The sequence below is a fragment of the Lepidochelys kempii genome, chromosome 7, assembly GCF_965140265.1.
Source record: "Lepidochelys kempii isolate rLepKem1 chromosome 7, rLepKem1.hap2, whole genome shotgun sequence".
NCBI classification, from domain to species: domain Eukaryota; kingdom Metazoa; phylum Chordata; order Testudines; family Cheloniidae; genus Lepidochelys; species Lepidochelys kempii.
Window position 1 is genome coordinate 33,739,275 of NC_133262.1, and position 69,086 is coordinate 33,808,360.

Genomic DNA, 69,086 nt, shown 5'->3' on the forward strand with positions numbered 1-69,086 from the left:
GTAGGCTATCAGCATCTTGACCAGACCACATGAATACCCCAGGCGTCACCCATCCTTCCTTTTTGTTGGAATTATTTATGCAGGATATTGTCATGACACTGATTTAACCATAAATTTCTTTATTAAATCCAAAGGCCAAATAGTATTTATACAATTGCTCTAAACATGCCTACAAACCCCAAATAATAAGCAATTTACCACATCCAGACAACAACAAAACATTTATAAGCCTTTGATCAAGATACTTACAAATGGGCTAAACCCCGTGGGTACATATACCCACATTGGTCAGCTACAATATAGCCAGGCAGGTATTAGCAAATAACCCTTTAAGACTTAACTTTTTTCTACCCTTTAACTAATAAGTGATGTCTGTGCCAGGTACTGACTTCAGCTAAAAAACAGTTGGAAACAGGTCACCCTTATTCCCAGTCTTAATTCAGATAAGATTACAAACTCCTTTCTCCCCCAGGTCTTTCCTCTCTATCTGTCCCCTTCTTTCTGCTGTCCAACAGTTTTTCCTTTGGACCTGGGTTTACATGGGCCCTAATTTTTGCGATAACACTGGTGTGGGAAGGGCCATGTTAGCTCATTGTAAAACAGATTCTCTTTGTTTTATTTAAAACCACCTGAGTCACCCCTAACAGTCAGAGGCCCTCTTTTCAGAAATGTCTCCTTATTTCATTAGTTATTCTTTGAACCAGATATGCTCCCTACTTCATGCCTTCTGGCCCTGTAACTAATTACTTTCAAGGCCTTTCTTTACCACACACATTTCTTCAGACAAACCTAAGGTAACTTGAATTCTCTAATTTTTATTTATTCTACATTCCCCACTTTGAAACCCTACATACATGTGGGTTTTACTACATTAAGCATTCAAACATACTTCTACAATTTTATACAACTGCCAAACTTTGCAATATAGAATTAGAATAATCACCACAATAACACTGGTAATTACCAAAATGTTAAATGACCACCATTACTATGGATGTGTAGTCCCACATTATAAGCTTGCTTTGCCGTTACCAGCACAGATAGTTTTTGCTTCACCAACTTCCCAGCAGCGTCTCAGCTGTACTGTGCAATTTGGAGATTGCTCCCCCAGAGTGTATTTACATGCTGACAAGGGTCAGTAAGATATTACACCTGTCTATGTAAGTGTCCTCCAAATGTAAACAGCAGTCCAGTTCTGGGGCTTTCCAAACCTTGTAATTGCCATGCAACACCATATGTGTTGTAGAGCTTTCCAGTACTCCCACTGTTAACACTCTGGCCAAGGCTTTTTTCCCCACAAACTTCATGGTATTGGACTCTTGTTCCTTTCTTACCCTGCACCAATGAGGATTACCTCCCTTGTACCTAATCTTTAAGTTTTCTGTGGTCATAAAAGAGGGCAACCTTCTTTGTTCTGTCACTTAAGGATGCTTTTATTTTATACAGCATGTATTTACAATATACTATGCATATTATTGCTTTTGCTTTTTACCTTTCATGATAGCGACTTAATTTTACCTTGTGCATTTCAAAAAAAGAAAAGAAAAAAATTAAATTACATCATGCTTTTTCTCAATATATTCTTTACTTTCTTCATTTTTAAGATACAATACCCTAGATGCTACCTCTTGTTGAAAACACTTCCTCATTTAATCATAGAACTAAAAGGGACCTGGACAGGTCATCCAGTCCAGTCCCCTGCACTCGTGGCGGGACTAATTATCTAGACCAGTGGTTCTCAAAGTTCAGGGAAAGTCCCTGGCGGGCCGGACCAGTTTTTTTTAACTGCCACGTCCGCAGGTTCAGCTGATCGCAGCTCCCACTGGCACTTCCCACTGCGGGAAGTGGTGTGGGCCAAGGGACGTGCTGGCCGCCCTTCCTGCAGCTCCCCTTGGCCTGGAGCGGCAAACCGCAGCCAGTGAGAGCCGCGGTCAGCCGAACCTGCAGACGTGGCAGGTAAACAAACCAGTCCGGCCCACCAGGGGCTTTCCCTGAACAAGCGGCGGACCGGCTTTGAGAACCACTGATCTAGACCATTCATGACAGGTGTTTGACTAACCTGCTCTTGAAAATCTCAAGTGATGGAGATTCCACAACCTACCTAGGCAATTTATTCCAGTGCTTAACCACCCTGACAGGAAGTTTTTTCTAATGTCCAATCTAAACCTCCCTTGCTGCAATTTAAGCCCATTGCTTCTTGTCCTATCCTCAGAGGATAAGAAAAACAATTTTTCTTCCTCCTCCTTGTAACAACCTTTTACATACTTGAAAACTGTTATCATGTCCCCTCTCAGTCTTCTCTTTTCCAGACTAAACAAACCCAGTTTTTTCAGTCATCCCTCATAGGTCATGTTTTCTAGACCTTTAATAATTTTTGTTGCTCTTCTCTGGACTTTCTCCAGTTTGTCCACATCCTTTCTGAAATGTGGCACCCGGAACTGGAGCCCTAATCAGCGCAAAGTAGAGTTGAAGAATTACTTCTTGTGTCTTGCTTACAACACTCCTGCTAATACATCCCAGAATGATGTTTGCTTTTTTTGCAAAAGCATTACACTGTTGATTCATATTTAGCTTGTGGTCCACTATGACCCTCAGAGCCCTTTCCACACTACTCCTTCCTAGGCAGTCATTTCCTATTTTGTATGTGTGTAACTGATTGTTCCTTCTTAAATGGATGCAATCTTTCTGCTGCTAGCTTCTGTTAAAATGCATATTCCCACAGCCACTCTATTTCAGCTTGATTTCAAAGTGACATACCAGTCCCAAATAGTTTAGCTTCGATGCCAATTTTACTAGTTCCCTCAGTTTTGCTGCTGCCCCTCCATGGCAGGTTTCAGCATTTTAAAGCTTAAATTTTTGTCCATAAAGTCCTTTTAATAGTATTTAAGCATTTTTGACCAAATTCCAGGGACTGCAAATGAGTGAAATTCAATAAAGCTGGTGCATGAATAAGCTAACCATTATTATACAGTATCTCCTTAATGGATTTAACCCTAAGCCATTATTTGGATTTGTTTTCATTTTAAGGCATTTTAATCCTGTATTCAATTAGCTTTAGTAGAATTATTCTTTTTCCATTTATAAAACACTGCCATGTAGGTTTTCACTCCCTTAATAACATTTATTTTACACGACAGTTAAACAAAACTTTTGGACAGATTTTTAATGGTTAAGCTCCGTTTCTTATATTCACTAATCTTCCTTGGTTCTGGGTTGGCTTCTGTTTCCAAAGTACACAGCCATCTGAAAAAGAAAAAACAACCTATTCTGGCTCCTCTTTGGAGCTTTTAGAGGATTTTATTGAAATAAATCATTTATGTTTCTTTTACCCCTTTTACATATTCCATGGGGGAAATGCACATTCCTTCCATACTTTAACTAGAATTTTTTATTTTCTATAACATTATATTAGCCATATATCAATTTTCATGTGAAGTGTAACTGTTTTGTGTTTACAGAATTTCCATGTACTCTTACCAAAGTGACTGATACTTAGAGCCACCTTAAGGCTCCCTGTTCCTACATTGTTTCTTTTGTATTCCTTTCTGCTGCTGTTGCCCCAGGAGTGCACTGTCTCTTCATTCATTTACCTGCTGTTTTATTACTACAATAGGATCAGGGTCTCTCCCCACTAGCCAGGTTCTGGCCGCCCCTGCCACATCCTCTAGCCCTTATTTAGAAGGATCTTTAACTTTATAAAAGCATTGAGGTACCCAAAGGTTTAAATGCTAAATAGCAAAGCTAAATAACACGAGCTACCTGTGTTTGGCAAAAAGTGTCTGTCTGTTTTGCAACTTTGAATGAAAAATTCAAACAGATTTTTAGTGAAATCTTTTAAAACCAACTAATTTTAAACCACACAAAATAGGGTTCTACAAACCAGGAGCGCTGGTTTAGGGCCTTAAAACCTTACATAATTACACAAATTTATTTCCATTTTTTAAAAAACATGTTTGCTTAACTCTCCTTGCACTGCTCTAATTATTTTTACACAACCATGCCGCGATTAGATTCCCCACTGGTAAATTTGGAGGCAGTCGAGTTCCAGTGGAACCCCCTTATTTCCATTTAGTGATTTTGAATAAATTGTCCATAGTCAAATTATGCAAATCAGATTGTCTCTGTAGTCTCTGCAGCAGTCACGTACAATTGATTATTTACAGACCGTTCTTGGGAAAGTGGCCCATTTTCCTTCAGAATGGCTGTAAAGGCTTCTAGGGACAAAACCACAGAGGTGGTAGTCCTCACCACCTATGCAGTGTTAATTTGCGCAACAGTTCCTTTTAGCTCCTTGCTCTTTTTCCTTAAATCACTTATCTCCCAAAGTGACACATCAGATGATTTCTTGGTTACTAGCTTAACTTTGTGCTTTTTTGCACCTATTCTGTAACTACAACTACTGTTCTCTCCATGGTCTCCCTTGGGCATTACTCTTTAAAATTCCAATGGCCGTCAATGGACCTCTGCCATGCCCTGCCAATAATTTATCTATTTACGGCATTCAACAGACCTTTGTTGTGCTCTGCCCGGAATTTATTTGTGGCATTCATAAGAACATAAGAATGGCCATACTGGGATAGACCATTGGTCCACCTAGCCCAGTATCCTGTCTTCCAACAGTGGCCGGTGCCAGATGTTTCAGGTGGAAGGAACAGAAAAGGGCAATTTACTGAGTGATCCATCTCCTGTTGTCCAGTCCCAGCTTCTGGCAGTCAGACATTTAAGGACACCCAGAGCATGGGCTTGCATCTCTGACCATTTTGCCTAATAGACATTGTTCGACCTATCCTCTATGAGCTTATCTAATTCTTTTTTTTAAAATCTAGTTTTACTTTTGGCCTTTGCAGCATTCCCTGGCAATGAGTTCCACAGGCTGACTGTGCATTGTGTGAAGAATGGATCCCTGCTGTGCTCCGCCAAGCATTCTTTTACATAGGTATCCAAACTACTTCTCTCTATTCCCCTTATGTTACTGAATTTCTCTTTGGGAGAGAATTCTCTACTGGCAGTATAGAATTAGACTTATTACTGTATATATACAGTAAAAGCTGTGTTATCTGGCACTTTACCTACCGGAAAGCTCTATAAACCAGCATTTCTGATCTTCATTGAAAGTCCAGTTTATAGTCCGGTTGGTGCGGATCTGGCAGGCTCCCTACCTGCCTCCACATGGCTCCTTGGAAGCAGCAACATGTCCCTACTGCTCCTAGGCGGAGGAACGGCCACAAGGGGTTTGGAGTGTGGGAGGGGGTACAGAGTGCAGGCTCTGGGAGGGAGATTGGGTGCGAGAGGGGGCACAGGACAGGGGGTTGGGGCGCAGGAGGGGATGCAGGGTGCCTGATCCGGGCAGCACTCACCTCATGAATCTCCCTGCGACCTGTCCCTGCTGCTCATAGGCAGAGGTGCAGCTAGGTGGCACTGTATGCTGCCTCTGGCCACAGGCACCGCCCCTGCAGCTCCCATTGGCCTTGGTTCCTGGTCAATGGGAGCTGTGGAGCCAGTACTCAGGGCAGGGTGGGGGCAGTACACAGAGCCACCTAACCACGACCCTGCCTAGGAGCAGCAGGGACATATTGCCACTTGCACAGAGCCACCCAAGGTGAGCACTGCCTGGATCCAGCAGCCGCACCCCCTTCCCCCTCCCCAACCCTCTGCTCCCTCTCCAGCTCTAAACCCTCCCCCACACCCACACATACACTCAGAGTAATAAGGCACTGGGACCAGATGGTATGCACCCAAGAGTTCTGAAGGAACTCAATAATTAAACTACAGAACTACTAACTGTGGTATGTAACCTATCGCTTAAGTCAGCTCCTGTACCAGATCACTGGAGGATAGCTAATGTGATAGCAATTGTTTAAAAAAAGTCTCCAGAGGCGATCATAGCAATTACAGGCCAGTAAGCCTAACTCAATACCAGGCAAATTGGTTGAAACTATAGTAAACTACAGAATTATCGGACACGTGGATGAATACAATTTGTTGGGGGAAGAGTCAACACAGCGTTTGTAAGGGACATCATGCCTCACCAATCTATTTGAATTCTTTGAGGTCAACAAACACATGCACAAGAGTGATCCAGTGGATATAGCGTATTTGGACTTTCAGAAAGTCTTTGACAAGGTCCCTCGCCAAAGGCTCTTAAGCAAACTTAGCAGTCATGGGATAAAAGGAAGGTCTTCTCATGGATCAGTAACTGGTTAAAAGACAGGAAACAAAGGTAGGAATAAATGGTCAGTTTTCAGAATGGAGCGAGGTAAATAGTGGGGTCCCCCAAAGATCTGTACTGGGACCAGTGCTGTTCAACATATTTATAAATTATATGGAAAAGGGGGTGAACAGTGAGGTGGCAATGTGTAGATTTTACAAAATTATTCAAAATAATTAAGTCGAAAGCAGACTGCGAAGAGCTACAAAGGGATCTCACAAAACTGGGTGTCTGGGCAACAAAATGACAAATGAAATTCAGTGTTGATAAATGCAAAGTAATGCATATTGGAAAACATAATCCCCACTACACATACCAAACAATGGAGTCTAAATTAGCTCTTACCACTCAAGAAAGAGATCTTGGAGTCATTGTGGAGAGTTCTTTGAAAACATCCGCTCAATGTGCAGCAGCAGTCAAAAAAGTGAACAGAATGTTAGGAACCATTAGGAAAGGGATAGACAATAAGACAGAAAATATCATAATGCCACTATATAAATCCATAGTATGCCCATATCTTGAATACTGCGTGCAGTTCTGGTCACCGCATCTCAAAAAAGATATTAGAATTGGAAAGGGTACAGAGAAGGACAAAAAATTATTAGGAGTATGGAACAGCTTCCATCTGAGGAGAGATTAAAAAGACTGGGAGTGTTCAGCCTGGAAAAGAGATGACTAAAAGGGGATATGATCGAGGTCTACAAAATCATGAATACTGTGGAGAAAGTGCATAAGGACGTGTTATTTACCCTTTCACATAACACAAGAACCGGAGGTCACCGAATGAAAGTAATAAACAGCAGGTTTAAAACAAACAAAAGAAAATACAATTTCACACAACACACAGTAAACCTGTGGAACTCATTGCCAGGGGATATTGTGAAGGCCAAAACTATAACTGGATTAAATAATGAATAGATAATTCCTGGAGAATAGGTCCAGGAATGGTTATTACCCAAAACGGTCAGGAATGCCACCCCACACTCTGGGTGTCCTAATTCCCTTAACTGTGAGAAGCTGGGAGGAGACAACAGGAGATGGAACACTTGATAATTGCCCCCTTCTTCTAGTCATTCCTTCTGAAGCATCTGGCATTGGCCACAGTCAGACGACAAGATACGAGGCTAGATAGACCATTGGCCTGACCCCGTATGGCCATTCTTATGTTAGCCCCAGAGCATTGGTCGCAACCCCTTCACTCTGGAGTTTAGAACAACTGAAATTATTGTCATTTGTCCTGCCACGGGTGCCAAAACATTGGAATTATTATTTATGCAGGCTATTATCAGGATACTGATTTAACTATAAATTCCTTTGTTAAATCCAAAGGCCAAATGATATTTATACAATTGTTCTAAACAAATTGCCTACAAAGCCTAAATAATAAGCAATTTACCACATCCAGACAATAACAAAACATTTATAAGCATCTGATTAAGAGAATTACAAATGGGCTAAACATGGGTTCATATGGGCCCTACGTTTTTCAGTAACACTGGTGTGTAGAATGTGAAGGGCCATGTTGGCTTATTGTAAAACAGATTCTCTTTGTCTTATTTAAAACCATCTGCAGTCACCCCTATCAGTCAGAGGCCTTCTCTTCAGAAATGTCGCCTTATTTCATTAGTTATTCTTTGAACCAGACATCCTCCCTACTTCATGTCTTCTGGCCCTATAGCTCATTACCTTCAAAGCCTTTCTTTACAACACATTTCTTCAGTCAAACTAAAGCTAACTTTAATTCTCTAATTTTATATTTATTCTATACCTTTACAAGCTCTAAGATAAGGCAAATGAAGAGCCATCATGAAGTAGTGTTGTCCAGTGGGAAGCTGGGGATCCAGAGCTCCTGGGTTCTACTCCTGGCTCTAGGAGAACAGTGGGGTCTAGCTGGTCACAGCGGTGGGATAGCTAGGCATCAGAATGCCTGGATTCCCCTCTGCTCTGGGTACAATAGGGATGGGAATTTCCCCAGCGAATAAACCCAAAGACACAGAGTGCAATGTGGACTGCGACCCCAGCAGACCCAGGGGTAGGAGCGTGACCTGGAGGGAGCAGGGGCCAAAGGAGCCCCTCAGATGGACAGACTGACAGAGATTTCTATCTATCAGGGAGCAGCATGAAGGACCCAGTATCCTTCCCCTGTAGGGACTCCATCCCCCATGTTTCAGAGTAGCAGTGGTGTTAGTCTGTATTCGCAAAAAGAAAAGGAGTACTGGTGGCATCTTAGAGACTAACCAATTTATCTGAGCATGAGCTTTCGTGAGCTACAGCTCACTTCATCGGATGCATAAACCATGTGTACACCCCCCTTCCTTGCGGATGCCCCATGATCCCCCTCTCCCCAATGCAGGAAACCCCTGAAGATCCCCAACACGTGTAGCCCCACCCCCTGCACAGCCTCCCCCTAGAAGCCCACTTGTAGACTCCTCCTTTCCTCGTCCAGAGGTTACCCGTGCCTGCAGTTCCCGCGCCTGCAGGGATTCCCCCCCCGCGCCCCTCAGGATGCCCCCACGTGTAGCCCCCCCCCCAAGGCAGTAATCTCCTCACCTGCAGTGTCGCTGGGCCCCTCTGCTCCGTCCGACCCCTCGGCGCGGGCCCGGCGGCCGGAGTGCATGCAGCCCATGGGTGCGCTGCCGCCGCCTGGAGCCCTCGGCTCCGGACGCCGCGCGCTCCCCGGGCGCTTTGTGAGGTCAGCGCCCGGCGGCACCTCCCCGTCGCAGTCTCCAGGGGAGGGCTTGGCCCGGAGCACGGCCCCGGTTCCTAGCGTGGGGACCCGCTGCACTCAGCGCCCCGCCCGGCTCGGGCCTGCCCCCACGGACCCCTCCCAGCGGCCCCGGCTGCACCACGCCCGGGGGCACGGCCCCGGCTGCACCACGCCCGGGGGCACGGCCCCGCCTCCGGCTCCTCCACGGCGGCTCCTGGCTGCGTCTCCCACGTGTCCTGCCCGCCCCAGGTGAGACTGGCCCCCTGGAGGCAGAGGCTCCTCAAGGAGGGGCCATGTAGGAGACTCCACTGCTGGGGCAGGGCAGAGAAGGGTGAGCCAATAGCATGGGCACAGAACAGCTCCATGGGGGGGGAAATCTATGTACAGGGGCCCCTCCCCCAATACCCACCTTGGGGGCAGTCCTCCCCACACAGGCACTGGACTCACCGGCAGAGTAGGGCTCACCCCCCACGCACAGACACACACACCTCCAGGACAAGGCACAGTTATAGGTTCTTTTTACACTGCTGTGTGATGGCCATTACAGCTTGGGGATGCAGAGGCAAGGTCCAAATCCCTCACCCCAAGTATCTGCTCCTCTCCCAACCCATCACCAGCTGGGCCATGGAACGGGCCTTAATAGATACAGCTCTGCCCTCCAGCCCCTTAGGGGGCTGTGGCTGCCCCCAACCCAACCTGCCTGTGCATTATGTTTGTCCCAGCTGGGGCACATTCTCTGAGAGGTTAGGGCCCTGCCAACCCCAAGCTAGGGCTGGCACATTTCCACCCCTCCTCCACCCCAATCCCTTTCAGCCACAGGGGAGAGGCTGGTGCCCCTGGTGAGCAGAGACATGAAGCTTCCCTTCCCCTTGTCCAAGTTGTAGTCCCTATGGCCAGGGTGGGGAGCGAGTTCATTATGCTTTCTGGCTTGGGCACAGGCTCCCCACTTGCCCCCCTCAAGGCCCAGCGCTCGTTCTCTTCTGCTTCTTGGGCCGCTTGCCTAGCTGGGTCTCCCGGACATGGGGGTCCATATTGCGCTTGAGCACTGTTTTGGTAGCCACTGTCTCCATGCCATCCCACAGCTCATCTTCTTCCTCCTTCACATCTGCTTGGGGGGCTGCAGGTTCAGGCTCTTCATCCTGGGGGGTAGGCAGTCAAAGCAAGTAGCACCCCCTGACTAGGTGAAGGGGCCTCCATGGAAGAACAAGGGAAGGGTCCCTACCCACCACCTTAAGCAGGTTTAGGGGAGCAGGAGGCCCCAGCCCTGGGGTCTCTCCCCAGCTCCCTGCCCCAAACAGCCCTCAACCCAATAACAATGCAGCCAGGAGAGAGGCAGCAAAGGTGCAGCAACCCCACCAATGGAGCTCCCACCACACTCACCTCCCACCTCTCACGGCTGGTCAGCAGCAGGCAGTTCAGCCGGGACTTCAGATACACCTGCAAACAACGGGGGTTAGAGATCAGGATACAGCAACAAGTCCATAAGGAAGAGGGAATCACTGCAGCTCCAGCCTCTCCCAGCAGGGGGTGGGGCAGGAGCAATGGCAGCTGAGGCACTACCAGCAGGGGTGCTGTGCATGGGGTGGGCAAGGGCGCAGCTCTCACCTTGTGTACCAGGCGTTTGTCCTCGATATTATGTACCCGCAGGAAGCGGTCAAGGCCACAGGAAGCCACGAGTGGGAGGGTTGGGTGACACTGGACGCTGCGCACGCTTCCAGCAAAGCCCTTCAGGCATTTCACCAGCCGTCCTGCCACAGAGGGAGATGGATCATCACTGAGCCAGCCCCCAGGCTCACCCCCAGATATCCAAGCTAGAGGGTCCAGTAGCATCCTCTCCACTGACAACCCAGCCTCCACCCCAACCCAGCCTCCACCTCCTAACTCCCCACCCCCATGAATCCGTCCTCCACCCCCATAGGCTTCTCCCCTACCCCAAGAGAAACACCATTCCCCCGCCCCTACAGAACCCCATACTCCCTCCCAACATGAGCCCCCCATACCCTGTGGCTGGCAGCAGCAAAGCATTGTGGGCTGCAGCCACGCCCCAGCTCACCTTGCCGCAGGTCGATGACAGCCATGTCCCCGTGCGAGCTGCCTACCACTACAGAGCTGCAAGGAGATGGTTATCAGACACAGGCAGGACGGGAGCCACCACTCTAACTCCCCACCCATGGTCCCAGGGACACCCACTGCCCAGCCGAACTTCTGCACTCCACCACCCACCAAGGAGCCATCAGCAACTCCTTCCCCTCCACCCCTCTCTCCACACAGATCTGGGAACAGACCCCCAGGAGCCAGACTCCCAGCCCCCCTGCTCTAACCCAGGAGCCAGTGCTGCCTCCCACCAAACAGAACCAAATGGAGGTCTGGTGCTGAGCTCTGAATAGCTCTCAGCTGCCTGCCCTTGGCATTCGTTATCGGTGCCTCACCCCAGGCCACAGAGCCACTGCCCTGCCCTATCTTCCCCCAACTGTGTTCAGTTCCTCCTCCCCCTCAGCAGGGAGAGTGACTCACTCAGCAGCAGGGGTGAGGGAGAGGGCTGTGAGGGGGTACTCCCCATAGGTCGCCTCCAGCACAGGGCGCCGCTGTGGGGAACTGGGGTCGTACAGCCGCACCTGCGAGAGACATAGAGGGCATCTAAGTGGCCCTGCACACCCCCTCCCTGGCAGGCAACCACTCTGCCCCAAGCAGGTGAGCTGGGGGCATCAGAGGTCAGCTGTCAGGATACGAACCCTCCAAACACCTGAATGCCCCTCCCCCCAGCTCCTCCACCCCTCCATCCTCTGCACCTCAAACTAATTCCCCTTCCCTCCCCCAGGCTCCTCCGGCCCTGCATCCAATGAACCTCAGACCCTGCTCCTCTTCCCCATCTGCCCAACCCTTCCAAACCCCAATCTAACACCTCTATTGCTCAACCCTTCCCTCCATTTCCCCAGCTCCGCAATCCCCCTGCACCTCAGACCCTGATATTCCCTTCCCCAACCCCTTCAGACCCCAATCCTACATCCCTATCACACCAACTATTTCCCCTCCATTCCCCCTGCTCCACAATCCCCTATCCATTTGCACCTCAGACTGATCCCCTTTCCCATCTCCCCCTCCCCAGGTCCCCCTCCCTCAACTCCCAGCCTCTCAGACCCCAGTCTGCTCATCCCTCCCCCTCTGCGGGCTCCCCAGACCGTGATCCATTTCCCACCTCAACCCAGCTCCCTCCCCCGACCTCCTCCAGAATCCAATCCTCCTACCTACATCCTCCTCCAGACCCTAACCCCCCCTACCCCCCTGCAGACTGCAGACCCTGCAGTGCATCCCAATCCACCCCTCAGGATCCTACCTGGTGGTGCCCAGTGCAGGTGACAATCTTCTCAGAGCCAGGTAGAAACTGCAGGTCACGCTCCCAGACAGGCACCCGGAGATTGAGCCAGTCATTCCGCACCTGCCGAGAGGGGCAAGGCGGGGTAAGTGGAACCACAAGGCCTGGGCTGGGTTTGCTCCCACATGGCCCGAGAGGGCGCTGGGCTCCGGGGAGCAACAGGAGATGAAACGTAGATCTTGCCAGGGATTTGGGGGAGAGACGGAGGGAGGAAGAATGTGTATAGTGGGGCTCAGGATCAGGGAACAAGGAGTGAGGTTAGGACAGACTCTCCCCCAACGGGGTAGGAGATAGACTTAGGGCCAGGCCAAGGGCTTCCCTCCCCCCAAGGCAGCCAGGGCAGATGCTGATAGAGGGTATGGCCAGGTGGGAGTAGGGCAAGGGCTCCCTAGACCATGGGCTGGTAGGGGACATGTCTAGGGCAAGTACTCACATTTTTGGCACGGAAGATGGGTTCCTCAGGCTGGTGCAAGTCCCAGACCTTCAGAGCATTCTCCTTCCCACCTGTCCCCACACACTGCGGCTGGGCCGGGTTCTGGCGCATACAGCACACGCCAGCCCCCACCTGGGTTTCCACCTAAATGGGACAGCAGAAAAGAGAGAGTTATGATACCCCACTGTGCGGGAGTCCTGGCAGGACTGAGATCCACTGCACTTACCCCTCCCCACAGAGCAAACAGGAATTGTCCCCACACAGCTCAGCTCCCTGGGACCAGCCTGGGAGAAAATAGTGTTAGCCCTAATCCGGCTCAGATTCCTTCCGAATGCAGCATCCTCCACTTAGCCATACCCCACCACCAACCCAGCATCCACTGCCCCCGGCCTCTCCCCATACGAGCCTTACGTTTTCAGCATCCCGCCAGACCTTGAGGAGACCAGACTCCACACAGGTGATGATGGAACTGCACATGCCGGCCAAATGGTGGGGGGGTGAAGAGGGAGAAAATCCAGGTAGGGAGGAGAGAGAAATAAATCATTGTTAGTTTCTAACAGCAGGCACAGGCCACACTCACTACTGGAATTAGGGGGAGAGATGGATGGATGTACAGGCAGACAAGGAGTGGGTGTCACAAAGGGAACTCGAATATCCTGCCTAAAGAGAGTGAAAGAAATGCTTCTCACCGCTCTACCCCACAATGGGTGTATTTGTTTTTGGAAGCAGGGTAGTGAGCCATCCAACATCAGCTGCTTTAAGAGACAGGACAGCAGGCTAGATGGGGCCATTGGTCTGATCCAAAGGTAGGCGTGTGCATGCATGTTGTGATATGAGGTTCAAGGAGCTCCCGGGTCTAACCTGGAAGTGGCAGGGAGCAGGAAAGGGTAAATGATCTAATCCAGGGGGTGGCTGCATGAGACCCAGGGTTAGATGGATCTACAGGTCTGATAGGACGGAGAGGAGGAGACTTGGGGATAGAGGAGTCCCTGAGTCTGAGTCCCAGAAGGGAGAGAATATGAGCGACCTGGAGTTAGATAGGCCCGATCCCGGGAGAGGACGGGGGATGGGTGAAACCTGGGGTTAGATGGGCCCACAGATAAAAAGCTGGAGACAGGAACGAGGGAGCTGGGGGGCAGCTGCCAGGTTCGGGGCGCGGGACCCACCTGTCGTGCACGGCCAGGCCGCAGAACGAGCCCTCCCCGCCCAGACATTGCCGCGACTCTGTGAACTTTCCCTTCTCGGTGCTGAACAGCTTCACCGACCGATCCAGGCAGCCGACGAGGATCTGGGGAAGGAGAGTGGTCAGGAGGCGCCCCTGCTGCAGCCCGTCGCCCCGAGCCCCCCGGCTGCAGCCCCGGGCCCCTCACCTCGGACTCGGAGGGGTCCCCCCAGCACATGGCGCAGACGCCCTCATCCCGACGCAGCGCCGAGGCCGCCACGTAATTGGTGGCTTGTCTCCGCCGCAGGTTCACCCCTAGGAAAGAGACGAGAAATGGTCACAGCCGGGGGCAGTAGGGGAAATGGGACAAGACACAGCCCCCCCCCCATCACGACCCCCTCCCCGATACCTTTCAGGATGCCAGTCTCGGATCCAACCCACACGTGATTCCAGCGCGCAGAAGACGCCATCTTGCCCCGGTATGGCTCTCTATCCGCTCCGGCTCGCTTCCTCCTGTCTGTTCAGGTGGGTCGGAGTGTGCTGAAAGAGAACGGAAGTGGTGCGGAGCCGGACCGCTTACGGTGTTACGCCGCAAGACGGATGCCTGTTAGACTGCGCGATGCGTGAGAGGTCCGGCTGAAGCCACTTCCGCTCTGTGGTGTCACAGCGAACCCTTTCCTGCCTACACCTAGTGCTACTCGCAACGTTCCCCGCTGCTGCCTGTTCATTGTGCACCCTTTCCCCGACCGACCAACCCAGATTTTGTGAGTTGCTTGCGGAGATGCTGTGCAACCTTTTTGCCCCTCCCCACAGTGGGGAGAATCTCCACTCTCTGCCCGCCTCCCACAGCGGCGGGGGGATCATAGCAGTAAGGGAGCCAGAGCAGTTGATGTAATTCAGGGGTTGAGGCAAGATTTGGGCTGGGGGAATCCCCGTCCACACATGATGGCACAGCTCAGAGTAGTAGTCCTGCAAGATGCTCAGCAACATGGAGCAGCGAGTCGTGGTGTCATGCCCCAAGCAGCAGCTGCACTCAAGGGTGCAGCCGAGAATGTGGAGTCAGGGAGCAGAGAGTGCCCTTTGTTGGCTGTTTAGATTCTGACCACTTTGGGGCAGGGACTGTCTCTTGCTGTGTCTGCCAGAGGACCCAATCTCAATCAGGGTCTGTGCAGTACCCAGATCTTGGTTAGGATTTATGCAGCACCAAGCAAGAGGGGACCCAGATGTCAGTTGGAGTCTCTAGGCACTATTATTATACACACGCTTGTAACTGATATGGGAGGAGACCCAGCACATTGTGTTGGTGCCTCGTTTTTTTTATATTTAACTCTACATAAATATTAGACCAGGAGATTCAAACCTGGTTCATTAAATGTCAGTTAAATGAGCATTTGACACACACCCATAAAAAACTTTATTTACACTGGAGTTGCTGAACAACAACAACAATAATAATAATAGAACTTCACAACTGACAGAATAAGACAAAAACGGAAGTGAGAAGAGTCAGTCCAGCTGTGGCTGGAGTCTGACCTCCATGTATCTTCATTACTGAATGTCCCCACAGGCAGTAATGGCCCCTTCAGGTCAAAGAGCTCCAGCCTCTTCGCATATATCTTATCTCACAGAGTAATCCCTCTTTGCCATTCTTGCAACTTCCTCATCTCTACTGACATGGGTGGGAATTTCTGGCTTTGTCTGTATTTTGGTATGGGAAAGGATGCCTCAGACTGTTAAATCCACTAGGGATTTTGCTGTAGCTAATGTGGAAGGTGCTCAGATACTCAGGGGCTGGCAGAGCCTAGGCATTCACACAATCCAGACCTCATCCACAGCAAGGATGGAAGAGAGACCTGATGACAAGGAATGGAAGGAACAGAAAGACAGCTGGAGCCACTCCAAGGGGTGGATTTATCCATCTATCCCTGGCCCCCATCACCATAGTATCTGGGCACTTCACCAGCTTTAATATATTTATCCTCATAGCCCCCTTAGGATGAAGGGTCATGCTATTATCCCCATTGAACTAATGAGGAACTGAGGCACATAGAAAGACTAAGTGACTTGCCCAAGCTCACACATGGAATCTGCGGAGAAACAGAAAATCAAACCCAGGTCTGTCAAGTCCCAGGCTAGCAAGCTAACCAGTGGGCCATGGTCCCTCCCTGCACCAGCTACTGCTGATACACAGAGAGAGGGTAGGGATTGTCAAGGAGGTCAGCAGATATGGTAGCATCAATCAGGGGCCATCTCAGCTCTACACCAACCCAGGATGGAAAAACTGCATGCCCAGGGGTCTCTGAATTTCTGTGAGCAGCACAAATACCATCCCTTATGGGGTCACAGTCTGTCCAGGCCCCTCCTCTGCAGGGTCAAGTTCCTCCCATCAGACCCAGCACAGCATGGGGGTCTCAGCAAAGCCAGAGCAAGACCAGTGGCCTTTCAGGTTCCTGCTTCCCAGAGCCTGTGCATAAGCTGTGTTCTTGCTGCTAGCTGTCAGGGTGGGGCAGGCTGCACCACAGTGTGGCCAGGAGAGGTGGGCAGAGCAGTGCCAGGGGAGCAGGGCTGGGCAGGCAGCACCCCCAGGGCACATGGCCCAGACACAGAGTTCACCCACACCCTCCGCCTCCTGGAATGGCCTGGTGACATCAAAGCAAAGGCAGGTGTGTTAGCTTAGCAGCTCCAGGTCCCCACTGCCCATGCAGCCCTGCAGGTGCCTCTGGGGAGAGTGGGGTGTGTGTGTGTGTGTGTGTGTGTGTAATGAGCTCGTAGGGGCCTGCTCAGGTGGACACAGTGCCCGCTGCTGCAGGGGAGTGTGCTGGCATAGCTAGCTCCCCTCCCACAGAGCGGCTGCCACCATGGTGAGCAGGTCTCAGCGACTTAGTTCTGCCCTGACAGATGAGAGCCCAAGGGCTGGCTGCCAAGGCCCCTTTTAGCAGCAGGGTTGGCTGAGGTGGGAGTTTGCCTCAGCTAATCCTGGGCTCCCCAAGGCCAGGCAGGCAGCTGTTGTGACAGGATCAGACAGGTTAACCCTCCCTGCTCACAGCATCTACTGCACCCAGGAACACATCAGCCAGATGGCCAGCTGCAGGGGCTCCCCAGCAAAGTCTGAGTTGGGAGGAAGAGAGCTGGTGATTTACAGCTCTGCCCACAGGGGAGATTGCTATACCCAGGCAGCTTTGGCTAAAGGCATCCCACACAGTTCAGGTGCCAAGCCAGCATCTCTGTAGCTTGAGGGGGCAGGGAGAGACCCCTAATGCTCTATAGCATGTGCAAGACAGAATTTCTTCAGCATGAGAGGGGGCCCATCCCAGCTCTAAGCATGTCAGGCACCCAAAGGAGTCTGAGCCCAGCAGGAGGAGCTTGGCCCCATCCCACAGACAGCTCTTTCTTCTCTACAAGCTGATGGTGCTGTAGAAGCCATGCTTCAGCCGTAGCATGACACAGCCTAGGCAAGGCCTCACACCTGCCCCAGGCAGCTCTTGGAACACAGATCTCACAGCTTCCCAGCCAGGGTTCAGGCAGAGGACCCCACCCATCATAGGCATGGACTCCTCCATGGTCCTGGAGCAGGCTGGGCCCAGATTAAATACAAGGGAGGAAAGTCTCCCTGACCCTGAAGTTGGGCTTAATAGCTTCTCTTAAACAGAGAAATTGTCCAGTAAGATATTACTATGATGTTGCACTCCATATGCTTTATGAAAATATGCTTATGAATATAATGTAACAGGATATGCTTTATGCAGAAAGTCTCTTGTAAGGTATTACAATTCTTCTAATCTACTGTGTGTTCATCCTATTCGTTTGCATGTATTATTTCTCTGTCCGAAGTTAGAATAAGATAAACTTGTATTACTGATAGGTTTCAGATTAGCAGTTGTGTTCGTCTGTATTCACAAAAAGAAAAGGAGGACTTGTGGCACCTTAGAGACTAACCAATTTATTTGAGCATAAGCTTTCGTGAGCTACAGCTCACTTCAATGGATGCATACAGTGGAAACCGCAGAAGACATTATATACACAGAGACCATGAAACAATACCTCCTCCCACCCCACTCCCTTGCTGGTAATAGCTTATCTAAAGTGATCACTCTCCTTACAATGTGTATGATAATCAAGTTGGGCCATTTCCAGCACAAATCCAGGTTCTCTCACCCTCCGGTCCCCCAAACTCACTCAGTACTTTTAAATTTAGAAGGAGGGGTGGGGACCCAGAGAGACAAAAGATTCCCACCTTGGGCTAAAGCTATAAAAGGGGGTGGAGCAGGACAAAGGGGCTGCCAGTCATGAGAAAACACCTGCTTACCACCAGAGATGTCTGCTAGAACGAACAAGTACTGTACCAGGGAAAGGATTGGGCCCAGACTAGGAAGGAGTCTAGTCTGTGAAAGAAGCTTATTGGAACATCAGAGTGCGAGATATTACCTGTAAACAGTTTCTTAATGTATTCAGTTTAGACTTGCATGGTTTTGCTTTATTTTGCTTGATGACTTACTTTGTTCTATTATTTGAAACCATTTAATCCTACTTTTTATATTTAATAAAATCACTTGTTTATTAATGAAAACACAGTAAGTGATTAATACCTGGAGAAGCAAACAGCTATGCATATCTATCAGCATTATAGAGGGCAATTTATGAGTTTACCCCATATAAACTTTATACAAAGTAAAAGTTATTTGGGGTTTGGATCCCACTGGGAACTGGTGGGTGTCTGGGTGCTGGAGATCAGTAACCTGCTGAGCAGCTTTTAGTTAAAGTCTGCAGTTGTGGGGGCATGGACCAGACCTGGGTCTGTGTTGCAGCAGACTAGCATGTCTGGCTTAACAAGGCAGGGTTCTAGAGTTTAAGCTGGCAGGGAAAAAGTGCTCAGGTAATTTCAGCACACCATGTGCCAGTCCCAAGGGGATCTCTGACCAAACCAATCACAATTACCTCACCCACCTTGTCTAATATCCTGAGACAAACACCGCTACACCACATCCTTCACTCAGTATCAGAGGCAGAACTAGAAGCTGCTGTATGAGGGTCAGGGCCTTGCTCAGCTCTGGCTCATACAGCTACGCTGCAGAGAGTTGCAAGCCTGCCATTGCAGAAGTACCCAATCCATATTAGATGGCACCTCCATGTGGTTGGATCTGTGCAGCTGCTTAGAAGCAGCTCAGCTACTGTGCCATCCTACTACAGCCCCTCACATAACAAGTCCAAGAAGTGGATGGGCAGTTAGTGCTGTGAACTAGGGTTCTGCTCTCAGCTGTACCCAAGCAGGACTCCACCCCTTTGTGCTTGTAAGGTAGGTTGTATTATGCTCCCACTCCAGGGCATGAGGGTTAATACCCTGGAGAAGGGAGATATAGCTCTGCACCATAGGGATATCCAAGAAGCCTTAACAGGAAGTGGAGCACCCTGAGCAAACAGACACAGGTGATCTAGGACAGACCTGTGGCCCAGTTCCACCAGCTCACCCATTCAATTAAAGCTGAGTGAGCCAAGAGGAGTGTCTTAAACTCACCTGCCTGTGCCAGCACACAGGTCAGTTCTAGGGCTTTGGGGGAGGGAAGAGTGACTAATGGGGGACTGAAGACATGCCAGGAGTCCCTTCAGCATGACACTCATAAGGTATCACAGTGAAGATCCCCATTCCAGCCCTGTCACACAGCAGCCAGGTACTAGGCATTGCTCCTGCTCAGCACACTACCAGAAACCAGGGGCAGGGAGGTGCCCGCAACCCTGCTATTGTAAGCTCTATAACTTCAGGCTATGCAAGGGCTGAGTGGGTGCATTTAGTGTCCTGCCTCAGCTGTCCATGGCATACAGGGCCACCTAGGCAGAAACCAGCAACTCTGCCCCTTGTGGAGACAGGAAGGAGCCCCATGGACCAGCTGGCATGAAGAGACCCCCCTGAACACTCTATGGGGTTTGCAAACCACAATAAGGCTCCTTTTCTTTAGCATAAGAGCCAGCCCACCTCTAAGCTTTGTCCAGGGAGCTGTGACCCCCCACTGCAGGTATAGGTGAACAGGGCCCCAATTCCACCTAGTAACTGTCCCTGCTCCCCAGCATGACACCAGGCCTTCCCACACCCCTGGGAGGCCTTGCAACACACACTGAGGCCCATCATGATACCAAGGCTCCAGCTGGTCTGTGCAGAGATGTTTTATTCAACAGTCACTACACAGAGAACCACACACTAAGGGGCTGACTGCCCTGGCCAACACCAAGCTGCTGCTGGGTTTGTCACAGCTCAGCAGGGAGAGCTCTTCCTCCTGGAGGGAGGGGTGATGGCAAAGCTGCATCTGGTCCACACACTTCAACCTGCAGGAGAGAAGGAGACTGATGAGAGCAGTGCCCCCAGCCAGGGGCAGACAGGGACCCCCAGGGTCAAGCTTCAGAAAGTACCAGTCAGTCACCAGCATCAGACTGGGGCGGTAAGTGCTCATCATATGCTCAACCTCTTGCCTGAGGGAAGGATCATCATGGAGGTGGAGCTAGTTTATTCCAGCAGAAGGCACCACAAGGAGAATGACAGCTCATCCCTGGAGATGGGAGAGGGTCAGCACACAGGGGGCAAGTACAGAGTCAGTGGCAATTACACTCACCCGCTGTGCTCAGATGAGTGTGCTTCCAGGCAGCCCTATGAGAAACAAGCAGAGAACTGCAGGAGAGCCACTTCCCACGGCGTACCCCACTCATCATCCCAATGCTGCCAAAGTCCCATCAGACAGTTCCTTTTGAAACAGAGTCTCCTCCTCTCTCTCCACCGGCCCAGTGGGTTCAACCTTGGCAGGTTCTGGACCAGCATGGACAGTAAGACATGACCTGCTTTCCTCATCAGGACATGGTACCTACCCCACCTCTCACCCACAACCCAGGGACAACCCAGGCCACCACCACCTGTATTGCTATAGAGGGAACAGAGCTCCTCTCTACCAGTCCCTTTCCAGCTGGTGCTTCTCAGCTTACCTGCAGCTCCACCAGTTGACTGCCCATCCCCTGGCAGGAATTCAAAGGCTCCTGAAACAGAAAAAACAGCTGTTGGAGGACTGGGCAAGGAGCAAGCAACCATGTTCTCAACCAACACTGCTGCCAGGCTCCTGGCCTCAGAGGGAACCACTCAGTCACGGGGATCAGACTGGGGCAGTAGGGGGTCTCATCACTGAGGAGCTGGAGAATGGGACAGGACCCCTGCCACAGGGCAGAGCTTGCCATTCAGTTTACAGCCAGGGGCAGGTGTGGTCTCTGCTTAGCTCCCCCTTGCCCATCCCTCCTTTACACCCACAGGCCCATCACTCACTCAACATTCCAGGCACTTCTGACCCCAGGCCTCTGGCTACCTGTTGGAACAGGACAACAGAGTCAGCTACTCCCCAGCACAGATGCCCCAAACTCACCCCAGCTCTGTGCAGTTTCTCAGTTGTTCAAATATTTTCATGTTTATATTAAATCAAAGTGAGCTAGTTTGGCTCATCATTAAAACTGCAGTGAGCGCCTCTTACCGCACAAGACAGCACTGTGCCATGCCTGCCACAATGGGGTGCTGACTAGGCCCCCTTGGCACTACCACAACAGTTTCTCACACCCAGAGCTGGTGCCCTGACACCACCATGAAGCTCTACTCCCCCCACCCTTGTCCCAGTTGTTCAGGGAGGAAACGTTGATCCCAGTGGCATTTGCAGCATCTGGTCTCTTACACATGCTTCTATGCAAGGGACATTTGCAAAGAGCCCTGGAGAGAGGTGAAGGGCACTTACCCATCACTCAGTGCAGAAGAACCATCCACTCCTGCATCTTTAATCTAGGGGAGGAGAGGTTATTTGATCTGAATCCTGAGGCCCTGAATTCTAACTTTGTATCCCTGATAAGGCAAAGCCTGCAGCCTGTTCGTCACCAAGCCTCAGGGTCAAAGTCTCAACAGCAGTGTTCAGCCGAACGAGATTCCAAAGTGAATTCATCATGTCAGTGGGAACAGGCAGCTAGGACTGAGCCCCACCCATCATCATCAGCTGATTATCTGATGTGTATCCTTACCTGGGTAGCTGGATCAGAAGCTGGCTAAGACTCACTCCAGGCACCTGAAAAGAACCAGAGCATCTGAGTAGTGTTTTCTCTCTGCTCAGTGGTATTCATCACCACACTGCTCACATACAAGGTGCTCTGGCTACATCCCTCTCCCCTTGTTGTTTTACAGGGTGCTGCTCCTGCCTGAGATGGCAGTGTGCAGAGCACAGTGTTACGGCACAGGTTAATCAGCCATTACACCCAGGAAACAATGCCAGACCCAGCCCAATGCCCCATCAGACTGTTCCTCTTGGAGCATGTTCTCCTCCTCTCATGCTGCAGGTACCAGTGGGTTCACCTTTGCAGGTTCTGGTACCAAGACAGACAGTAAGATGGCACAAATTTCCTCATTGGGACAGTGGGCAGAGGGGAAGCTAGGACTGTGTAGGTCACTCACCCTTTCCAGATCAAGACATCTCACCTGTACAAAGAGAAGAATTGGGTCAGTGAGCACAGGAATAGAGCACAGCTCATTGGAGCAGGGCCAGAGCAGTTTGATCAGGGCTTTGGTAACTAAATGCCATGAGACAAGTGTCGTCCAGCTAACGTGGTGTCATCCTTTCAAACTGCCACTTGTCAACTGTCGAAGTAATGGCCCATCCCAGAGCTACAGAAGGGGAACTGGCCAGGCCCTACTATGCTAGGGACACTATGTAGGAGATGCATTTACCTGAGACAGGCATTCACCCCCAGGATGAGTTCACCTAGAGGGAAAGCAGAGAGCCCTGTGAGACAGGTGTCTGAATGTGCAGCATCTTCCACCCAAGGGCCAGCTGCCATCAGAACTCTAACATGCTTATTGACCAATGTTCTTCAAAACTTTTCAGAGGAACTAGTTCAGATCACCTGGCAAGGGAGCTGGGCACTGATATACCCAGATGGGAGTGCTCAGCACACACACACACAGCCTTAGCAGGGTAGGCATTCCAGCCCCACAGAGATCAATAAATCCCAATCCTACCTGTATATGAGGCCGGACTCCATCTAGGGGTGGGGGTAACCTGAAACAGAAGGGGCAGATTAACCCTATTACTAGACCAAAAAATCCCACCCCAGGGACGATCTCCAAGTTCTCAGAAGTAAGCTGGCATCACAGACACTCAGCCATATGCTTGTCTGTTTGTATTCATCACTGAACAGCAAGGGAGCAGAAGCCTGACTGGGTCCATGGGAAATACTCCCACATTGCAGCCTGCACTGATCAACCACTGCAGCAGTCCTCAAGCTGGATAGAGGATTGAGCTGCCAGGCACACAGGTCAGAGCCATTCATGGAACCACAAATCCCCATCCTTAGAGGGGGAAAAAAAAAAACTAGATGCTGCCCTAGCTCACACGATCATTTACTAAAAACCCAAGACATTGGAGACAGCACTGTTGCAGTGAGCAGGAGGGAGCGGAAGTTTGGATCACTCCAATACATACAGATCCTAAGCCAGCACTGACCATCCCACTCCATCCTGCCCAGCCATTGATCCGAGCAGGGCATACAGCTTCTGCTGGTCTAAGAGGGATGCATACTTGGAGAGTTAAGGCTGTTTCAGACAGGAGACCCACCTAGCAGACAAGTGAGTCAGTGGATGAGGCTCCACTTAAGCCCCAAGGCAACAGTGTGTGTCCCTGCTCCCACCCCATCAACATTAGGGAAGACAGCTGCACCCTAGACATGGTGTAATGGAGCTGGTTTCCCCTGTGTAGACCACCCCATGTTCTATGTATCTTTTCATCAGAGATTGAAAAAGCTCAACTACTCACCCGTTGAGAGGCTGCAGATGCACATGACCGGTAAGACCCATGCCTTAGAGAAGAGAGACATGAACCTTAACATGCAGTCATGGAATGTTGCTCTTGTAGGAGCAGAGTCATACAACCTGGCCTACCCACTCCCCATGTTAAGGGCAACGTGGGCATATGCTCTCTTCTGGTGCTGTTCCACAAGGGCCTGCCCCTCCCAGCAGGGCTGAAGCACCAGGCCACAGGGGCCTAAATGTGATCCACACCTACCTGAGCTAAGGGCAGTGCCACTCAGAATCTGGTAAAGATTTTCTCCACTGAAGCCTCAGAAAGAGAGAGTTCAGCATTTATCATCTTTGCAGCACTTTCACTTCATGCACCACTCCACTCCCAAGACCAGGGACCCAATTAAAAGCAATGACATGCTGCATTAACAGCAACGTGTCAAACCCCCCCAAACCCGCTCCCTCCCCAGTAGCATGCCCCACTACTTGGTTAGTCTGCTATAGCAGGCAAACATCTGGGAACTTCAGCCATTTAGACACCACAGACAGTATGACACTATGGCCTTATAAATTTAACCATGGACCCCAGGGCCACCTTAAGAGTCCCAAATACCAGGAACACCTGCCTCTGGGAGGTGGGCTGAGTCCTGGGAAGGAGTGAGAATGGGAGGGGAGGTGCAGCTCTAGCCAGAGCTACACAAGCTCCAGCATACATGATGGCATTTGTAACTTACCTAGCAAGCACACCGGAGGTTTAAACCCTGCAAACAGAGAAACAGCATTAGGAACATGGAATGGACACATGTTCCCCATGGCAAAGTGGGCAGGGCTCTAAACTACACCCCAAGATGGGCAAGCTCCCCCATGGTCCCCAGCATCACGGCATAGCTGCCCTTCAAACCCCTGGCCACAGAGGTGGGGGCAAGTCTGTTCTCCTCAGATTTATTTGGGGTCCTCACAAGGCTGTCAGCACAGGTCTGTGATAGGTCTCATCATAGAAAGAACAGGCCTCGCCCCCTCCCCCCCCCGGGCAGGAAACTACTCCTCACCCTTCCTGCCCACAGCACTGGCTAAGACCTTCAGGCTGCCTACTCCTGGGCAAGGGCAGGATGAGGCTAAGTCTTGTGTCCCAGCAATCTGACTGCCAGGGGGCCCTGGCCAGAGGTGGCTCAGCTGGGGGAGAGCACCCCTTGGAGGAGGAGGGGTGCCGCGCGTGGCTGGTGCCTCTAGCAGTAGGTGGGGGAGGGGGACAGGCGGCGGAGGCGCCTAGCCACTGTCCAGGGCGCTAGCTGTGAAGTCGCCCCCGCCCAATACAGCGTTCCTCCGGGGGCGGGGAGACTCCCGGCCCGGCCGGCGCTCCAGACGGGTTTGTCACTGCAGGGCTCCAGCCCTCCTGAGCAGCAGCCGGCGCGGGAGGGTTTCCCTGGGCTACCGGGCGGACCCGCCGGGAGCGCTCCGCGGGGTTGCTGTAGGAGCAATCAGCGGGGAGGAGGCAGCGAGCAGGGCCGCAGGCAAAGGGTTCAGGGGGGCCGCAGAGGCGACATGTGGGGCGGGTCACGAATCCCTACCACGAAGCTACGTGTCGCCTGTGGGGCCCCCAGCCTCCGCAGCGCTCCCTCACCGCAGCACCCGCCCCCCAGCTCCGCACCCCCCATAGCTCGCAACATGGCGGCGGAGCCTGCCCGCGCCTCCCACCCTGCGGGACGCAGCTCCCTGCCCGGTGCCCGAGTCACCCCCTCCCCAAAGAACCGCGGGCAGCAGCAGCCGCCCGCCCCCGGGCAGGGGCTTCCGAAACGGAGCCGCATGGCCACAGAGAGCACGTCCCCACTCACCCATACTCCGAGCAAACAGCAGCTGAGCAAATGGCCGAGCTTCTCCCCAGCCGGGACTTAAATACCCAAGAGCCAGGGGCATGCTGGGAAATCCCCCTTTCTCATTGAAAGCGAAGGAAGCCAAACGCTCATGTGCAACGAGGGAGTTGGCGAATGAGCAGCAACCTGAGTACGCATGCGCAGGGAGGTGGTGCACTGTGCGAGAGCCTGAAGAAGTGGCGGGATGAACTTCAGCCTGAAGGCGCATGCGCAAAAAGGTGGCGGGTTGAGCGGCAACCTGCAAGCGCAGCAGATGAGGGAATGCGCGGGGATCTGAGTGCGCATGCGCTCTACTGGTGGTGAGGGGATGTGTACTTGGGGCGGTGATTGAGCGGGAACACGCCCTGGTTTTGTGCGTGCGAGCTTGGCGGGAGCTAACTGCGGTGCGATCATCGGTCCTTTGTTCGCAGTGACAGAGCGGAGGAGGGAAAGGAACTCACTCCCCCTTCCTCCTTGGGAATCTCCTCTCCATTGCCCTCCCCTTAGGGCCCCGCCGGGCCACCCGCGGGTCTCTCCCCCGCACAGAAATTACCTGAAGGATCCCTGGCTCCGGTGGACCACCCCCAGCAGAAACTCGCTTCAACTCGGCCTCTGCCCACCGCCAGGGAGCGTGTCTGGTTCCTCCCAAAGACCCAGCCAGAACCCCGGGGAGCCCCCACCCCCCGGACGTGGCTCCCTCCATGGGGGTTACACTGGAAGAGCTACAGCGCAGAGGTTACTCTGTTTACAGGCGGCCAGTCAATTCCCCCATGTAGACAAGCCCCTTAGACTGCAGCGGGGGGGTCCCGACAGCCGGCTCTGCTCACTCTCCAGAGCTCGCTTCGCTTTTGGCCGCTGCTGCCTCTACTCGTGGCTGTGGAGCTCTGGCGCCACCTGCTGGCTGTGATTTCAAAGCGTGGTAGAAAAACAAATTTCAGAGTAAAAAGAAAAGGAGTACTTGTGGCACCTTAGAGACTAACCAATTTATTAGAGCATGAGCTTTCGTGAGCTACAGCTCACTTCATCAGATGCATATCGTGGAAACTGCAGCAGACTTTATATACACACAGAGAATATGAAACAATACCTCCTCCCACCCCACTGTCCTGCTGGTAATAGCTTATCTAAAGTGATCATCAGGTGGGCCATTTCCAGCACAAATCCAGGTTTTCTCACCCTCCACCCCCCCCACACAAATTCACTCTCCTGCTGGTGATAGCCCATCCAAAGTGACAACTCTTTACACAATGTGCATGATAATAAAGTTGGGCTATTTCCTGCACAAATCCAGGTTCTCTCACATCCCCCCCCACCCCCATACACACACAAACTCACTCTCCTGCTGGTAATAGCTCATCCAAACTGACCACTCTTCAAGTTTAAATCCAAGTTAAACCAGAACATCTGGGGGGGGGGTAGGAAAGAACAAGAGGAAACAGGCTACCTTGCATAATGACTTAGCCACTCATGTCAAGGTTCCTCCCCCACTCTGAACTCTAGGGTACAGATGTGGGGACCTGCATGAAAAAAACCTCCTAAGCTTATCTTTACCAGCTTAGGTCAAAACTTCCCCAAGGTACAAAATATTCCCCCCGTTGTCCTTGGACTGGCCGCTACCACCACCAAACTAATACTGGTTACTGGGGAAGAGCTGTTTGGACGCGTCTTTCCCCCCAAAATACTTCCCAAAACCCTGCACCCCACTTCCTGGACAAGGTTTGGTAAAAAGCCTCACCAATTTGCCTAGGTGACTACAGACCCAGACCTTTGTATCTTAAGAACAATGAACAATCCTCCCAACACTTGCACCCCCCCTTTCCTGGGAAATGTTGGATAAAAAGCCTCACCAATTTGCATAGGTGACCACAGACCCAAACCCTTGGATCTGAGAACAATGAAAAAGCATTCAGTCTTTTACAAGAAGACTTTTAATAAAAAATAGAAGTAAATAGAAATAAAGAAATCCCCCCCTGTAAAATCAGGATGGTAGATATCTTACAGGGTAATTAGATTCAAAAACATAGAGAACCCCTCTAGGCAAAACCTTAAGTTACAAAAAAGATACACAGACAGAAATAGTTATTCTATTCAGCACAATTCTTTTCTCAGCCATTTAAAGAAATCATAATCTAACACATACCTAGCTAGATTACTTACTAAAAGTTCTAAGACTCCATTCCTGGTCTATCCCCGGCCAAGACGACTACAGACAGACCCAGACCCTTTGTTTCTCTCCCTCCTCCCAGCTTTTGAAAGTATCTTGTCTCCTCATTGGTCATTTTGGTCAGGTGCCAGCGAGGTTACCTTTAGCTTCTTAACCCTTTACAGGTGAGAGGAGCTTTCCCCTGGCCAGGAGGGATTTCAAAGGGGTTTACCCTTCCCTTTATATTTATGACACGCCCCCCAAATCTCAGCTAGGGTGAAACACTGGCTGGGATTTCTTCCTGGAGCTCTAGGAAAACAGAGTTAATAAGACACATGCATCTCTAAATATACTACCAAGTACATAAAGACTAACAATATTTTCCACATCTCAAGGACGATTTTAACCAGTTGATTCTAGGAAACTTTCACGGGAGAGTGCATCAGCCACTTTGTTAGAAGCTCCTGAGATGTGTTGGATGTCGAAATCAAAATCTTGGAGAGCTAAACTCCACCAAAGAAGTTTTTTGTTAGTTTCTTTGACGGTGTGAAGCCACTTTAGTGCAGCATGGTCGGTTTGCAGGTGGAAACGCCGTCCCCAAACATATGGGCATAGCTTTTCCAGAGCGTAGACAATGGCATAACATTCTTTTTCAGTGACTGACCAGTTGCTTTCCCTCTCAGACAGTTTTTTGCTGAGAAACACTACAGGGTGGAATTCTTGATCAGGTCCTTTCTGCATTAAAACTGCTCCCACACCACGCTCGGATGCATCTGTGGTTACTAGGAACGGTTTGTCAAAGTCTGGGGCCCTTAGTACAGGGTCAGACATGAGTGTCGCTTTAAGCTTGTTAAAGGCCTTCTGACACTTTCCGGTCCACTGAACAGCATTTGGCTGTTTCTTTTTGGTTAGGTCTGTCAGTGGGGCAGCGATTTGGCTGTAGTGCGGTACAAATCGTCTGTAATAACCGGCCAAGCCTAAGAAGGATTGAACCTGTTTCTTTGACTTTGGGACAGGCCACTTTTGGATAGCATCCACTTTGGCCTGTAGGGGGCTGATAGTTCCTTGACCCACCTGGTGTCCAAGGTAAGTCACTCTGTTTAGGCCTATTTGACACTTCTTAGCCTTAACAGTTAGTCCTGCCTCCCTTATGCGCTCAAGGACTTTTTCTAGATGTTCCAGGTGGTCTGCCCAGGAATCCGAAAATATGGCCACATCGTCAAGGTAGGCGACTGCATATTCTCCTAATCCCGCTAGGAGACCATCTACAAGTCTTTGGAAAGTGGCAGGCCAGTCCTTGCCTACAGACAGCCCCGCAACCTGAAGCAAATACTCACCAACAACCACATACCACACAACAGAACCACTAACCCAGGAACTTATCCTTGTAACAAAGCCCGTTGCCAATTGTGCCCACATATCTATTCAGGGGACACCATCACAGGGCCTAATAACATCAGCCACACTATCAGAGGCTCGTTCACCTGCACATCCACCAATGTGATATATGCCATCATGTGCCAGCAATGCCCCTCTGCCATGTACATTGGTCAAACTGGACAGTCTCTACGTAAAAGAATAAATGGACACAAATCAGATGTCAAGAATTCTAACATTCATAAACCAGTTGGAGAACACTTCAATCTCTCTGGTCACGCAATTACAGACATGAAGGTCGCTATCTTAAAACAAAAAAAATTCAAATCCAGACTCCAGCGAGAAACTGCTGAATTGAAATTCATTTGCAAATTGGATACTATTAATTTAGGCTTAAATAGAGACTGGGAGTGGCTAAGTCATTATGCAAGGTAGCCTGTTTCCTCTTGTTTTTTCCTACCCCCCCCCAGATGTTCTGGTTTAACTTGGATTTAAACTTGAAGAGTGGTCAGTTTGGATGAGCTATTACCAGCAGGAGAGTGAGTTTGTGTGTGTATGGGGGTGGGGGGGATGTGAGAAAACCTGGATTTGTGCAGGAAATAGCCCAACTTGATTGTCATGCACATTGTGTTAAAGAGTTGTCACTTTGGATGGGCTATCCAGCAGGAGAGTGAATTTGTGGGGGGGGGTGGAGGGTGAGAAAACCTGGATTTGTGCTGGAAATGGCCCACCTGATGATCACTTTAGATAAGCTATTACCAGCAGGACAGTGGGGTGGGAGGAGGTATTGTTTCATATTCTCTGTGTATATATAAAGTCTGCTGCAGTTTCCAAGATATGCATCTGATGAAGTGAGCTGTAGCTCACGAAAGCTCATGCTCAAATAAATTGGTTAGTCTCTAAGGTGCCACAAGTACTCCTTCACTGAGCACTTCACAGCTCTGCAGCGTCACACTCTGCATGATGTACTCTCCTCCCAAAGCTCCCTGGAGAGGTGGTAAATAGTTTAATCTTTACAGAGCAATTGGAAAGGAGCAGCCGCCTGGAGTGTCCCAAGCTCTTTAGCGCTCATCACCCCTTAACGAGGGGGCGGGGCTACTCAGGGAGAACAGGGCTTTAAAAAACCGGTTCCTGAGCAACCAGAGGAGCTAGTGAACAGAAGCAGCTCATAGGGGAGTTTTGTTGGGGGGGGGGAGATACACTTAATTAACGTTCTTTATCGAGGCTGTTTATTGCCTTAAGTTTAAAAACAACAATAAAGGAAACAGCTGCAGGAGTAAAAAGAGAATGCAGGCAGAAGTCCAGACACAGAGTAGGGGCTGTCCAGTTTATTGCACTGAATGCAGCACGTATGATTATCTGCTCAATGGGTGGGTGGCGTATGTGTGCATTCAGTGCAAGGAGCTCCTGGCCCTCAAAAGAGACCGTGTATGGGCTTTGGAGGCCAGAGTGGCTGACCTGGAGGAGGTAAGGGAGACAGAGAGGTACATAGATGAGACATTCCGGGACACAGTACAATGCTGTCACCCCCAGTCTGACAGCCCCTGTGCTGTTGAGGCGGATGAAAGTCTCAGGGAAGGAGAACATCCAACTGGAGCAGAGGGAAATGATCCCATAGTTGGGACCCTCCTCCCAGATGATGTCATGGTATCCTGTCATACAGGTGACTGAGCCCGGGCTACCCGCCCTCTCAGCCCCCCCCGGCCAGGTGGCTGAGCCCGGGCTACCCGCCCTCTCAGCCCCCCCCCGGCCAGGTGGCTGAGCCCGGGCTACCCGCCCTCTCAGCCCCCCCCCGGCCAGGTGGCTGAGCCCGGGCTACCCGCCCTCTGAGCCCCCCCCCCGGCCAGGTGGCTGAGCCCGGGCTACCCGCCCTCTGAGCCCCCCCCCCCCCCGGCCAGGTGGCTGAGCCCGGGCTACCCGCCCTCTGAGCCCCCCCCCCCCCCCCGGCCAGGTGGCTGAGCCCGGGCTACCCGCCCTCTGAGCCCCCCCCCCCCCCGGCCAGGTGGCTGAGCCCGGGCTACCCGCCCTCTGAGCCCCCCCCCCCCCCGGCCAGGTGGCTGAGCCCGGGCTACCCGCCCTCTGAGCCCCCCCCCCCCCCCCGGCCAGGTGGCTGAGCCCGGGCTACCCGCCCTCTGAGCCCTCCCCCCCCGGCCAGGTGGCTGAGCCCGGGCTACCCGCCCTCTGAGCTCCCCCCCCCCCCGGCCAGGTGGCTGAGCCCGGGCTACCCGCCCTCTGAGCCCCCCCCCTCCCCGGCCAGGTGGCTGAGCCCGGGCTACCCGCCCTCTGAGCCCCCCCCCTCCCCGGCCAGGTGGCTGAGCCCGGGCTACCCGCCCTCTGAGCCCCCCCCGGCCAGGTGGCTGAGCCCGGGCTACCCGCCCTCTCAGCCCCCCCCTCCCCGGCCAGGTGGCTGAGCCCGGGCTACCCGCCCTCTCAGCCCCCCCCCCCCGGCCAGGTGGCTGAGCCCGGGCTACCCGCCCTCTCAGCCCCCCCCCCGGCCAGGTGGCTGAGCCCGGGCTACCCGCCCTCTGACCCCGCCCCCCGCCAGGTGGCTGAGCCCGGGCTACCCGCCCTCTCAGCCCCCCCCTCCCCGGCCAGGTGGCTGAGCCCGGGCTACCCGCCCTCTCAGCCCCCCCCCCCGGCCAGGTGGCTGAGCCCGGGCTACCCGCCCTCTCAGCCCCCCCCCCCGGCCAGGTGGCTGAGCCCGGGCTACCCGCCCTCTGACCCCGCCCCCCGCCAGGTGGCTGAGCCCGGGCTACCCGCCCTCTGACCCCGCCCCCCCCCGGCCAGGTGGCTGAGCCCGGGCTACCCGCCCTCTGACCCCGCCCCCCCCCCCGCCAGGTGGCTGAGCCCGGGCTACCCGCCCTGTGAGGAGGCCCCGCTTCCCCAGTGGGCGCCGGCGCTCTGGCTGACCAGACCCCTCTGTCTCCGGCGAGAGACACGCTCTGCGCTGCGGGGACAGAGCCTGGCCACAGGGTCCCGGCCTGGGGCTCGGTCCCGGGGGAGCCGCTTTGGCCGTTGGAATTCTCCCTTCGGAGCAGGAGGTAGGTGAGGTCCCAGCTGCCATTGGACCAACTTCCCGGGGGGAGACACGCGGTGGAGCGCGCGCCTCTCGCTCCCTGCCGCCCGGACCTGCCCGTGCCGGGGGGGGACAATGGCAAAGTTTGGCTCGCAGACTCTTCTCCCCCCCCACCCCAGCGGAAAGCAGCGGCCTCCCAGCTGTTGCTCCTACGTGGGGGGCGCAGCTCGGAGGCGCCGGCTGCTGGGGGGGGGGGCGAGCATGTGGCCGAGCGGTGCCAGCAAACCCTGGCAGAAATCTGGGGGGGGGGGGCACCTGACCGTAACTCGTCCCCCATCACCTCTGCTGGCATCGCTCGGGGAGGTGGATGAAGGGCAGCGGCGGGAGAGCCGCCCCTGCCGCCCCGCTGAGTGGCCAGGCTGAAGTGCTGCCGCGGGGCAGCTGCAGCGGCTCCGTGTCGAGATCGGAGAGGCCGGACCTGACTCCGGTGTGACTTGAGGGGCTCAGAATTCGCTCTGTTTCCCTTCCGATGTGAAGGCGAATAAGGAAGGAAACCCTGTTACCTGATCACAGCTCCTGGGTTGTCTGTGATCCTGGGACTGCCCTAAGGAATCCAGGTAAACCGCAATCGGTCGAGGTACTTATCCGGCCCCCGCCGCCGCAGTCTCTGTGCACCTCGTGATTCTATCGCTGCACTGCTTGTGAGGTGGGGAAGTGTTGTTCTTCCTTGATAGGGGCCCTGGGAAATTAAATGACGAGCCCAGGGTCACCTAGGGAACTTGGCCCAGATTCTTAAAGGTATTTAGGCACTTAACTCGCATTGAAATCAGTGGGAGTTAAGCATCTAAACACCTTTGAGGTCCGATCTGGGCCTCTGTGGTTGAGTTAGGAATAGAACCAATGACTTCCCAGGCTCAGTTCAGTACCCTACCTACTAGACCTTCCTTTTCTCCCACTTGAAATGAAGCCAGCAGTTACACCGGGCCTCCCCGGGGGCTAACTTTTATACATGTGCATGTTTTTTCAGTCGCACATGGATCATGGGTGTGATTTAAATCCACAGCCAAGACCTGTCCTGCTTAACTACAGGCATAAACTACCCAAGGAGATAGGTCCCAGTTCCTCCTTGTATTGGTGGTGTCCTGGAAATGAGCTGATCTGTCCCTGCTACCTCTACTTTCTGGCTGTTGTGGCCTCCCAAGAGCTGGTGGGGAAAGGGGAGGCGCCTGGGGTATTATTTAAGTTGGGATTCTCCCTATGGGGATGAGGTAATTCAGTCTTTGGCAGCAGGGGAGTAGCGGCAGGAGCTCTGAAAGACGACGATCCTGGTGAGTGCCCACAGAGATGTGTGGAAAGGGGACTATTCTGGCTGTAGTTGGTGGGACCTGTCTATTGTTTGTTAAGCTCCTGTGTCTGTCTCATTTATGGCTAATTTTAGCCCTTCCCTTTGGGTGATTTAGGTTTCCTTTTTGGGGGGAGGGGCGGACAGAGAGAAGTGTGCCAAGAATAAATGGTTAGTGCCAACAGTGTATTTCGCATTGGCAAAAGTAAACAAGAGTAGGGCCAGGTGCACGCTACAGACTTACATCGGCATAACTGCGTTGCTCAGGGATGTGAAAAATCCGCTGCAGCCGTGGCACCAACAGGCGCTCAGCGTAGCTGCTGTTTGTCTGCAGGAGAGAGCTCTCCCGCAGACCCAGCAATTCCACCCCCAAGGAGCAGCAGCAGCAGCAGCTCCTGCACACACCCCGCTGTTCACACGGGCGCTTTTCATAGTTAAACTTCTGTTTTTCCTGAGCGTTGGTGGGGTTTTTTTGTTTTTGTTTTGTTAACACCCCAGAAAGACAAGTTCCAGAGTAGACAAAGCCTCGGAGTTTCACTGCTTGCTAAGTACAAGGTGGAATAGATTGTTTAGCGTAGTTAGCACATTTCAAGGGCCCCTTCAAGGTGAAGTGGCCTGTTAACACTCCTCCCGTCACAGGAAAGAAAGTAAAGGGGCGGAGGAGAAAGCAGTTGGGGGAGGCTGTTAGTGGTTTACAGATTGTAGTAAATAAACCATCAACCCAGTATCTTTGTTCGGTCCAGGATTTTTAGTGTCTGGCAAAGTTATGAATTTCAACTCCCAGGCCCGTCTTTTTGAAAATGTTGTGCAGGTTTCCTTTGAGGATGAGGGCTGATAGATCACATACAAGAGTGATTGTTCTGTGAGAAGTGCTCACCCACAGATGATGTGGTGGTCTTGTCCTTTCATTTTCCTGTTAATTTGTGAGCATAGTGATTCTCTGGTTTCACCCACATAGTTGTTGTTGGGGCATTTAGTGCACTGGATGAGGTAAACCACATGTTGTGATTGGAATTGGCATGTGTAGGACCCATGGATCTTGAAAGGTGTGTTGTGGAGTGTGTTGATCATTGTAGCAGTGGAGATGTGTCTGCAGGTTTTGCGTCTGGTGCTGCTGTGAGTTGGTGTGTCCTGGTCTGTGGGGAGCTTGCTTCTGATGATGAGCTTGGAGAGATTAGGGGTTGTTTTGAAGGCCAGAAGTGGGGGTTCAGGAAAGATTTCTTTCAGGATGGTGTTTCTATCAAGTATGGGTTTTAGTTGTTTGTTACCCCATATGGGTTGCAGTGTAGGGTGTAGTAGGTGACCACTAGGGGTGTGCGGTCGGTGGGGGTTTTATTTCTGTATTGAAGCACGTTTCCTTGGTGTATCTGGGTGGCCCATTCCATGATGCGATGTACTTCTGTGGTGGGGTGTCCCCCTTTGGCGAAGGCGGTTTTGCGTGTGTTAAGGTGCCTGTCCCGGACTGTCTCCTCAGAGCATATTCTGTGGTATCTGAGTGCCTGCCAGTAGACAACAGATTGCTTGGTGTGTTCTGGGGTGATTTCCGGATCTGTGAAGATAGGTGTGGTGGTCCGTGGGTTTCCTCTCTGTAGTTGTCTGTAGGGTTCCGAGCGTTGGCAAACACTGTCCTCTGTGTGTACTTGCTTGTCCAAAGGGGAGTGGGTGGGGTGGCACCAGTGGGTTTCGGAGTTCAGAGAGAAAAGGAGTTCTTGTGGCACCTTAGAGACTAACCAATTTATTTGAGCATGAGCTTTCGTGAGTGAGCTGTAGCTCACGAAAGCTCATGCTCAAATAAATTGGTTAGTCTCTAAGGGGCCACAAGTACTCCTTTTCTTTTTGCGAATACAGCCTAACACGGCTGTTACTCTGAAAGGAGTTCAGAGAATATCCGGTGTGTGGGGCTCTTGGCACCTTGCAGGATCAAGGCCTTTGAGTGTATTTGTAATGTAAGGAGAGTGTTCTTGTTGGTCAGAGGGACATTTCTGCAGGTTATCAAATGGAACACACTTCTGTGTAGACCTGAGTAATGGGGTTGGGGGGAGGGGGAGAAACTTACCTGTGGGCAACTTATTCCACCGTTGCCCATTCTGGGGCTTCTCCCACCTTTCTGTCGACAGCTGGTACTGGCCACAGTTGGAGACAGGGCTAGTGGAATTGCAGGGAACTCCTTTGTATTGTTTTTGTGTAAAGTCAAAGAAGCAGCTTGGAGGAAAGGGACCTGAGAGCCCTCTGTGGCTATTCGGCTGCAGAGAAGCCAGTGGACTGACTGGTTTCACTTCTCAGAAGTTATTAGCAGGTAGCAAGGAATGTTTGAAAGCCACTCAACTGCATGCAAAGCTCAATAAAGACTCTTCTAGTTGTTCTCTGAACCTAAGTGGGAGTGGGACCACATGTTTGGGTTTCAGAGGGGTTGTTCTGTTTAGGGGACAACTGAACTATTTTGTTCTTAGGTAAAAGATCAGTGACTGGTGGGTGCCGGTGCCCTGCGTAACTATACAGGAAGATCACCACAGCATTCCCTCCCATCCCCCCCAAGTGCAGAAGGTGTTACTCACCTAATTTTTCTAACCTGGAAAAGTCTGATATCTAGTTTTATGTCCCCCTGCCCCGCTCAAAGGAGCCGGGGGAACAGACTAAGGTCTGTGGAGCAAAGGCTGCTTCTCAAGCTATGTCTGAGCTGTGCCTGACACAATGGATCCGTAACCTCAACTGGGTTCCCAGGTGCTACTGTCCTAGTAATATTAATACTACTACTAATAAAGGCTCCAACCCCGTAACTCTGCTCGCCTACCTCTTTCCTGCCTGTAGTCTTTGTTGTAGAACTTGAATCCTTGGTGCCACGGAGCTCCTTGGCCCCCACTGACTCTGGGAGGGGAAGATGCAGAAATCTAAAATTAACATATGCGCTTGGAACAATGCTGGTCTTTCAGACTCTGCAAGTGTGAGAATACTTCCCTTATCAATAGTGCTTTTCAACCAGTCATCTGGTATCAGTCCGGCTCCGTGAGATGGAACAGGATCTAGCTCCTGTCTTTGGTACTTAGTGGATCCCCATTACAATAGTATTTGAGCCCCTCGCAATCTGCAGGGCCTGGCTGTTGTTCCCTCTTTACAGGTGGGGAACTGAGGCACAGGGAAGCGAAGCGACTTACCGAAGGTAACAAAGGGAGTCTGTGGTGGAGCAGGGAACTGCACCCAGATCTCCTAAATCACAGGCTGGTGCCCCACCGCAGCTCTGCATCTTACAAAGAGAGACACCACACCCTAAGCCAACACACAGCTCAATTTTTTTTCCCTCTTTTTCTCTCCTCCCCCGCCCCCCGTTCCTCACTGGTAGTTTCCCGGAGGGGACGTACGCCGTTCCTGGAGGTACCGCAGTACCAGGTCGATGTGTGGCGTGGATGGAGCAAGCTCCTATTCCGTCTCCCTGGCAGAGCAGAGCTCAGTACATCCGGAAAGGTGCATATTTTGCACAATGCCATGTGTTCCAGTTGTTTGTTCCTATCTCCTGAATCTACCACCCTGTGACTTTCTGTGGCGCATGCAGGAGAAGATCCCCATAACAGAAAAGAGAAGTCAGGTTCCGTTTCCACTGCCTTATCGTGTGATGTGCTGGAGAGCTGCTTATCCCTGTTCCTGCGCGGCATGCGCTCTGAATATAAATCTGTCACTGGGGAAATTAGAATCCAAAGAGCTTCTGAGGGGCAGGTCTGCTGTAGCTCTGTGAAGAAGAGACCGAGACTGTTAAGACTCTGGGGGTTCCCAGTTTGATATTTAAGTATTGGAAAATGTGCCATTTATTGGGGAGGGGCTGTCATCTCAAAGGTTCCTTTGCCTTTCCCTCCCTTCCTTTCGCTGCCTCTCAGACTAGGTAAAGCTGCAACAATAGATTCCTACATTTTAAGGGCAGCAGGGACAATGGGATCATTTGATCTGACCGCCTGTGTAACGCAGGCCATAGAATTTCATCCATTTTCCCCTGTACGGAGCCAAGTAACGTGTTGGACTACGTTGGCATGCAGGCCTGATGGCTGGAGAGAGGGAGAATACAACACTGCCCTCAGCAGTTTCTTCCAGTGGGGCACCAGTGAACATGCCAAAGCTATCAACTCCGTCACTTGGGAGCCCTGCAGCTTTAGGTGCTTGTCTGCATGGGAATAGTTCCTGCCATGGCCATAGCAGAATAGCTTTGGAAGCGGAGTAGTCATTTTTGGGAATAAAGTTGTTTTTATTTGGAACGGTGTCCGGGGGTTATACTGGAAGAGCTACAGCGCAGTGCTTACTCTGCTTCTAGGAGGCCAGTCAATTCCCCCATGTAGACAAGCCTTTAGACTGCAGGTTTTGTGGGTCCCAACAGCCAGCTCTGCTCAGTCTCCAGAGCTCACTTCATTTTGGCAGCTTTCTCTTTCTCCCTCCCTCCCCCGTTGGGGCGATGGAGCTCTGGCGCCACCTGCTGGTCCTGATTTCAAAGCTGGAGGGGGAAACAACTCTCGAGCCCCTGAGCCCTGGTCTACGGTTCCAGCCTATGTTGCTATAAAATGCATTGCCTGAGCGACGCATTATATCGACCTAGCCCCCCGCTCACCCCCCCCCCGTGTAGACTGGTTTCTACTAGGGAGAGCGCTACCGCTTCTCTGGGAGGGGAAGCACCTATGCTGACGGGAGAAGCTCTTTCAGTGGCACAGGTAGCCTCTCCACTAAATGCTTCAGGGGCCCAGCTGCAGCGCTGTAAGTGTGAGCACCTGCCTGGGATAAATCAATTGCCACAAACCAGCCTTTCCCAGAAGAAACAACGAGGAGTCCTTGTGGCACCTTAGAGACGAAAACATTTATTTGGGCTCACTTCATCAGATGCAAGGAGTGAAAAATACAGTAGGCGGGTATAAATATACAGCCCATGAAAAGATGGGGGGGTGGGGGGGAGTCAGGGCTAACGAGGCCAATTCCCAACAGTTGACAAGCAGGTGTGAATATCAACAGAGGGGAAATTACTTCTTGTAGTGACCCAGCCCCTCCCAGTCTTTATTCAGGCCTAATTTGATGGTGTCAAGTTTGCAAATTAATTCCGGCGCTGCAGTTTCTCGTTGACTCCTCTTTGTTTTGCTGATGCAGACTCACAGGGCTACCCCTCTGAAACCTTTCACAGAAGAGTAACACTGAGCCCTTCACAGCTGTAAAGCACATCACAAACACTGCACTCCTCCGAGAGGAGGTAAATAGTTTAATCTTCGCTCTGCAGAGCCATTTGAAAGGGGCAGCCACCTGAAGTGTCCTGTCCCAAGCCACATCGTAGGAACCAGAAGTTAAATATGAGTGTTTTGAACGTCTGTTACAGAGGATGGGGCCCCTGGGTGCAGTACCACACCTGCTGCCTTCACTTGAGCTTACAAACCGAAACACATAGACCGGGTCTGTTGGGTGGGGAGAAGAATAGGACCTGTCTATATAATCATAATGCAATTTTTTTATATATATATAATATTGAAGGTCACATGTATATAAAGAAGTGTCTCCCTGATAAACCCTTATTCATGCCTCCTCCTGTTGAAAGTACTCACTGCGCAAAGTAGAGTCCCAGCTTTTGAAATAATTCTCTAGTAACACCTCACCTCTCTGGACTCACAAAATTACAACAGAAATTTTGATAAATAAGCCAAGAGACTGAATGCTTGAGAATAAAACTGTTGTGAAGACCGGTTTACAGGGCAGAGTTCAACTGAGTCTGTTTTTCAACCACAATAGTCTCCCCAGGGGGGAGGTGCACCGTTCCTGGAGGTACTGCAATACCAGGTCGATGCGTGGAGTGGATGGAGCAAGCTCCTATTCCATCTCCCTGTTTCAAAAATCCATTTAATATATAGTCCTCAGATAGAGGACGTATCAGATATTAAACTGATAAGAACAGATTTAATAATTTTATTTGAGATAATGTTGAAATAAGGAATGGTACAGAGTTCAAGCATAGGAGTTTCTGGTCGTCAGGGGATAAGGTACAGATTATCGAGGGGTGCAAAATGCGATTTAGGAGCTGGTGGAGCAAGGATCACATAATAATCTGCAAATTCCCCGACTGGGGGAAAAGTTTAACCGGTCAGAGTACAGACATCGAGATATGGGGTAAGTTATCCACACAACAGCTACGTTCGGTATGCTGGGTATAGTGAGTGAATACGGGGGTGGGGATGGGTCTACCCTCATATGGTGGGGTTTAATGTTCAGCGGGTTTACGGTTCCAGTTCATACGGTCCGATGGGGAAGGCCTCTCAGTCTCTTTCCCACAGTGTGTGCACAGTGTCGTACCGGCTCACTCCTCCTGGTACTGTCGGTGGCCGGTGATGTGCTCGATATAGATGTCCCTGGACCATCGGATGGTGTCCGAGACCATGAGGCGCCGCATGAGTCGTGCGTAGCGTCTACCGATCCCGCAGGTCCGCAGCACACGCTCGTTGCAGGGGTCCCAAGCGCCCAGGGCTCCGACAATCAGGGCGTCCAGCTGCACCTCGTAGCCCTTCGCTCTCAGGGTGTCGGCCAGAGGGGCGTATTTTTCCAGTTTCCGAGCTCGAGCTTCTCGGAAGGCCGGGGTCCTGTTCTCGAAAGGGACCGTAATGTCGACGAGGATGATCTTTTTCTGGGTTTCGTTGGTGACGACCACGTCGGGTCGTAGCGGGCTGTCGGTACCGGAGATGGCGCAGTTCACGGCGACCTCCCCCAGGCTAGGTGAGATGGCTTTCACCAGGCGGTTCTGGATGGCGTTGTGGCGCAGCTGCCAGGCTCTGGAGTGGGGCTTGCAGCTGCACAGGACGTGGGGCAGGGTCTCGTTGGAGTAGCCGCACTTCCTGCAACGCTTGTCTCGGTTCCCGTGGCGGACGGCTCCGTTGAGCGGGACGCAGTTGAGCCGGGCGCGGTGGATGAACCGCCAGTCGGCGAAGCGGGTGAAGCCGCCCCCGGCGAGGAAGTGGTTGCTGGCGTCCCACTTGCTGGTCAGTTCGAAGGCTTTTCCCTGGTCCGGCTTGCGCTTCAGGGCTTCTACGTACAGCGAGTGGGTGGCTGCCTTCAGGGTCCTTTCCAGCAGGCCCCTGGCGCTCGGGGTGACGATGGTGTTGCCCTCGGACCCGATCTGTGGCACCAGGACACCCAGCTCCTGGCGCTCCTCACACCACTCCCAGCGGCAGCCGATGCGTTTCCCCAGGCGGCGCGTGGCGTTGCGGGCGCGGGACCACAGCGAAGCGATGTCGCCCCCATCTCGGCCGAATTCGCCGTCCAGGGAACCGCTCAGGAAGCTGGCGGTGTCTTGGCTGGACGGGGCTCTACCGATCCGCTTTTGCGTTACGTCGTGGAGGGCTTTCGCTGCGATGCTCTTTACCGTGGCGTCGGGGCACGTCAGCAGGCGGAAGGCGTGGGTGATCACTGCGATGTCACCCAGGTCACCCATGCGGGGGACATTGGCACCGCCATGCCTGTGGGTGATATAGACCAGCTCGTTGCTGGCTCTCTGGGGAAGGAATAACCACTTCTTCACCAGCTGCCGGATGACCTTGTCCGCCTTGTTGAGGGGTACCTTTGCCACGGCGGAGCCCCTCAGGACGAACGAGATGCGGGGGATCAGGAAGGTGTTCAGGGCGTTTATCTTTTGCCACGGTGCTAGCAGGGAGGTGTCGATCTTGGCGGTATCCTGTAGGATCTCTTGGATGGTGTCCTCGGGCGTCTGGCGGACACGGAAACCCGTCGGTGTGCCGAGGTGTCGGTAGGCCTGCCCCTCTGCCAGGGGGATGACGGGCTCGCCCTGAATCTGGAATTCCGTCCCCTGCACGGAGTCCCTTTTGCTGCCATCTATGTGGAGGGATGCGCATTTCTTCGCATTGAAGCGGAGCCCCATCCAATCGGCAACTCGACTGGTGGCATCTAGCATACGCTGGAGGTTCTCTGGGTCGTCTGCGGTCAGGACCAGGTCATCCGCGTAAGCCAGGACACTCACCCTCTCGCCGTGGAGGTTGAAGCCGCCTGCGCCCTTGGAGATCGCTCGCAGCAGCGGCTCCATGGCGAGGTTAAAGATGATGGGGCTGAGGGGGCAGCCCTGCTTGACTCCGCACCGGATCGGGATCTCGGCTGTCTCTCCTTCGACCGAGCGAATGGTGGTGCTGCATCCCTCGTACATCTCTCGGATCGCCCGGCGGAAGTTCTCTGGCATCCCAAACTCCTGGAGCGTGGCAAAGATGTGGTGGTGGGGCATGGACCCAAAGGCGTTGGCCAGGTCCAGCCATGCTATCGTACCCTGCCTCCGCGCCCTTCTGGTCGTATCGATGATGGTTTGGAGGACAAAGTTATGTTCGTAGCAGCCCTCGCAGGACATGAAGCCTTTCTGGGTGGAGCTGATGGCCCCCCCACGCACTGACCACTCCGTGATCCTGGACGCCAGGCAGCTGGCATAGAGCTTGTACATCGTGGAGCAGAGGGAGATGGGCCTCCAATTGCTGGGGTCATCGCGCTCACCCTTTTTGTACACCAGAACCGTCATGGCCTTTTTCCAGGAGCTGGGAGTCCGGCAGAAACGCTTGCACTGGTTGAAGAGCGTGGCGAGGACCAGGCAGCCGGGATCTCGCTTTTTCAGGAGACTGTAGCGGATGCCATCTTTCCCGGGAGCTGTGTTTTTTGTTTTTGAGAGCCTGGCCAACACTTCCTTGGGCGTGAAGTCAGCTTCCAGGGCGCCCGCTTCGTCGACACGGGGCAGGGGGCGGAGGCACTCGGGGCGCAGCGCACCGTCCTGGGCTGTGTGGTCGAATACATCCTTGAAGTAGCTGTAGAGGCGTTCGGGTGGGATCGTGCAGTAGGGCGGGGGCCCGTCGAGGATCTCTCTCATGGCTTTGGGGCGGTTTGCCCGGTACAGCTTCTGGATCCTTGAAGCCGCTGCTGGATCGTAGCGGCAGTTGGCGCCTCTCCTTCTGGTTCCCCTGGCGGTGGTGTTGGGGTTTGGAGCAGGCGGTCTGTGGGCAGGCGGGGCGTTCTCCTGGGTGGGACGTCTCCTGGGAGCGGTTTCTGCAGACAGTTCTTGGGTGAGTCTGTCTACGAGGAGGTCAAAGTCGTCGAAGGAAGCTGTCCCTCTTAGCTCCGCGGTCCAGGCAGTCTGCCACGGAGTGGCAGCCCTCTCCACCGGCTGCTGGCCCTCATGGTCCTCGACCTTGTCTGAAGCAGACTCGTCACCCGCACAGTCGACCCGCCGTCCATCCCGCGAGCCATCGTTCCCTTCGGTTGGGGGCTGGGGCGGAATCTCCGGCGGGATGCTGGCGTTACTAGTGGTCGGAGGGACGCGGTCCGGCTCGGGGATTGCCGGGACGTTGCTGGTCCTCCTAGGGGTGGCTGGTGCTTGGGCGGCTGCTGCTGGAACGTGAGATCCGCTGTTGGCAGCGTCCCGCAGGATGGACTCGGGGGTCGTGCTGGGCTGTCTGGTGAGGAGGGCCCGGTGGTTTTCTGTGGCTGCGGGGTTGGTTTCTCCAGTAGTGCGTGGAGCTTGCTGAGCGGCCTGTGGCTGGGCACTGGCTCCCTCGGCTGCTGGAGTTTGCAGGGCAGACTGAGGCGCGGCTCGGGCTCCTCCGGCGGTTGGGGTTCGCAGGGTGGCCTGAGGTGTGGCTCTGGCTCTTCCGGCGACAGGATCTCGAGCCGCTATGCGCGAGGGGGCACTGATCCGTCTGGGGACGGGAACGTGCTGGGCCGGGGGCGAGGTAGTGCTGAGCCGTCTCAGTATGGAGATTTGCCTGGCGACGTGGGAAGGTGAGACGGGCCTCCTGCTGCCGAGGACCTGGGTGGCATTTCCCGCGGCAGCAGGCACCTTCTCGATCGCAGCACCCTGTTGCGCTGGTCTGGCGACGGGGGCAGCCTTCTTGACGGCAGCTTGCACCATCGCTGTTCTTTGTTGCGGCTCAGGAGTGGTGGGGCGGCGCACAGCGGCAGGGCTGGGAGCCGGGGCAGGAGGCCGTGCGGTTCCTTTGGAGCGCTTCCTGCAGGTGACTTGGTGCGCCTTGCATTGTTTCTGTGTCTCGAAGGGCAGGCTGCAGAGGGCACAACTGAAGGCGACCTGCTTGTTGTGGCATCGCTTTAGGTGCCTGGTGACTCCACCAAGGAGGTGGAAACTTCGGGGAGGGAAGCAGATGGGGCAGATGAGCGCGTCCGCCGCGAGGGGGTACTGCAGGTAGACGGTGTCCTCATTACCTTGCAGCGGGGGGGTGCCGGTGGCACCAGCAGTATCGCTGGCTGGTTCATCCCGGCGCGGGCGAGTGGGGTCGAGAGGTCCGGCTGGGGGGGCATCTGGCAGGGGCCTGCTGACTCTTTGGGTAGTTTCGGAGGCTGGGCAGGCATCTGGTAAGATGCTGGTGACCCTCTGGGTGGTCTCTGGAGAGGTGCTGGTCCCATCGGCGGAGATTCCTCTCTTGCTGGTGTGTAGAGGAGTGGGGCCACCCTCCACGACCTGGGCAGCTGCGGGGGTGGGAGGTGGTTGCCTGGGAGCCTCTTGCAGTGGCGGGGTGGGGGGGCTCTCCGGTGGCGGCTGGTGTTGCTGGAGAGCGGGGGGGCTCTTGGTCAGCAGCTGCTGTAAGGCGGGGGGGCTTGCCCTCAGAGCCTCTTGCAGTGGCGGGGTGGGGGGGCTCTTCAGTGGCAGCTGGTGTTGCTGGAGAGCGGGGGGGCTCTTGGTCAGCAGCTGCTGTAAGGCGGGGGGGCTTGCCCTCGGTGGCTGGCGCTGCTGGGGAGCGGCGGGGATGTTCCTTCTGGCGGTGATGTCTCGACAGGCTGGCCTCTGGGTGCGGGATCTGTCTGGAACAGCATCTCGGAGGGGGTCCTTCGGGCAGTCGCCGGCCTTCCTTTTCGTGCTGCTGGTCTGTAGTGTCCTGGAGGCACCGAGGGTTTTCTTTGTAGTCGCTGCTTGAGGGGCCTTCTGTGGAGCAACAGCAGCGGTGGTACACAGAGCAGCTGACGATGTCTCGGTAGCAGGAGAAGGATTTTCTTTGAAAGCAGCAGCGCTAGCATATACCTCCAGGGCAGCATCGATTTTCTCAAGGAGGGCAGCTGGGGAATCCATCTACAGCACATGTGTTGCGATCTGTTTATAGCAAAATAAAAGACATTAAACTGATAAGAACAGATACTACACTTGATCTTAGCCAAAAGGCCGAGAAGCGATACTTTTTCGTTCAACAATTATGCAGCCCTCCCATTCCTACAGCTCTCTAGATGACGGTGACAGATGCCGCTGAGCGCCACTAACGCCATAGTAATTCTTTGACCACTTCAAATCTAATCCTACTTCCTTTGCCTTAGCGCTCCCTTTTTACCAGTCAAAGCAAACCGCCTCCTGCCTGAAAATTCAGCTTCAAAACGAATAAATTCCTCCAGCTTGTTAGCTGTCGCCTTGTCACTCGTTTCTCTGCCTGAAAGATACTCTCTATTTGCATGAAGCCGGCCCCTTCGCTGCAACGTGCTGACGACATCGGGTTGCTAACCCTATCGTTGCAAGTTTAGACTCGGTGCCCTGCTTGCGCCCCCTGCAGCACACGTGACTCAAGCCATTTTTTTTTTTACATTCATGGTTGATGCAGCAAACCCCGAAATGCCAGAACTGTCAACTGCCAAGCCTAGATGTCCTGGGGCTCAGCCCTGGGAAGCCCTGGCACGAATTAAGCCCTGATATTTACCCTGCTCAAGTGTCTGAGCCTGAACACCCGACGCCAACAAGTCTGTAGTCCCAGCACAGAAGAGAGACAATTTAGCGAAAGAGAGGTTTGTGTCTTGGTGTAAAGGGCACAAGGCAGGATGGGAGGCGCTGCAAGATTATTGCTCTTCGCTCCGCACAGCTGAGGGATGATGGTCATTCTGCAGATAACAGGCAGGCTATTACTGAGGGAGGGTCAGACCGGATCTGTAGGTAAGCCCTCTGTGTCTTTTTGTTCTGTGTTGGAACCATGGGGGCCTCCTCCCTCACTGGGGCTCCCAGGCACTCAAGGAATAAATAAATAAGCAAAACCAGTATTTTAGTACTCCACATAAAAGTAATTGAAACAGAGTTTGGGTTGCATTTCACTGAGGCTACGTCAGTAAAACGTTTGTTGGTCAGGTGTGTGAAAAAAACACCGACCCCCCGACATACGTTTCCCAGACAGAAGCACCGGTGTGGCCAGCGCGGGGGCGGTGGGAGACGCGCGCCCGCCCGCACAGCTAGTGCCGCTCAGTGGAAAGGTCTCGGGGGCACTCGAATCAGGTTGTCATTCTCTTAACCTGCCTCCGCACTTTGCAAACACGGTCGTGTCTGACACGGTGTCACATTAGCTGACGTGCGCAAGAAAGAGAACTTTGGTTTTGTTGCCTGGAAAAAAAATCAAGTCGGCAGCTGATTACCGCACATGCGCAGCAGATGCACCAGGTTAAAAAGCCCTAACCCAAGACAAGCTTGTGGACCGCGTCAACTTTAGGGCGCCAGCCCAATAAACCCACGTGCGGGCAGCGGGCTGAGCGGCGGGCGGCCGGGACCCGGCAGGCAGGAGCCTGCCCTTAAAACTCCTGCCCGCCCCGGCCCGCTCTTTTCCGCCCCCCACCCCAGTCCCCTGCCGCGGCAGGGCGAACAAGCTTGGTCCTGCCGGCTGCTGCGGCAGGGCAGGCAAGCTCCCCTCTTCCCCCCGCGGGCTGGCTTCCCGCCCCGCCTCCCCTCCCTCCAGGCCCCCGATCAGCGGATGGCCCTTGCCAGGGAGGGGGAGCCGCAGCGCGCTCCCTGCTCCGGGGAGGAGGCGGAGAAGAGTCGGGGACTGGGCCTTGGGGAAGGGGGGTTGGAATCAGGGCATACCCCCTCCAGCCCCCTGCCGTGAGCCCTCTGCTCTGACCCCTGCACCCCCCCACGACCCCAGCCCTGACTCCAGCGCCCTGCACACATACCCAGCCCCCCCGTCCTGACTCCTGCACCCTCCTCACATGCCCCCAGCCCCCTGCCCTGACTTCTGCACCCCGCACACAGCCCCAGCCCCAGCGTGCCCTGACTCTTGCACCCCCCACATTTCCACCCCCACCCTGAGCACCAAATGGAAGCTCCTGTACCCCCCCACCACACATTCCCACTTGCACCCCTCGCACCAAATGGGAGCTGCCCAGGTAAGCACTCCACACCCAAACCTCCTGCCCCAACCCTGAGCCCCCTCCCTCATTCTAGCTCCTGGCCAGACCCTACTCCCCAAACCCCCAGCCTCCTCCTTCACCTCCAGCCCTGTCTGTGCTCAGTGCACTCCCACCCTCAGCTCAGTGCAGAGAGAGAGAGGAACAGAATGGGCTAGAACCGGGGAGAAGGTAGGTACCCACTCTGTGCGGGCAGGGCCGGGAGCCCAGACCGGAAGCGGGCTGAGCGGGGCCGACACCTGGGATCCTGGCTGGCAGGAGCCGGCGGACGGAACTCCAGACCGCAGTCCAGCTTGGACTTGCGTGTTTTTGCTTTATTTTGCTTGGTGACTTACTTTGTTCTGTCTGTTATTACTTGAAACCACTTAAATCCTACTTTTTATAATTAATAAAATCACTTTTGTTTATCAATGAACCCTAAATTAAAGTGAGTAAATGAAGACTAGGCACACCACTTCTGAAAGGTTGCCGACCCCTCATCTAGGCCATTGAATTTTAAAGTTACTCACATGCCTAAGCATCTACAAGAAAGAGGGATATTTAAACACCAACATTAGAAAAATGAACCACCAAAAATATGGCCTGGTTTTTTTATTTTTATTTATTTTTTTTACAGAACATTGCTTGGAAGATGGGAAACATTCACAGAATTACAGGTTTCAGAGTAGCAGCCGTGTTAGTCTGTATTCGCAAAAAGAAAAGGAGTACTAGTGGCACCTTAGAGACTAACCAATTTATTTGAGCATAACCTTTGGTGAGCTATATAATTATAATGAGAACTATAGGCCCGCAAATCTTGATTGAGATCGTGCCTGGAGCAGATCAGTCATCAGATGTTGCTTTTAAAAATGCCTTCAGCTGTAATGTCTACAGCTGTTGAACTTCAATCCAGGCACTTTATATATAAAAGCAAAACCTCAAAAAAAGGGAAATCTGGACAAAATCTTCAGAAGTTGGGGATCCAAAAATGAAGGTACTCAAAAATAAGTGGACTCTTGGCGGAATTGCCAACAGTTGAATTCAAAGGGTGAGGAGTTAAATTCTAATGGGCCTTGACCCTGCAATTTGAGTTCAGCTGTTGGCCAATAATATTTCAGGGCAGCTGGGCAATTCTGCCACGTGTCCACTTTTTTTTGGGTACCTTCGTTTTTGGATGACCCACAAAGCTGGAACACATCCTCAATGTCCTTCCCAAACTGCATTTTGATCTGTTAACTCTTACTCCTGGGGCAATTCTGCACCACTGCGCAATGCAGAATTTGCGTAGAAATTAATGTTAGGTGCAAAATTTCCTTCCCCTTCCTCCCCCCAAGAAATGGGCTGCAGAGCCCTCCACTAGGGCGCACGGGACCCAGCAGAGCCCACCTTGCAAATAGAAGTCAGTGCCAGGGGAGGGAACTGCAGGGTTCTGGGCAGCAGAGGAGGGGGTGCGGGTGTCTGGGCTGGGGGGGCCCTGCAGCTGGGCTTTGGTGGGGTGGGGGTTTGAGTATCTGGGCTGGAGGTTGCCCTGCAGTTGGGCTCTGCGGGAAGAGGGTGTGGGTGCATGGCCCCCACGCTGGGCTCTGCTGGGGAGGGTAAAGAGAAACAGAAGCTGGTTTGTCATAGGGGTTTCCTTCCTGGGGGAATTTGTGTGTGTGTGGATTGTGGCAGACATAGTTGCCGACAGGTATTTTGAAATCAATTACAAAATAAGTGACTCTGGTGTGATTCTATAGTGTTATTCGCAAAAAGAAAAGGAGTACTTGTGGCACCTTAGAGACTAACCAGTTTATTTGAGCATAAGCTTTCGTGAGCTACAGCTCACTTCATCGGATGCATACTGTGGAAAGTTTAAAAGATCTTATTATATACACACAAAGCATGAAAAAATACCTCCTCCCACCCCACTCTCCTGCTGGTAATAGCTTATCTAAAGTGATCACTCTCCTTACAATAAAAAGAAAAGGAGTACTTGTGGCACCTTAGAGACTAACCAATTTATTTGAGCATGAGCTTTCGTGAGCTACAGCTCACTTCATCGGATGCATACCGTGGAAACTGCAGCAGACTTTATATACACACAGAGAATATGAAACAATACCTCCTCCCACCCCACTGTCCTGCTGGTAATAGCTTATCTAAAGTGATCATCAGGTTGGGCCATTTCCAGCACAAATCCAGGTTTTCTCACCCTCCACAAATTCACTCTCCTGCTGGTGATAGCCCATCCAAAGTGACAACTCTTTACACAATGTGCATGATAATCAAGTTGGGCCATTTCCTGCACAAATCCAGGTTCTCTCACCCCCTCACCCCCCTCCCAAAAACCACACACACAAACTCACTATCCTGCTGGTAATAGCTCATCCAAAGTGACCATTCTCCCTACAATGTGCATGATAATCAAGGTGGGCCATTTCCAGCACAAATCCAGGTTTTCTCACACCCCCCACACTCCCCCCCAAACAAACTCATTCTTCTGCTGGTAATAGCTTATCCAAAGTGACCACTCTCCTTACATTGCGTGTGATAATCAAGGTGGGCCATTTCCAAGCCTAAGTTAATTGTATCCAATTTGCAAATGAATTCCAATTCAGCAGTTTCTCGCTGGAGTCTGGATTTGAAGTTTTTTTGTTGTAAAATAGCGACTTTCATGTCTGTAATCACGTGACCAGAGAGATTGAAGTGTTCTCTGACTGGTTTATGAATGTTATAATTCTCGACATCTGATTTGTGTCCATTTACTCTTTTACGTAGAGACTGTTCAGTTTGACCAATGTACATGGCAGAGGGGCATTGCTGGCACATGATGGCATATATCACATTGGTGGATGTGCAGGTGAACGAGCCTCTGATAGTGTGGCTGATGTTATTAGGCCCTGTGATGGTGTCCCTTGAATAGATATGTGGGCACAGTTGGCAACGGGCTTTGTTGCAAGGATAGGTTCCTGGGTTAGTGGTTCTGTTGTATGGTATGTGGTTGCTGGTGAGTATTTGCTTCAGGTTGGGGGGCTGTCTGTAGGCAAGGACTGGCCTGTCTCCCAAGATTTGTGAGAGTGTTGGGTCATCCTTCAGGATAGGTTGTAGATCCTTAATAATGCGTTGGAGGGGTTTTAGTTGGGGGCTGAAGGTGATGGCTAGTGGCGTTCTGTTATTTTCTTTGTTAGGCCTGTCCTGTAGTAGCTGACTTCTGGGAACTCTTCTGGCTCTATCAATCTGCTTCTTCACTTCCGCAGGTGGGTATTGTAGTTGTAAGAATGCTTGATAGAGATCTTGTAGGTGTCTGTCTCTGTCTGAGGGATTGGAGCAAATGCGGTTGTATCGCAGAGCTTGGCTGTAGACGATGGATCGTGTGGTGTGGTCAGGGTGAAAGCTGGAGGCATATAGGTAGGAATAGCGGTCAGTAGGTTTCCGGTATAGGGTGATGTTTATGTGACCATCGTTTATTAGCACTGTAGTGTCCAGGAAGTGGATCTCTCGTGTGGACTGGACCAGGCTGAGGTTGATGGTGGGATGGAAATTGTTGAAATCATGGTGGAATTCCTCAAGGGCTTCTTTTCCATGGGTCCAGATGATGAAGATGTCATCAATATAGCGCAAGTAGAGTAGGGGCGTTAGGGGACGAGAGCTGAGGAAGCGTTGTTCTAAATCAGCCATAAAAATGTTGGCATACTGTGGGGCCATGCGGGTACCCATAGCAGTGCTGCTGATCTGAAGGTATACATTGTCCCCAAATGTAAAATAGTTATGGGTAAGAACAAAGTCACAAAGTCCTGAAGCACTTACATGAGAGGAAAGTGATCAGGAACAGTCAGCATGGATTCACCAAGGGAAGGTCATGCCTGACTAATCTAATCGCCTTCTATGATGAGATTACTGGTTCTGTGGATGAAGGGAAAGCAGTGGATGTATTGTATCTTGACTTTAGCAAAGCTTTTGACACGGTCTCCCACAGTATTCTTGTCAGCAAGTTAAAGAAGTATGGGCTGGATGAATGCACTATAAGGTGGGTAGAAAGTTGGCTAGATTGTCGGGCTCAACGGGTAGTGATCAATGGCTCCATGTCTAGTTGGCAGCCGGTGTCAAGTGGAGTGCCCCAGGGGTCGGTCCTGGGGCCGGTTTTGTTCAATATCTTCATAAATGATCTGGAGGATGGTGTGGATTGCACTCTCAGCAAATTTGCGGATGATACTAAACTGGGAGGAGTGGTAGATACGCTGGAGGGCAGGGATAGGATACAGAGGGACCTAGACAAATTGGAGGATTGGGCCAAAAGAAATCTGATGAGGTTCAATAAGGATAAGTGCAGGGTCCTGCACTTAGGACGGAAGAACCCAATGCACAGCTACAGACTAGGGACCGAATGGCTAGGCAGCAGTTCTGCGGAAAAGGACCTAGGGGTGACAGTGGACGAGAAGCTGGATATGAGTCAGCAGTGTGCCCAGCCTCGCCCATTCTGCCTGTGACCCCACCCCTTCCAGGGGCCCGGAGCCAGGCCCCTGTACCGGTAAGACTTTTAAGTTACTTTCACCCCTGCAGAGAAGAAAGCAGTTGCGGGAGGTTGTGAGTGGTTTACAGATTGTTGTAAATAAACAATAAATCTAATATCTTTATTCAGTCTATGATTTTTAGTGTCTAGCAAAGTTATGAATTTAAACTCCCAGGTCCATCTTTTGAAAGTGTTGTGAACGTTTCCTTTGAGGATGAGGGCTGATAGATCACATACAAAAGTGATTGCTCTGCAAGAAGTGCTCACACATAGATAATGTGGTGTTCTTGTCTTATTATCTTCTTGTATGAGTTCATTTGAGAGCATAGTGATTGCCTGGTTTCACCCACTGTAACACTGTGTACCTCAAAATAGCACCCTCTGACCCCCATATTCATCATTCATGCGTGATTGTGATATTTCATAAGAAGCATGCCATGTAAGATATCATATGAAAGGTCACAATCTGCTGATACCCGTTGTTCTGTCCAAATATGTACATCATTAGTGTGTATGAAGTTATGGGATTTAGCTGTAGGGTTGTTACTGAAATACGTTTGGGAGTCTCTCCTGAAATACGTTTGGGAGTCTCTCCTGCTAGGTGATGAACCACTCCCAGGAGGGTGTTAAACGGCCATTAATCAACAGGGGAGGAGTAATCAAGAGGTTGACAATTCAATGACAATTGTGCAAGCACCACACAATGGGAACCGCTTAACTCTATGACTCAGTTGCACAAGATCACACTAGGGGAATTGCTCAACCCTGTGACTCAACAAAGCCCACCAGGACATGTCTGCGCAAGTGCCATCTAAGCACATGGACCGAGGATATAAAATAGGGACAGTGGCATCATGCTTTTTGCCTTTCTCTTTCCCCATCTACATTAGAAGCAACAAAAACGCCAGAAAGACAGAAGACTTCAACTGAGGAGACTGGTCCCAGGTTAAAGAGAGAAATTTGTGTATTAAGAACTGTAACAGTCATTGGGGTGAGAAAATTGCTTGATCTAAATACTGCCTAGTGTAATAAGGTTGTGTGCTTATCTTTTATTTTCTTTGGTAACTATCTCTGACCTTTTATGCCTACCACTTGTAATCACTTAAAATCTATCTTTCTGTAGTTTATCAACCTGTTTTATAGTTGACCTAAAACAGTGTGTTTTGCTTGAAGTGCTTGGGAAATCTCAGCTCAGGTTACAAAGGCTAGTAGTGCATGTCTTCTCCACATTGAGGGAAGTATGGTAATAAACATACTCCGGTCAGGCTTCTGACCAGGGCAAGATGGTACAGCTCTAGACTGTAAAGCTGGGAGGAATTGGCTGGTGCTTTTATCTGTGTGATTTGTGAGTGCCTCTGGGAGCATTCAGAGCAATACAGCTGGGTGTGGGGTTTGCTGATTCTCACAATGCTTTGCTAGTGACAGACAGCACAAATGGAGAATTAAGTGGGCACAGCAGTACCCCAGTACCAAGCGCCAAGCATTGGCAAACACTGTCCTATGCGTGTACTTGCTTGTCCAAAGGGGAGTGGGTGGGGTGGCACCAGTGGGTTTTGGAGTTCAGAGAATATCAGGTGGGTGGGGCTTTTGGCACCTTGCAGGATCAAGGCCTTTGAGTGTATTTATAATATAAATAGAAGGAGGGTGTGTATAAATATGTTCTCGCTGTCTGCACACATATTTTAAAATTCTGCATATTTTATTAGTCAAAATAACACTATAATGACAGGTAACCTGTCATTACGCAAGGCACTGCAGTTAGCCGTATGGAGTGGAAATCTATCAACTGCCTGAAAAAACTTGTACAGATACAGACAGACATCATCTTCCTTTCCAAATGCAAACAGATGGACATCGTACCAAAAGGACTGAAGGTAAAAAATCCATTACAATCTACATACCACACAGACTATGCTGACAGCTTGTGCCACACGCTCTCTAAGAAACTGCGGAATCACGTGATCAACATCCTCTACAGCAAACAGGGAAAGATTAAGAATGAGCTCTCAAAAAGGGATACTCTCATAAAAAAACAACCTTCCACACAAACTTCCTCGTGGCTGGACTTTACTAAAACTAGACAAGCCATTTACAACACACACTTTGCTTCTCTACAAAAGAAAAAGGACACTAAACTTTCTAAACTACTACATGCCACAAGGGGTACAGCAATGGTTCCCTCAACCCACCCAGCAATATTGTTAACCTATCCAACTATACTCTCAGCCCAGCAGAAGCAGCTGTCCTATCTCGGGGCCTCTTCTTCTGCCCCTCCACCCCCACGAACATGATACAGTTCTGTGGTGACCTGGAATCCTATTTTCGACGTCTCCGACTCAAGGAATATTTCCAACACACCTCTGAACAACATACTAATCCACAGAGACCTCCCTACCAGCACTACAAAAAGAAGGATTCTAGGTGGACTCCTCCTGAAGGTCGAAACAGCAGACTGGACTTCTACATAGAGTGCTTCTGCCAACGTGCACGGGCTGAAATTGTGGAAAAGCAGCATCACTTGCCCCATAACCTCAGCCGTGCGGAACACAATGCCATCCACAGCCTCAGAAACAACTCTGACATCGCAAAAAGAAAAGGAGTACTTGTGGCACCTTAGAGACTAACCAATTTATTTGAGCATGAGCTTTCGTGAGCTACAGCTCACTTCATCGGATGCATGCCGTGGAAACTGCAGCAGGCTTTATTTATACACAGAGAATATGAAAAAATACCTTCTCCCACCCCACTGTCCTGCTGGTAATAGCTTATCTAAAGTGATCATCAGGTGGGCCATTTCCAGCACAAATCCAGGTTTTCTCACCCTCCACCCCCCCCCACAAATTCACTCTCCTGCTGGTGATAGCCCATCCAAAGTGACAACTCTTTACACAATGTGCATGATAATCAAGTTGGGCCATTTCCTGCACAAATCCAGGTTCTCTCACCCCCTCACCCCCCTCCCAAAAACCACACACACAAACTCACTCTCCTGCTGGTAATAGCTCATCCAAAGTGACCATTCTCCCTACAATGTGCATAATTAAGGTGGGCCATTTCCAGCACAAATCCAGGTTTTCTCACATCCCCCCCACCCCCATACACACACAAACTCACTCTCCTGCTGGTAATAGCTCATCCAAACTGACTACTCTCCAAGTTTAAATCCAAGTTAAACCAGAACATCTGGGGGGGGAGGGTAGGAAAAAACAAGAGGAAATAGGCTACCTTGCATAATGACTTAGCCACTCCCAGTCTCTATTTAAGCCTAAATTAATAGTATCCAATTTGCAAATGAATTCCAATTCAGCAGTTTCTCGCTGGAGTCTGGATTTGAAGTTTTTTTGTTTTAAGATAGCGACCTTCATGTCTGTGATTGCGTGACCAGAGAAATTGAAGTGTTCTCCGACTGGTTTATGAATGTTATAATTCTTGACATCTGATTTGTCAAGTATATGATGTCAACTCTGACATCATAATCAAAAAGGCTGACATCACTTTCTAAAAGCCCTTACCCTCTGATCCCACTGAGAGTTACCAAAAGAAACTACAGCATTTGCTCAAGAAACTCCCTGAAAAAGCACAAGATCAAATCCGCACAGACACACCCCTGGAACCCTGACCTGGGATATATGCTATCTACTACCCAAGATCCATAAACCTGGAAATCCTGGGCACCCCATCATCTCAGGCATTGGCACCCTGACAGCAGGATTGTCTGGCTATGTAGACTCCCTCCTCAGGCCCTACGCTACCAGCACTCCCAGCTACCTTCGAGACACCACTGACTTCCTGAGGAAACTACAATCCATCGGTGATCTTCCTGATAACACCATCCTGGCCACTATGGATGTAGAAGCCCTCTACACCAACATTCCACACAAAGATGGACTACAAGCCGTCAAGAACACTATCCCCGATAATGTCACGGCTAACCTGGTGGCTGAATCATAGAATCATAGAATATCAGGGTTGGAAGGGACCTCAGTAGGTCATCTAGTCCAACCCCCTGCTCAAAAGCAGGACCCATCCCCAATTAAATCGTCCCAGCCAGAGCTTTGTCAAGCCTGACCTTAAAAACTTCTAAGGAAGGAGATTCCACCACCTCCCTAGGCAACACATTCCAGTGTTTCACCACCCTCCTAGTGAAAATTTTTTTCCTAATATCCAACCTAAACCTCCCCCACTGCAACTTGAGACCATTACTCCTTGTCCTGGATTTGTGCTGGAAATGGCCCAACTTGATTATCATACACATTGTAAGGAGAGTGATCACTTTAGATAAGCTATTACCAGCAGGAGAGTGGGGTGGGAGGAGGTATTTTTTCATGCTTTGTGTGTATATAATAAGATCTTTTAAACTTTCCACAGTATGCATCCGATGAAGTGAGCTGTAGCTCACGAAAGCTTATGCTCAAATAAACTGGTTAGTCTCTAAGGTGCCACAAGTACTCCTTTTCTTTTTGCGAATAACACTATAGAATCACACCAGAGTCACTTATTTTGTAATTGATTTCAAAATACCTGTCGGCAACTATGTCTGCCACAATCCACACACACACAAATTCCCCCAGGAAGGAAACCCCTATGACAAACCAGCTTCTGTTTCTCTTTACCCTCCCCAGCAGAGCCCAGCGTGGGGGCCATGCACCCACACCCTCTTCCCGCAGAGCCCAACTGCAGGGCAACCTCCAGCCCAGATACTCAAACCCCCACCCCACCAAAGCCCAGCTGCAGGGCCCCCCCAGCCCAGACACCCGCACCCCCTCCTCTGCTGCCCAGAACCCTGCAGTTCCCTCCCCTGGCACTGACTTCTATTTGCAAGGTGGGCTCTGCTGGGTCCCGTGCGCCCTAGTGGAGGGCTCTGCAGCCCATTTCTTGGGGGGAGGAAGGGGAAGGAAATTTTGCACCTAACATTAATTTCTACGCAAATTCTGCATTGCGCAGTGGTGCAGAATTGCCCCAGGAGTAAGAGTTAACAGATCAAAATGCAGTTTGGGAAGGACATTGAGGATGTGTTCCAGCTTTGTGGGTCATCCAAAAACGAAGGTACCCAAAAAAAAGTGGACACGTGGCAGAATTGCCCAGCTGCCCTGAAATATTATTGGCCAACAGCTGAACTCAAATTGCAGGGTCAAGGCCCATTAGAATTTAACTCCTCACCCTTTGAATTCAACTGTTGGCAATTCCGCCAAGAGTCCACTTATTTTTGAGTACCTTCATTTTTGGATCCCCAACTTCTGAAGATTTTGTCCAGATTTCCCTTTTTTTGAGGTTTTGCTTTTATATATAAAGTGCCTGGATTGAAGTTCAACAGCTGTAGACATTACAGCTGAAGGCATTTTTAAAAGCAACATCTGATGACTGATCTGCTCCAGGCACGATCTCAATCAAGATTTGCGGGCCTATAGTTCTCATTATAATTATATAGCTCACCAAAGGTTATGCTCAAATAAATTGGTTAGTCTCTAAGGTGCCACTAGTACTCCTTTTCTTTTTGCGAATACAGACTAACACGGCTGCTACTCTGAAACCTGTAATTCTGTGAATGTTTCCCATCTTCCAAGCAATGTTCTGTAAAAAAAATAAATAAAAATAAAAAAACCAGGCCATATTTTTGGTGGTTCATTTTTCTAATGTTGGTGTTTAAATATCCCTCTTTCTTGTAGATGCTTAGGCATGTGAGTAACTTTAAAATTCAATGGCCTAGATGAGGGGTCGGCAACCTTTCAGAAGTGGTGTGCCTAGTCTTCATTTACTCACTTTAATTTAGGGTTCATTGATAAACAAAAGTGATTTTATTAATTATAAAAAGTAGGATTTAAGTGGTTTCAAGTAATAACAGACAGAACAAAGTAAGTCACCAAGCAAAATAAAGCAAAAACACGCAAGTCCAAGCTGGACTGCGGTCTGGAGTTCCGTCCGCCGGCTCCTGCCAGCCAGGATCCCAGGTGTCGGCCCCGCTCAGCCCGCTTCCGGTCTGGGCTCCCGGCCCTGCCCGCACAGAGTGGGTACCTACCTTCTCCCCGGTTCTAGCCCATTCTGTTCCTCTCTCTCTCTGCACTGAGCTGAGGGTGGGAGTGCACTGAGCACAGACAGGGCTGGAGGTGAAGGAGGAGGCTGGGGGTTTGGGGAGTAGGGTCTGGCCAGGAGCTAGAATGAGGGAGGGGGCTCAGGGTTGGGGCAGGAGGTTTGGGTGTGGAGTGCTTACCTGGGCAGCTCCCATTTGGTGCGAGGGGTGCAAGTGGGAATGTGTGGTGGGGGGGTACAGGAGCTTCCATTTGGTGCTCAGGGTGGGGGTGGAAATGTGGGGGGTGCAAGAGTCAGGGCACGCTGGGGCTGGGGCTGTGTGCGGGGTGCAGAAGTCAGGGCAGGGGGCTGGGGGCATGTGAGGAGGGTGCAGGAGTCAGGACGGGGGGGCTGGGTATGTGTGCAGGGCGCTGGAGTCAGGGCTGGGGTCGTGGGGGGGTGCAGGGGTCAGAGCAGAGGGCTCACGGCAGGGGGCTGGAGGGGGTATGCCCTGATTCCAACCCCCCTTCCCCAAGGCCCAGTCCCCGACTCTTCTCCGCCTCCTCCCCGGAGCAGGGAGCGCGCTGCGGCTCCCCCTCCCTGGCAAGGGCCATCCGCTGATCGGGGGCCTGGAGGGAGGGGAGGCGGGGCGGGAAGCCAGCCCGCGGGGGGAAGAGGGGAGCTTGCCTGCCCTGCCGCAGCAGCCGGCAGGACCAAGCTTGTTCGCCCTGCCGCGGCAGGGGACTGGGGTGGGGGGCGGAAAAGAGCGGGCCGGGGCGGGCAGGAGTTTTAAGGGCAGGCTCCTGCCTGCCGGGTCCCGGCCGCCCGCCGCTCAGCCCGCTGCCCGCACGTGGGTTTATTGGGCTGGCGCCCTAAAGTTGACGCGGTCCACAAGCTTGTCTTGGGTTAGGGCTTTTTAACCTGGTGCATCTGCTGCGCATGTGCGGTAATCAGCTGCCGACTTGATTTTTTTTCCAGGCAACAAAACCAAAGTTCTCTTTCTTGCGCACGTCAGCTAATGTGACACCGTGTCAGACACGACCGTGTTTGCAAAGTGCGGAGGCAGGTTAAGAGAATGACAACCTGATTCGAGTGCCCCCGAGACCTTTCCACTGAGCGGCACTAGCTGTGCGGGCGGGCGCGCGTCTCCCACCGCCCCCGCGCTGGCCACACCGGTGCTTCTGTCTGGGAAACGTATGTCGGGGGGTCGGTGTTTTTTTCACACGCCTGACCAACAAACGTTTTACTGACGTAGCCTCAGTGAAATGCAACCCAAACTCTGTTTCAATTACTTTTATGTGGAGTACTAAAATACTGGTTTTGCTTATTTATTTATTCCTTGAGTGCCTGGGAGCCCCAGTGAGGGAGGAGGCCCCCATGGTTCCAACACAGAACAAAAAGACACAGAGGGCTTACCTACAGATCCGGTCTGACCCTCCCTCAGTAATAGCCTGCCTGTTATCTGCAGAATGACCATCATCCCTCAGCTGTGCGGAGCGAAGAGCAATAATCTTGCAGCGCCTCCCATCCTGCCTTGTGCCCTTTACACCAAGACACAAACCTCTCTTTCGCTAAATTGTCTCTCTTCTGTGCTGGGACTACAGACTTGTTGGCGTCGGGTGTTCAGGCTCAGACACTTGAGCAGGGTAAATATCAGGGCTTAATTCGTGCCAGGGCTTCCCAGGGCTGAGCCCCAGGACATCTAGGCTTGGCAGTTGACAGTTCTGGCATTTCGGGGTTTGCTGCATCAACCATGAATGTAAAAAAAAAAATGGCTTGAGTCACGTGTGCTGCAGGGGGCGCAAGCAGGGCACCGAGTCTAAACTTGCAACGATAGGGTTAGCAACCCGATGTCGTCAGCACGTTGCAGCGAAGGGGCCGGCTTCATGCAAATAGAGAGTATCTTTCAGGCAGAGAAACGAGTGACAAGGCGACAGCTAACAAGCTGGAGGAATTTATTCGTTTTGAAGCTGAATTTTCAGGCAGGAGGCGGTTTGCTTTGACTGGTAAAAAGGGAGCGCTAAGGCAAAGGAAGTAGGATTAGATTTGAAGTGGTCAAAGAATTACTATGGCGTTAGTGGCGCTCAGCGGCATCTGTCACCGTCATCTAGAGAGCTGTAGGAATGGGAGGGCTGCATAATTGTTGAACGAAAAAGTATCGCTTCTCGGCCTTTTGGCTAAGATCAAGTGTAGTATCTGTTCTTATCAGTTTAATATCTGATACGTCCTCTATCTGAGGACTATATATTAAATGGATTTTTGAAACAGGGAGATGGAATAGGAGCTTGCTCCATCCACTCCACGCATCGACCTGGTATTGCAGTACCTCCAGGAACGGTGCACCTCCCCCCTGGGGAGACTATTGTGGTTGAAAAACAGACTCAGTTGAACTCTGCCCTGTAAACCGGTCTTCACAACAGTTTTATTCTCAAGCATTCAGTCTCTTGGCTTATTTATCAAAATTTCTGTTGTAATTTTGTGAGTCCAGAGAGGTGAGGTGTTACTAGAGAATTATTTCAAAAGCTGGGACTCTACTTTGCGCAGTGAGTACTTTCAACAGGAGGAGGCATGAATAAGGGTTTATCAGGGAGACACTTCTTTATATACATGTGACCTTCAATATTATATATATATAAAAAAATTGCATTATGATTATATAGACAGGTCCTATTCTTCTCCCCACCCAACAGACCCGGTCTATGTGTTTCGGTTTGTAAGCTCAAGTGAAGGCAGCAGGTGTGGTACTGCACCCAGGGGCCCCATCCTCTGTAACAGACGTTCAAAACACTCATATTTAACTTCTGGTTCCTACGATGTGGCTTGGGACAGGACACTTCAGGTGGCTGCCCCTTTCAAATGGCTCTGCAGAGCGAAGATTAAACTATTTACCTCCTCTCGGAGGAGTGCAGTGTTTGTGATGTGCTTTACAGCTGTGAAGGGCTCAGTGTTACTCTTCTGTGAAAGGTTTCAGAGGGGTAGCCCTGTGAGTCTGCATCAGCAAAACAAAGAGGAGTCAACGAGAAACTGCAGCGCCGGAATTAATTTGCAAACTTGACACCATCAAATTAGGCCTGAATAAAGACTGGGAGGGGCTGGGTCACTACAAGAAGTAATTTCCCCTCTGTTGATATTCACACCTGCTTGTCAACTGTTGGGAATTGGCCTCGTTAGCCCTGACTCCCCCCCACCCCCCCATCTTTTCATGGGCTGTATATTTATACCCGCCTACTGTATTTTTCACTCCTTGCATCTGATGAAGTGAGCCCAAATAAATGTTTTCGTCTCTAAGGTGCCACAAGGACTCCTCGTTGTTTCTTCTGGGAAAGGCTGGTTTGTGGCAATTGATTTATCCCAGGCAGGTGCTCACACTTACAGCGCTGCAGCTGGGCCCCTGAAGCATTTAGTGGAGAGGCTACCTGTGCCACTGAAAGAGCTTCTCCCGTCAGCATAGGTGCTTCCCCTCCCAGAGAAGCGGTAGCGCTCTCCCTAGTAGAAACCAGTCTACACGGGGGGGGGGTGAGCGGGGGGCTAGGTCGATATAATGCGTCGCTCAGGCAATGCATTTTATAGCAACATAGGCTGGAACCGTAGACCAGGGCTCAGGGGCTCGAGAGTTGTTTCCCCCTCCAGCTTTGAAATCAGGACCAGCAGGTGGCGCCAGAGCTCCATCGCCCCAACGGGGGAGGGAGGGAGAAAGAGAAAGCTGCCAAAATGAAGTGAGCTCTGGAGACTGAGCAGAGCTGGCTGTTGGGACCCACAAAACCTGCAGTCTAAAGGCTTGTCTACATGGGGGAATTGACTGGCCTCCTAGAAGCAGAGTAAGCACTGCGCTGTAGCTCTTCCAGTATAACCCCCGGACACCGTTCCAAATAAAAACAACTTTATTCCCAAAAATGACTACTCCGCTTCCAAAGCTATTCTGCTATGGCCATGGCAGGAACTATTCCCATGCAGACAAGCACCTAAAGCTGCAGGGCTCCCAAGTGACGGAGTTGATAGCTTTGGCATGTTCACTGGTGCCCCACTGGAAGAAACTGCTGAGGGCAGTGTTGTATTCTCCCTCTCTCCAGCCATCAGGCCTGCATGCCAACGTAGTCCAACACGTTACTTGGCTCCGTACAGGGGAAAATGGATGAAATTCTATGGCCTGCGTTACACAGGCGGTCAGATCAAATGATCCCATTGTCCCTGCTGCCCTTAAAATGTAGGAATCTATTGTTGCAGCTTTACCTAGTCTGAGAGGCAGCGAAAGGAAGGGAGGGAAAGGCAAAGGAACCTTTGAGATGACAGCCCCTCCCCAATAAATGGCACATTTTCCAATACTTAAATATCAAACTGGGAACCCCCAGAGTCTTAACAGTCTCGGTCTCTTCTTCACAGAGCTACAGCAGACCTGCCCCTCAGAAGCTCTTTGGATTCTAATTTCCCCAGTGACAGATTTATATTCAGAGCGCATGCCGCGCAGGAACAGGGATAAGCAGCTCTCCAGCACATCACACGATAAGGCAGTGGAAACGGAACCTGACTTCTCTTTTCTGTTATGGGGATCTTCTCCTGCATGCGCCACAGAAAGTCACAGGGTGGTAGATTCAGGAGATAGGAACAAACAACTGGAACACATGGCATTGTGCAAAATATGCACCTTTCCGGATGTACTGAGCTCTGCTCTGCCAGGGAGACGGAATAGGAGCTTGCTCCATCCACGCCACACATCGACCTGGTACTGCGGTACCTCCAGGAACGGCGTACGTCCCCTCCGGGAAACTACCAGTGAGGAACGGGGGGCGGGGGAGGAGAGAAAAAGAGGGAAAAAAAATTGAGCTGTGTGTTGGCTTAGGGTGTGGTGTCTCTCTTTGTAAGATGCAGAGCTGCGGTGGGGCACCAGCCTGTGATTTAGGAGATCTGGGTGCAGTTCCCTGCTCCACCACAGACTCCCTTTGTTACCTTCGGTAAGTCGCTTCGCTTCCCTGTGCCTCAGTTCCCCACCTGTAAAGAGGGAACAACAGCCAGGCCCTGCAGATTGCGAGGGGCTCAAATACTATTGTAATGGGGATCCACTAAGTACCAAAGACAGGAGCTAGATCCTGTTCCATCTCACGGAGCCGGACTGATACCAGATGACTGGTTGAAAAGCACTATTGATAAGGGAAGTATTCTCACACTTGCAGAGTCTGAAAGACCAGCATTGTTCCAAGCGCATATGTTAATTTTAGATTTCTGCATCTTCCCCTCCCAGAGTCAGTGGGGGCCAAGGAGCTCCGTGGCACCAAGGATTCAAGTTCTACAACAAAGACTACAGGCAGGAAAGAGGTAGGCGAGCAGAGTTACGGGGTTGGAGCCTTTATTAGTAGTAGTATTAATATTACTAGGACAGTAGCACCTGGGAACCCAGTTGAGGTTACGGATCCATTGTGTCAGGCACAGCTCAGACATAGCTTGAGAAGCAGCCTTTGCTCCACAGACCTTAGTCTGTTCCCCCGGCTCCTTTGAGCGGGGCAGGGGGACATAAAACTAGATATCAGACTTTTCCAGGTTAGAAAAATTAGGTGAGTAACACCTTCTGCACTTGGGGGGGATGGGAGGGAATGCTGTGGTGATCTTCCTGTATAGTTACGCAGGGCACCGGCACCCACCAGTCACTGATCTTTTACCTAAGAACAAAATAGTTCAGTTGTCCCCTAAACAGAACAACCCCTCTGAAACCCAAACATGTGGTCCCACTCCCACTTAGGTTCAGAGAACAACTAGAAGAGTCTTTATTGAGCTTTGCATGCAGTTGAGTGGCTTTCAAACATTCCTTGCTACCTGCTAATAACTTCTGAGAAGTGAAACCAGTCAGTCCACTGGCTTCTCTGCAGCCGAATAGCCACAGAGGGCTCTCAGGTCCCTTTCCTCCAAGCTGCTTCTTTGACTTTACACAAAAACAATACAAAGGAGTTCCCTGCAATTCCACTAGCCCTGTCTCCAACTGTGGCCAGTACCAGCTGTCGACAGAAAGGTGGGAGAAGCCCCAGAATGGGCAACGGTGGAATAAGTTGCCCACAGGTAAGTTTCTCCCCCTCCCCCCAACCCCATTACTCAGGTCTACACAGAAGTGTGTTCCATTTGATAACCTGCAGAAATGTCCCTCTGACCAACAAGAACACTCTCCTTACATTACAAATACACTCAAAGGCCTTGATCCTGCAAGGTGCCAAGAGCCCCACACACCGGATATTCTCTGAACTCCTTTCAGAGTAACAGCCGTGTTAGGCTGTATTCGCAAAAAGAAAAGGAGTACTTGTGGCCCCTTAGAGACTAACCAATTTATTTGAGCATGAGCTTTCGTGAGCTACAGCTCACTCACGAAAGCTCATGCTCAAATAAATTGGTTAGTCTCTAAGGTGCCACAAGAACTCCTTTTCTCTCTGAACTCCGAAACCCACTGGTGCCACCCCACCCACTCCCCTTTGGACAAGCAAGTACACACAGAGGACAGTGTTTGCCAACGCTCGGAACCCTACAGACAACTACAGAGAGGAAACCCACGGACCACCACACCTATCTTCACAGATCCGGAAATCACCCCAGAACACACCAAGCAATCTGTTGTCTACTGGCAGGCACTCAGATACCACAGAATATGCTCTGAGGAGACAGTCCGGGACAGGCACCTTAACACACGCAAAACCGCCTTCGCCAAAGGGGGACACCCCACCACAGAAGTACATCGCATCATGGAATGGGCCACCCAGATACACCAAGGAAACGTGCTTCAATACAGAAATAAAACCCCCACCGACCGCACACCCCTAGTGGTCACCTACTACACCCTACACTGCAACCCATATGGGGTAACAAACAACTAAAACCCATACTTGATAGAAACACCATCCTGAAAGAAATCTTTCCTGAACCCCCACTTCTGGCCTTCAAAACAACCCCTAATCTCTCCAAGCTCATCATCAGAAGCAAGCTCCCCACAGACCAGGACACACCAACTCACAGCAGCACCAGACGCAAAACCTGCAGACACATCTCCACTGCTACAATGATCAACACACTCCACAACACACCTTTCAAGATCCATGGGTCCTACACATGCCAATTCCAATCACAACATGTGGTTTACCTCATCCAGTGCACTAAATGCCCCAACAACAACTATGTGGGTGAAACCAGAGAATCACTATGCTCACAAATTAACAGGAAAATGAAAGGACAAGACCACCACATCATCTGTGGGTGAGCACTTCTCACAGAACAATCACTCTTGTATGTGATCTATCAGCCCTCATCCTCAAAGGAAACCTGCACAACATTTTCAAAAAGACGGGCCTGGGAGTTGAAATTCATAACTTTGCCAGACACTAAAAATCCTGGACCGAACAAAGATACTGGGTTGATGGTTTATTTACTACAATCTGTAAACCACTAACAGCCTCCCCCAACTGCTTTCTCCTCCGCCCCTTTACTTTCTTTCCTGTGACGGGAGGAGTGTTAACAGGCCACTTCACCTTGAAGGGGCCCTTGAAATGTGCTAACTACGCTAAACAATCTATTCCACCTTGTACTTAGCAAGCAGTGAAACTCCGAGGCTTTGTCTACTCTGGAACTTGTCTTTCTGGGGTGTTAACAAAACAAAAACAAAAAAACCCCACCAACGCTCAGGAAAAACAGAAGTTTAACTATGAAAAGCGCCCGTGTGAACAGCGGGGTGTGTGCAGGAGCTGCTGCTGCTGCTGCTCCTTGGGGGTGGAATTGCTGGGTCTGCGGGAGAGCTCTCTCCTGCAGACAAACAGCAGCTACGCTGAGCGCCTGTTGGTGCCACGGCTGCAGCGGATTTTTCACATCCCTGAGCAACGCAGTTATGCCGATGTAAGTCTGTAGCGTGCACCTGGCCCTACTCTTGTTTACTTTTGCCAATGCGAAATACACTGTTGGCACTAACCATTTATTCTTGGCACACTTCTCTCTGTCCGCCCCTCCCCCCAAAAAGGAAACCTAAATCACCCAAAGGGAAGGGCTAAAATTAGCCATAAATGAGACAGACACAGGAGCTTAACAAACAATAGACAGGTCCCACCAACTACAGCCAGAATAGTCCCCTTTCCACACATCTCTGTGGGCACTCACCAGGATCGTCGTCTTTCAGAGCTCCTGCCGCTACTCCCCTGCTGCCAAAGACTGAATTACCTCATCCCCATAGGGAGAATCCCAACTTAAATAATACCCCAGGCGCCTCCCCTTTCCCCACCAGCTCTTGGGAGGCCACAACAGCCAGAAAGTAGAGGTAGCAGGGACAGATCAGCTCATTTCCAGGACACCACCAATACAAGGAGGAACTGGGACCTATCTCCTTGGGTAGTTTATGCCTGTAGTTAAGCAGGACAGGTCTTGGCTGTGGATTTAAATCACACCCATGATCCATGTGCGACTGAAAAAACATGCACATGTATAAAAGTTAGCCCCCGGGGAGGCCCGGTGTAACTGCTGGCTTCATTTCAAGTGGGAGAAAAGGAAGGTCTAGTAGGTAGGGTACTGAACTGAGCCTGGGAAGTCATTGGTTCTATTCCTAACTCAACCACAGAGGCCCAGATCGGACCTCAAAGGTGTTTAGATGCTTAACTCCCACTGATTTCAATGCGAGTTAAGTGCCTAAATACCTTTAAGAATCTGGGCCAAGTTCCCTAGGTGACCCTGGGCTCGTCATTTAATTTCCCAGGGCCCCTATCAAGGAAGAACAACACTTCCCCACCTCACAAGCAGTGCAGCGATAGAATCACGAGGTGCACAGAGACTGCGGCGGCGGGGGCCGGATAAGTACCTCGACCGATTGCGGTTTACCTGGATTCCTTAGGGCAGTCCCAGGATCACAGACAACCCAGGAGCTGTGATCAGGTAACAGGGTTTCCTTCCTTATTCGCCTTCACATCGGAAGGGAAACAGAGCGAATTCTGAGCCCCTCAAGTCACACCGGAGTCAGGTCCGGCCTCCCCGATCTCGACACGGAGCCGCTGCAGCTGCCCCGCGGCAGCACTTCAGCCTGGCCACTCAGCGGGGCGGCAGGGGCGGCTCTCCCGCCGCTGCCCTTCATCCACCTCCCCGAGCGATGCCAGCAGAGGTGATGGGGGACGAGTTACGGTCAGGTGCCCCCCCCCCCAGATTTCTGCCAGGGTTTGCTGGCACCGCTCGGCCACATGCTCGCCCCCCCCCCCCAGCAGCCGGCGCCTCCGAGCTGCGCCCCCCACGTAGGAGCAACAGCTGGGAGGCCGCTGCTTTCCGCTGGGGTGGGGGGGGGAGAAGAGTCTGCGAGCCAAACTTTGCCATTGTCCCCCCCCGGCACGGGCAGGTCCGGGCGGCAGGGAGCGAGAGGCGCGCGCTCCACCGCGTGTCTCCCCCCGGGAAGTTGGTCCAATGGCAGCTGGGACCTCACCTACCTCCTGCTCCGAAGGGAGAATTCCAACGGCCAAAGCGGCTCCCCCGGGACCGAGCCCCAGGCCGGGACCCTGTGGCCAGGCTCTGTCCCCGCAGCGCAGAGCGTGTCTCTCGCCGGAGACAGAGGGGTCTGGTCAGCCAGAGCGCCGGCGCCCACTGGGGAAGCGGGGCCTCCTCACAGGGCGGGTAGCCCGGGCTCAGCCACCTGGCGGGGGGGGGGGCGGGGTCAGAGGGCGGGTAGCCCGGGCTCAGCCACCTGGCCGGGGGGGGGCGGGGTCAGAGGGCGGGTAGCCCGGGCTCAGCCACCTGGCCGGGGGGGGGGCTGAGAGGGCGGGTAGCCCGGGCTCAGCCACCTGGCCGGGGAGGGGCGGGGTCAGAGGGCGGGTAGCCCGGGCTCAGCCACCTGGCCGGGGAGGGGCGGGGTCAGAGGGCGGGTAGCCCGGGCTCAGCCACCTGGCGGGGGGCGGGGTCAGAGGGCGGGTAGCCCGGGCTCAGCCACCTGGCGGGGGGCGGGGTCAGAGGGCGGGTAGCCCGGGCTCAGCCACCTGGCGGGGGGGAGCTCAGAGGGGGGTACCCCGGGGAGCGCATCAATTGGTCTGACCCCTCCCAGCGCGCCTCTCCCCTCGCTGCGAACGGGGCGTAGCGAGCCCCGCAGGAGGCCCACTCGCACCCGCCTCACCCTGCTTCTAAACGCACGGCCGCGTTCGCGACTGGTGTGTTCTGCTCCGCCCCTCCGCCGCCCGGACCAATAGGCGCTCAGCAGGCCTCTGGCTCGACAAGGGGGAGGGGATATCGCCGGGGTCGCGCCTGTGAAGGGGCTGCGGGAACTTACTGCGCGTGCGCTTCTCCCGCCAGGTGGCCAGCCGGTGGCAGCAAAGGGACTATAGAGACCCCTGTTTCGGGGGCTGCGCAGGGGATATTGGTGGGCACCAGGGGGCTCTATGCAGGGTGATCCTTTAGCTCGGAAAAACTAAGGACCCCACCCTCCCTCTGCGGGGAAGCAGGGGGACTCTACAGGTACTCGTGCGTAGGGACTGGGGAGGGCTGAGAATCCCTCTCTAGGGGAAAGCATGGATGCTTCAGGCCCACCTATACTGTCATAGAGGATTCTGAGCAAGGTCATCGGCAAGTGCACAGGAATAGTGGGACTGGGGTGGGTGAGAATCCATCTATGGGATGGGGGAAGAGACCTCTCCCTAGGGTCAACGTAAGAGATCCTTGCATAGGACAAGAGGCCCCCATTCACTGTTTATTTTCCCCCATACTATCTCTCACCCAGAGTCCAGTCTCCCTCCGCTGCCATGCAGCATCCTGTCCTGCACTGTCCAGCCTTCAGCCAAGGGGCTCAGAACATCCTGGCTTCTTTCTCCATGCAGGAGGGTTTCCTCTTCCTTGGGCCAGCACCGCCACCTGGGCTCTGCCCTGTCTGGGGCAACTGCGGTCACTGCCCCACAGAGCTCCACACCCTACTGGAACACAATTAATGCAGCCAGAGAATAACCATCCAGGCAGGGAGGGAACAGGGCCTCTGGGCACAATGGTGCAGAGCCCACAGCTGGGATCGTAAAGCTGCAGGTACTTTGGAAGTAATACTTTGGATAGTGGCACTGATGGTTGGGCAGACAGGAACATTTCCTGAGCTCTCCCCTTCCACACTGTTCATCAGTTCCATTGGTATTATCAAGCGACTGCAAGCTCAAAGGTTCCAAGCCAGCAGGTATTTCAAGCAACTCCAAGTTCAAGTTCAAGGTGTATCTGGACATTATTTCCAGGCTGCATTTCACTATTAAAAACTGCTTGTTTAAGAGTCTGGGACAATGTACACTCCAGAAAAGAATCAACTGGACAAATGCATTAAATTGGACACTGGAGTTACACCAGGACAAAACCACTGAACTGAACTAACCTGACCAAGCAAAACTAGAACCTTTGACAAGAGTTAGCAGAAGAGCAGTTTGCTGCTATTTCTGTAAAAAAGCCAAAGTCGCAATTTAAAAATAAATTACATCAAATTGGTCCTGCAAATAGTCACCATTTTCTACTGTTCTGTCTAGAAACAGAAAACCAGACAAATAACTCGACTTGACCGCAATTTTGAGTTTTTGCCTATGAGAGCCCCTCAGCATAAAACTAACTTTGAAGTCACAGGGCATTCAGGCCCATGATACTTTTGCATTTCAGGCTCCCCATGGCTTTAATGAGAGCTTTGGTGGTGGCAGAAGGAAAATTAACTATATAACTATTCAATCTATTTAACAGAATTAGGCCCAAATGAAAGCTCTAGTTTTAATTAAATGATAGAAAACAGTCATACGTACTCCCTTGAAGTCCTGTGATCGTTCCATAGAGACCAATTACTAAGGGCCCCCTTCTGCCAGGTGTTGTCAATAGCAGCAAGGACCTGGTTGAAATATCTAGAGGTTCCGGGGGGGGGGGGGGCTCAGAGGGCGGGTAGCCCGGGCTCAGCCACCTGGCCGGGGGAGGGAGGGGCTCAGAGGGCGGGTAGCCCGGGCTCAGCCACCTGGCCGGGGGGGGGGGCTCAGAGGGCGGGTAGCCCGGGCTCAGCCACCTGGCCGGGGGGGGCTCAGAGGGCGGGTAGCCCGGGCTCAGCCACCTGGCCGGGGGGGGCTCAGAGGGCGGGTAGC

General features: G+C 52.1%; 1 protein-coding gene, 1 long non-coding RNA gene, 11 other non-coding genes and 1 pseudogene across 16 annotated transcripts; 1 reads left to right on the forward strand and 13 right to left on the reverse strand.

The window, feature by feature from the left end:
* Window positions 1-9,416: 9,416 nt before the first annotated feature.
* WDR74 (WD repeat domain 74) lies at window positions 9,417-15,147 on the reverse strand. Its single transcript, XM_073352088.1, has 11 exons — window positions 14,293-15,147; window positions 14,092-14,198; window positions 13,888-14,009; window positions 13,133-13,190; window positions 12,722-12,865; window positions 12,250-12,351; window positions 11,430-11,530; window positions 10,969-11,024; window positions 10,521-10,663; window positions 10,296-10,352; window positions 9,417-10,054 (listed from the first exon to the last, which is right to left on the reverse strand). Exons 1-11 carry the CDS (start codon window positions 14,351-14,353, stop codon window positions 9,872-9,874), a joined length of 1,134 nt encoding a protein of 377 aa, XP_073208189.1. The 5' UTR covers window positions 14,354-15,147; the 3' UTR covers window positions 9,417-9,871.
* Window positions 15,148-20,023: 4,876 nt separating this feature from the next.
* Window positions 20,024-25,585, reverse strand: LOC140914397 (uncharacterized). Of its 4 annotated transcripts, XR_012159845.1 has the most exons (12): window positions 25,512-25,585; window positions 24,414-24,440; window positions 23,696-23,738; window positions 22,903-22,942; window positions 22,612-22,645; window positions 22,339-22,362; window positions 21,912-21,955; window positions 21,635-21,678; window positions 21,178-21,217; window positions 20,847-20,897; window positions 20,483-20,517; window positions 20,024-20,198 (listed from the first exon to the last, which is right to left on the reverse strand). It is a non-coding gene; the product is annotated as an uncharacterized lncRNA (long non-coding RNA). The 4 variants fall into 4 exon arrangements; XR_012159846.1 differs by lacking the exon at window positions 22,612-22,645; XR_012159847.1 differs by lacking the exon at window positions 22,339-22,362.
* On the reverse strand, window positions 20,266-20,333 carry LOC140915424 (small nucleolar RNA SNORD31). Its single transcript, XR_012160162.1, has one exon. It is a non-coding gene; the product is annotated as a small nucleolar RNA SNORD31 (small nucleolar RNA).
* LOC140915427 (small nucleolar RNA SNORD22) lies at window positions 20,596-20,720 on the reverse strand. Its single transcript, XR_012160165.1, has one exon. It is a non-coding gene; the product is annotated as a small nucleolar RNA SNORD22 (small nucleolar RNA).
* Window positions 20,980-21,047, reverse strand: LOC140915425 (small nucleolar RNA SNORD31). The gene has a single exon (XR_012160163.1). It is a non-coding gene; the product is annotated as a small nucleolar RNA SNORD31 (small nucleolar RNA).
* On the reverse strand, window positions 21,289-21,359 carry LOC140915419 (small nucleolar RNA SNORD29). Its single transcript, XR_012160156.1, has one exon. It is a non-coding gene; the product is annotated as a small nucleolar RNA SNORD29 (small nucleolar RNA).
* On the reverse strand, window positions 21,773-21,842 carry LOC140915423 (small nucleolar RNA SNORD30). The gene has a single exon (XR_012160160.1). It is a non-coding gene; the product is annotated as a small nucleolar RNA SNORD30 (small nucleolar RNA).
* On the reverse strand, window positions 22,172-22,297 carry LOC140915426 (small nucleolar RNA SNORD22). Its single transcript, XR_012160164.1, has one exon. It is a non-coding gene; the product is annotated as a small nucleolar RNA SNORD22 (small nucleolar RNA).
* LOC140915420 (small nucleolar RNA SNORD28) lies at window positions 22,716-22,792 on the reverse strand. Its single transcript, XR_012160157.1, has one exon. It is a non-coding gene; the product is annotated as a small nucleolar RNA SNORD28 (small nucleolar RNA).
* LOC140915421 (small nucleolar RNA SNORD27) lies at window positions 23,011-23,079 on the reverse strand. Its single transcript, XR_012160158.1, has one exon. It is a non-coding gene; the product is annotated as a small nucleolar RNA SNORD27 (small nucleolar RNA).
* On the reverse strand, window positions 23,961-24,036 carry LOC140915422 (small nucleolar RNA SNORD26). Its single transcript, XR_012160159.1, has one exon. It is a non-coding gene; the product is annotated as a small nucleolar RNA SNORD26 (small nucleolar RNA).
* A 13,575-nt stretch (window positions 25,586-39,160) lies between the features above and the next one.
* Window positions 39,161-39,352, reverse strand: LOC140915406 (U2 spliceosomal RNA). Its single transcript, XR_012160148.1, has one exon. It is a non-coding gene; the product is annotated as a U2 spliceosomal RNA (small nuclear RNA).
* Window positions 39,353-44,481: 5,129 nt separating this feature from the next.
* Window positions 44,482-44,574, reverse strand: LOC140915409 (U2 spliceosomal RNA; annotated as a pseudogene).
* A 14,607-nt stretch (window positions 44,575-59,181) lies between these two features.
* Window positions 59,182-59,372, forward strand: LOC140915404 (U2 spliceosomal RNA). The gene has a single exon (XR_012160146.1). It is a non-coding gene; the product is annotated as a U2 spliceosomal RNA (small nuclear RNA).
* Window positions 59,373-69,086: the final 9,714 nt, after the last annotated feature.

Bases quoted from the DNA above. Each gene is read 5' to 3' on its own strand.
- WDR74 (XM_073352088.1), bottom strand. From the start codon at position 14,353: ATGGCGTCTTCTGCGCGCTGGAATCACGTGTGGGTTGGATCCGAGACT. The intron at 11,531-12,249 runs GTAGGATCCTGA...TGTCTCTCGCAG, and splicing joins CCTGCACTGGGCACCACCAG to GTGCGGCTGTACGACCCCAG. The intron at 11,025-11,429 runs GTGAGTCACTCT...ATCTCCTTGCAG, and splicing joins TCCCTCACCCCTGCTGCTGA to CTCTGTAGTGGTAGGCAGCT.